The following is a 72,089-nucleotide window of genomic DNA, read 5'->3' on the forward strand; positions in this document are numbered from 1 at the left end:
ACACCTAATCTCCATCGACGGATGCTGTGTCACCCCTCCAGTGCCCAAACGAGACATCACAGCTTGTTATTGGTTTTGTGAAATATTTCCTGATTGTGCTCGTGAGAACCAAGATATTATCCAGTACAATTTTATTACTGCTTCCCCATTAATTAAACATATCAGTCAAATGAATGTTCTCATCCTCCTCATCAATCTCAGAGCTACTGTGCTAGCACAACCTAATGAGAACAGTCTGAATCTGGTGGCCGAAAATATAGATTATTTTGATGCAAGTAACGCTGCCCACAAAGATAATTTTTGGTGGAAATGTATTAATTATACTGCCCGAAGTAATGGGTATCCCAACTGTTATGTTTGCGCTAACACTCCACAGATAAGCCACTCCGACTCCAACCAAATCTACTGACAGAGACAGAATACAAGTGCATGATATGGTTATATGCCCTGGTTGTTCTTCTGCTGGAAGGAACTTGCACCGGACGTCTAATGTATATAGCTCATCGATTTGCTCTGATGAACATTGATATTGAAGTTAAAACAGTCTGTTCGCCTACATGTAATTTCTTGTATAAACATGACTCTCTTGACACGTTCATCCATGACTGGGTTAGAGAAGTTATTGACATGCCCACACCTCTACCAGTCAATGTTAAACCCAGTTTCACTGCACCTGTTTGTATTGATCAACCTGACGATCACCCCTCCAGATGGGTGGGTTATGTAATGAAAGATATGTAACTTATGGTCAAATCTGGGGTCCAGTTACCTCTTCTGGGAATTTATGGTTTAAGAGAAATGTCACTTATCTCCCCGTTTTAACTCCAACATGGTATAAGAATCTCACTGTTTGTCCAGATTCGATTATTCTCCCAAGAGATGCTAAATTCGGGGCACTGAAAGATCAATATTGGATCTGTGGTAGCTCTGCTTATGTATGGCTCCCACAGTCCTGGTCAGGATGTTGTTATATAAGTGATGATACTACACCCCTCACATTTATTACATTTAATTCTAAGACTGGGCACATCCTAGAAAAATATTCTTCCAAAGCTCAAAACAAGATTAGTCCTAGATGCGAGTTACTGTATACAAACCACATTTGAGAATTTCACCCGAAGTGAAAACTTTAGAAGGGATTTTCTCTTGGTATGGAACAGTCCATGATGCTTATCTGATTGACAATATTAGCCTTGAATTGGAAACTTTTGCAGAGTATGCAATTGAAGGATTTCATTTGATGACAGACGAAATTAAAAACCTTAGACTAGTTGCTCTGCAGAACAGAGTTAGGAGGTTGATTACCTCCTAGATAAAGAAGGAGGAGTATGCGCTATATTTGGAGAACAGTGCTGTACATTCGTTCCTGACTATACTGATAATATGACTGATTTTCTGCAACATATGATTGCCCTCAGAAGTGAAATTGACCACCACATGAAGGGTTCCTCTAGTGATAATGACCTTGATTTATTTTCCTGGGTGGGTAAAACATTAGGAAATGCTGCCTGGAATACTTTAAAACAAACTGGGTCAGCAATTGCTGTAATTTTTGGCTTTGTGTTTCTCCTGTATGCCAGTATTCGTATTGGTATGTATCTCTGTGCTAAGATGTTCATGAAAAAGCATGGTGCTTATGCACTTCCTGAAAATAGGTCACAACAATATGACCTGAAGTTACAACTTAAACCTTACAATATGACCTTGAGTTACAACTTCAACCCGTGCAGAACTCGCTGTACCAAAAAAGGAAGTCTTGTTTGGCACAGTCTCAAGAGGGTATAAAGACCTTAACTAATCTTTGATTGTCAGAGTAACACCTCAGCTCTCTAGCTCTTCGCATCTGATCTCCAAATTTGAGGCCTCATCTTGCCTCTCTGTTCTTTAACTTTTTTCCATTTACTTACTTAGTTCATTAGACAAAGACAAGACTTTGTGTTATGAGGTTTATTCCAGGACTTAGTCCTTGGATATAACCTTAAGATATATCTATTTAACGTTTATAATCAAACATTTATATTGCTGTATTATCACATTTATTTTCATTATTTCATATTTTATTCATTTATTAATTTCTGCCAATTAAAATAGTTATTCCTTCTACAAATCATCTGATTTATTGCTGGATCACTCTGCATCACTTTTATTTTGGCGACTTGTTGGAACCAGGAAGTAAAAGGAAAACTCAAATCTGACGTTTCATGTGTCGATTTTCGCTGTAATAATTCGAAGGTAAGTCTGTAATATTGTGATAATAAAATCATATTGTAATCTTTGTTTCTCACGGTCTGTAAAATGGCCGCAATTTAATATGAATAATTATGTATTAATCCTACCCTAAGATTACAGTCGTAGCTAATCTCGAAAAGCCACAGCGGCAGATGACAGAAGCAGCAGCAGCAGCATATAAATAAATGCAGTCTCCTGAATGAAGAGAGATCTGTATGAACGTGTGTTAAATGCGTTTGAACAGATCAGAAGAATCACTGTGAATAAACATGAAGGGTTGACACACTGGAGTCCACAATTTGGCGCAAACCCTGGTTTATTATGTATGTTTTTAGATGACACGGGCCAAACCAGAGGATGACGAGTACTGGAACAACTCAAAATTCAAAGCTTTCACGTTTGATGATGATGACGACGAGTTTTCAAGGGTTAGTTCATTGTTTTTGCTGAGCTCTAAGGTGCGGTGTTCACCTCCACGAGAATAACAACACTCTTAAAACCTTTTCACATATGATTCAGACAATGTTGTGTTCTCATTTCACAGCTGAAAGAGTCCAAACGGGCCGTCAACAGCATTCTGGTCGGTGATGATGATGATGATGATGATGATGACGAAGATGATGTTGAGAGGGTCAGCTGGAGTGGAGAACCGGTGGGAAGTATGCAGTCCTTTCTGTCTTTACTATGGTCTCCACTGTTTGCATCTTTATATTAATAGTGTTTTAAAGAGATCGTTTACGCCTAAATGAAATTCTGTCATTACACTGTGCCCAATTATTAGGCAAATTGTATTCCTCAGGATTCATTTTATCGTTGAACAAACACAGTGCTCTCAGTCAATCCAAAATGTTATTGAAGCTCAAACCTGAATGTTTAACAAAGAAAAACTTTTGTCTTTCTCAGGGGAATATATAAGTGTGCACAATTATTAGGCAACTAAATTACAAAAAGGATTTCTCCTAACTCAATTGTTTATTCTCAATTTTTAGAGTAGATGCAACAAATAAGTAACACAAAATGACAATAAAATAACTATATTAAATAATATAGCCACCCTTCTTTTCAGTAACTGCCATGAGCCTTCCATCCATGGAGTCTGTCAGTTTCTTGATCTGTTCACGATCAACTTTAGCTGAAGCAGCAACCGCAGCCTCCCAAATACTGTTCAAAGGGGTGTATTGTCTTCCCTCACTGTAAATCTCACATTTGAGAAAGGCCCGCAAGTCCTCAATAGGATTTAAGTCGGGTGAGGAAGGGGGCCAAGTCATTATTTGGGCATCTTTGAGGCCCTTGCTGGCTAGCCAAGCAGTGGAGTACTTGGATGCATGTGATGGAGCATTGTCCTGCATAAAGATCATGGCCTTCTTGAATGTTGAGGACTTTTTCCTGTACCAATGCTTGAAGAAAGTACTTTCCAGAAACTGGCAGTAGGTTTGAGAGTTGAGTTTCAGTCCATCTTCAACTCGAAATGGTCCAACAACCTCATCCTTAATGATAGCAGCCCATACCAGAACCCCTCCTCACCCTTGCTGGCACCTGACTCGAAGTGGTGCCCTGTGTCCATTAGTGATCCAGCCACGGGCCCATCCATCTGGTCCATCAAGAGTCACTCTCATTTCATCTGTCCATAAAACCTTTGAAAAATCTGTCTTCAGGTATTCCTTTGCCCAATCTTGATGCTTCAACTTGTGAATATAGTCAGTGGTGGTCGTGTTTCAGCCTTCTTGACCTTGGCCATGTCTCTGAGCACTTGACACCTTGTACTTCTGGACACTCCAGGTAGGTTGCAGTTCTGGAATATAGTAGCATTGGAGGATAAAGGGGTTGCTGGTAGCTTCACGTTTATTCTTCTCAAGTCTTTTGCAGTTAATTTGCGCCTTTTTTCTCCATGTGATTTTGCGCCCCAGTTGACTATTCGCAAACAAAACATTTGATTGTCTGGTGGTCATGCCTCAATAGTTTAGCTATTTCAAGAGTGTTGCATCCGTCTGAAAGGCATTTTACAATATTTGACTTTTCAGTGTCAGTTAAATCTCTTTTTTGGCCCATTTTACCTGAGGTAATTAAGCTGCCTAATAATTATGCACACCTTGATATAAGGTGTTAGTCACTTTCGCCACACCCTCCCTCATTACACAAATACATACCACCTGAAAATGATTGAATCCAATAAGCATTCAAGTTTATATGGTTTGGAGTTGGAAAATGTTAATGGAAATAATGATAAGTTCAGAATACTCGCATGCCTAATAATTGTGCACGCAGTGTATTTACTCACCCTGATGTCTTTTGAAACCCGTATGACTTTCTTTATTCTGAGGGACACAAAATCAGAATGCCCAATAGCTCTTTCCAACAGGGTTCTGCAGCCTTTTTTTACATGAAGTGCCATGTTTAACACTTAAAGCACACATTTTGTATGGTTTACTTTTATTATGCTTTTATTAAGTTCGTAATAAAGTTCCTAAGTGCAATTCTTCAAATATTTTATCTTAATTTTTCTTAAGAATAAAAAGACAGGCTTTGACGTTGTCTGATCAGCCTGCTAATGGAGTTGCCTTGTCACATAGCCAAATTCAGTACTTCAGCACTAAATCGCAATGATACATTTATCTATTAACCTTTTTTTTTTCTTTTTTTTTTAAAGTCGCAAGCACCTTGTGATTTATTTTTATTTTTTTTTATTATAAAGTGCGTGAAATGTGTTCGTTTAATGACATTAACCATCATAGGAGAATTTACTTGCTGCTAACCATTTCATAACCATTTATAGGAGGAAAAGAAACAAATACTTCTGTAGACAAGAGCTAGATGTTCTTGTTGAGGAAATTACTGCAAGGAAAAAGTTCTCCTTGGGAAGCTTGATAATAATATCACATCAGAAATTAAGAGGCGGGTAAATGGGAAAAGGTGGCGGAGGTTGTCTCCGCTGTGCCCAACTCCGATAGGGATGTGGATGGGGGGTGAAAAAGAAAGTCTCAGCTCTCTAATGTTATAATTATTATGTTTCTATGAACTCTAAAGATTGCAGAGAGAGAGCGCTATATGCAGCACATCCGTTTGAATAAGCATGATTGTTCACCACATTAATAAGCTTCAAAATATCATTTATTGTTTGAATTTGGTGATAACATTTACATGGTTTACAAGCTGAAAATAAAAATATAATTAAATACAAAACAGTCAAAAATGTTTTTTTTTTTTTTTGGTCTAAAATCAAATTTTTACGTAAACAGCCCACTGCGACTTCAGACTCAACATGAAAAACCCAGTAAATTCATTAAACATGATTTAATACAACTGTGAGGTTATCCTAATTTTAAGATGATATTTACGACAATATTTAAGAACATTTTTTATTTTTTTCGAGAATTTGAATGCTGCTTAAGTTTTTTCTTAAGAAAAATTATAAGAACTTTAAGACGTTTTTTCGGGAAACCAACTTATTCTTGACTTTATTCTTAAAGGTGCAGTATGTGAGATTCAGAAACCCTTGTTATTAATGACACCTGTGGCCATTAAGTGAACTGCAGCCAGCTACCTGTTGCTCGTGCTCGCGCACACACTCCACAGGGACGCGAGCATCGGGCAAAACAATGACGTAACGTACAAAGAGACTGAGCGTGATTCACTGATATCATGCTGACAGATGAGGTAGCATAATTAAAATTACACAGTTATGATTGTTTTACTACAAACTTTAAGACTAAACTAAAACCACTTATCGGCTAACATAGCATACTGATACACACATACAGCTACATACTACTGAACTATACCAGACAGTTTACTGTTGCACTGCACTGTGATGTTGCACTATTGTATGTTTTGTATGTCATATGTTGTACTACAATCAAGAAACCAGTGTATTTGCTTAAATTTATCCTGTATACCTGACTTTTAGTATAAAGAGAAGATCGTTGAAATTATTTTAAAGTTATGAAGCAGGGTAGCTTGCAATTTGTCAGCATTAGCAGGCAAGATCAAGTTAGCTAAAATTACACCGATCAATCCTTGTGGCACTATATTTCACATGCTTTGCAGTTATGTAAGCTTACCTGTCCAATAAGAAGAACGCCAATTCAGGTCCCTCCAGGAATCAAATGTCCTGCCGATGTTCACTCTAGTTTTCGCTCGACCACGATCACGTTCCCACTTAGCCAGACAGGATACAGTAGATAAAAGTTGTTTTTTTTTTTTTTGCTTACTCTGAGTTTGTGTAGGAGTCAGTGTTGTGCTGGGAGCCGGACGTCTGCTGGATTCCATCTCTATGATAATGTTAACTAGTGTTGCGGACTGTCTGTTGACGCTGTTGAATAGCGGAAGAGAAGCTATTACTGAGGCAAGGCTCTCGGGAGCGCGCATAAACATCACATCCTTTGGATTTTCCCGGCAAAAGCGACCTGCTCCCTTCACATGAAAATCAGTCTACAGGCTTTAATAGGCAACCTTGGAAGTCCGAGAAGGGCTCATTTTCTAAGTTGCGTTACAAACTGTTCACACATTGGCCAAAAAAAAAGTGAATATTACATGAAAATTGTTACATATTGCACCTTTAAGTTACAAATTATGAAGAAAATGGTAGTTAAGAAGAAATTTCTTCTTAAGAACGTTTCGTGAATCTGGCCCCAGGTCCCTTATCCAGTAGCTAAAATGAATAGTTCCCCCCAAAATGGATCATTCTTTCATCATTTACTCACCCCTATGCCATCCCAGATGTGTATGACTTTCTTTCTTCTGCAGAACACAAACGAAGGTTTTTAGAAGAATATCTCAGCTCTGTAGGTCCATGAATGGGTGAATGGGTACCAACATTTTTAAGCTCCAAAAAGCACATAAAGGCAGCATAAAAGTAATCCATAAGACTTTAATGGTTTATTCCATATCTTCTGAAGCGATCCAATCGATTTTGGATGAGAACAGACCAAAATGTAACCATTTTTTCCAAATAAATCTTGACATCAGCAGTTTCTTTTGCGATCATTATTTGAAGCTTGATTACGCTTCCTAGCGCCATCTAGCACTCTGCGCATGCGTCAAGCACTAGGAAGTGTAATCAAGCTTGAAATCACAGTCACGCCTAGAGACTGTTAGTAGGGCTGTCAACTGGGCTGAGAAACTTAATTCAAATTTTTACCTTAAATATTGCCAAAATTGTAATTACATTTGAATTTTCAAGTCAGCAGATTTTTAATTAATGTTGTTTCCTTAGTCCACAAGAGGGCGCATTAAATACATATAAACCATACTGCACCATGTTAAATTATTGCGAAGCATTTTCTTGGCTGTTAAAAAGAGCATTCCATTTTAAACTGATGTGCATAGAATAAAACATTTTTAAATAATTGGTTCATGTTGTCAAATGTTCAGTAATAAGTAAAACAAGAGGGAAAAACCGCTTCAATGGTAAACATGTTATGTTTACATAGTAACATGTTGCACTGGCGCCACAGTATTACCCCAGACTCTGGCTTTATAGTAACAGTGACACCACAGAGTTTTTCATTCAGTACTGTTGTATGTACAATAGTAATATTCCCAGATAGCAGTGCTGTTTGGTTGAACTCAGTGGTGAAGCGGCACAGACAATGAGCCCAGGGGCTGTTCAAACAGACGGAGCACAACAGAATGGATCAGAATGGAAGGATTTCGAGACACCATTTGTTTTTCTATATAAATGCGCTTGATGAAAATCTTTGATTGCTTCGCCGCATTTTATAGTTTATTCTATAAAACATCTCCTTTTGTATTCCACTGAAGAATGTAAAACAGGTTTATAACATATGAGGGTGAGTAAATAATGACAGAATTTTTTTTATTTGGGTAAACTATCCCTTCAGGCTCATCAGTGTTTCTTTGCAGGCATCTCTTGGTCGGTCAAAGAGACCGCCTCCAGCATCCGATCAGGGAGCGAGCAGAGCTTTCCCAAAATAGACACCACTCCTTCACTGTCCAAACAGGGATCTGGATACTCCCTGAGCGCTCTGTTTAAAGGTAATGTAAATTTAAGAGCACTTAAATTATCTGGTTTAATCATTGTAGATTTTTAATCCTCTGATTTTCTGATTATATTCCCTCAGCAAAGAGCAAACCTGGTGGTTTTCAGTCTTTCTCAGAGTGTAAGTTTATATAATTGAAGTATGTAAGAAGATTGCTACTTTAATGTCTCGTCTGTTGACGATTTTATTGTTCACTATTTTCTAGCCTTTAGCGACACATCTGTGAGAACATATGCACCAGAGCTACGGAGGCCTAAGTCAGATGGAAAGGTAATGAATGTAGACATTGGATAATGCATATGGTTTATAGTTTATTACCATAACAATAGCTGGAAGAATTTCCATGGTGCAACTTAAAGGGATAGTTCACCCAAAAATGAAAATTCTCTCATCATTTACTCACCCACAGCCATCCCAGATGTGTATGACTTCCTTTCTTCTGCAAAACACAAATGAAGATTTTAAGAAGAATATCTCAGCTCTGTAGGTCCATACAATGCAAGTGAATGGTGACCAAAACTTTGAAGCTCCAAAAAGTATATAAAGGCAACATAAAAGTAATCCATGTGACTCCAGTGGTTTAATCCATGTCTTCTAAAGCAATCCATTCGGTTTTGGGTGAAAACAGACCAAAATGTAACTGCTTTTTCACTGTACATCTTGCCACTGCAGACTTCCTAGTGCTTGACACATGCGCAGAGCGCTAGATGGTGCTAGGAAATGTAATCAAGCTTGAAATCATGAATGTCAAGTAGATTGCTGATGTCAAGATTTATAGTGAAAAGGAGTATTTTGGTCTGTTCTCACCCAAAACCAATTAGATCTCTTCAGAAGACATTGAATAAACCAGTGGAGTCATATGGATTACTTTTATGCAGTCTTTGTGCTTTTTGGAGCTTCAAAGTTTTGGTCACCATTCACTTGCATTGTATGGACATACAGAGCTGAGATATTCTTCTGAAAATCTTCATTTGTGTTTTGCAGAAGAAAGGAAGTCATACACATCTGGGATGGCATGAGGGTGAGTAAATCATTGATGAATTTTCATTTTTGGGTGAACTATCCCTTTAAGTGTGCAGCGCTTATTCTGAGATTTCTTTGTGTACATTTCTAACATTTCCCTTTTTTTTTTTTTTAATGCAAAACAAAAAAAAATCAATCATAGGATTTTGTCGGTGACCTGAGTCTTGAGGAAACTGTGAGGAGAATGCAGAAAGGAAGGGTAGTGGGCAGTCAAGTGCTATAAATTAAATATACTCTATAATGCACAAGAAAGTCAATTTAAAGGTGAAGTGTGTAATTTCTGAGCCAAACAGAATTTCACAAATCATTCTTTCCAAACACTGTCTCCTGCCACTCCTACCTTTGGTCAAATAGGTAGTCCTACTTCAAGTTCATGTCATTGACCGACATTGACATGTCGTACCTCTCAAACAAACAGAGCAATGTTTTGAAAGAACCATAGAGTTTACATTCTTCAAGAAGTCAATCTGTGAATGGCTTGTTATAGTTACCTCTGCACATTATATTGGAAATGTGGAAGTATTTTAACATAAAAAAAAATTACTTCACCTTTAAATTAGACATTGTCAGTTATTTGTTGTAGGTGTGCAACAGACTGAAGTTTTTTATTTTGCTCTCTCAACAGACGTACTCCCTGGAAAAGTTCCGCTCTCTGCAGGACAAGCTTCTGCTGCTGGATGAAGCAGTTGCTGTTTATGATGGCAATGTCATAACTGCGGTAAGCCTTACATCAGCCATTATCAAAATCATCAGCCCTATATGGAAATGTTGTCGTGACATTATAGTGACTCATATTGAAATATACAGTAGTTGGAACATCTTTTTATTGTACTTATTCACTGTGGTTATCATTCATATTTTCCAACAACAGGTTTTGATATATCTCAAAAAATCATTAAGTAAAGGTAAAACATTTTCCAATCTGACATTACTCACCGGTTCCATTTTTTTTTCTCAAAATGTCAAGTTTTTTCAGAAAGTCATTCAGATTTCTTTGTCATTATTGCAGAAATCCTCTTTCGAGAGTTAGTGGCAAGAGATGTAGCTTTACATCATTACGTTCACTATTTAAAAGAGATGGGAGAGCAGAATCTTTTGGTGGAATTACTAAAGTAAGTAAAACTTCCCCACTAAATGAGTAGCATGTAAAACGTTTTCCAGCTGGACTTTTGTCAAGTCATTTTTAGTTGTATAGCGCTTTTCACAACACACATCGTTTCAAAGCAGCTTTACAGAAAATCATGCTTGAACAGAAAATGAAACTATAATATCTATAAAGTCTGTTGTCGGCAATGCTGGCTTGAGAATGTTGACTATTGTGTTCTTTCAATTCAAGGGCAGTTGGCATCTCTTGTGCTGTTTGCATTTGATTATTTAATTTGGAGTTTTTTATTATCCACTTTGGTTTATTGGAATAACTGTCATTTCCCTCATCATGTGCTCTGCTTTGGTCACATATTTTATTACTGTATTTTAGGGCACTTGGCAGGACAGAAGATATGGCGGTAGGTACTAACTAGACTTAGATATTCATTGAACAGCTGTCATTGTACTCATAGCTTACACATGTCAATATGCACATGATCAATATTTATTTAATGAGCTTCATAGAAGTGAAAAAGAGGAAGAAAATGACGTTAAAAGTTAGCACAATTATATTTTTATTTTATCACTTATATTTGGACTGTATGAAAGTGGAAGTTCAAATGGAAATTCTGGTGTTTTCATGTCTTCAGTAAGCTGTCTTTATATTTTAAACAGTTGATGCAATACAAGGAACACTTGAATATTAACGATGAAGGGCGAAGAAGAGATTTCCTCAAAAATTGCCTCAGGTAAAGATAAATTATGACATACAGGCAAATGCAGTCATCTGTCAATACAGTTCAATAGAGAGTTCAGAGTCACCTCCCACTGACATATGATGACAGACTGATGATCTGTTTGATTTTCCCGTTTGTTATCAGCCTTCCTTTCTCTCAAGATGATGCAACTCATGTTCAAGACCACTATACACTCCTCGAGAGGCAGATAATCATAGAGGTGAGGGATCTAGTCCAACCGCTATCACAGTTGTTCCTTTCAACTGATTCTTTTAACACTGCAATGTTTCCTAAAGGAATAGTTTACAATGCCAGCAATGAAAATTCTGTCATAATTTACTCACCCTCATGCTTTTTAAACCTATATGACTTAATTTCTTCTGTGGAACACAAAAAGTAGATGTCAGGTAGAATGTTAAAGGAGACCTATTATTGCCCTTTTTACAAGATGTAATATAAGTCTCAGATGTCCCCAGAATGTGTCTGTGAAGTTTCAGCTCAAAATACCCCACGGATCATTTATTATACCATGTTGTAAATGCCTCTTTTTAGGTGGAATCAAAAACACGCTGTTTTCGTGTGTGTCTCTTTAAATGCAAATGAGCTGCTGCTCCCCGCCCCCTATTATTATACATACAGTAAGCGTAAAAATAACAACATAGCTCTGTTCTCCGTGAATACAATCAGAGACGATGGTAACTTTAGCTGCATTAGCCGTGGAATCAGCTAACAAGCACATTTTGAAAGGCGAAACATTTGCAAACATTAACAAAATATAAAGTGCGACACTAAAGCTGGAACACGACAGTTGGTACTGATCCATGCTTGAGAATCAAATATTTGGAAAATCCTGCTTTATATTTGTGGCAGCGGGGGCGTGGTCGAGCGCCGTCCAGAGAGAGAGAAAGTGGTAAGGGCGCTTACACCGGAGCTAAATTATGTCTAACACCTGTCTCTAATTCCAGTGAGCTTGGGAGAGCGGCATATAAACAGCCACGCCACCGTCAGAAGCAGAGAGAGAACGACATGTCAGTTCAGTGTTGGCGTGTGTCCTGAATGTCAAAAAGCTGCATGTCTTTTAGGATGTTTATGTTTATGGAGAGTTTTTGTTATTGGTGAAGCTGAGTGAACCCAGGAAAACACTAGAGAGAGTGTACAGGCTGTGCAGAGGGCAGAAAATAAAAGCCTTACTTTGACGGTGTCTGAGCTTCCCGACCCGTCCTTTCCCGTGCAGCCTTCACAATATTGATCTTCATTCACAAAGCAGTCCGGTGTAAAATGATTTGCACAAACATACACAAATTTTGGTATGTTTTGGGGCACATTTGCTTCAAAAACAAAACTTGTCCACCATCTTCAGTGGATCTGATGCTGGGAGTACATGAAGACTTATGTTCACTTTTACAGCCTACAACAGAACACGTATGACGCTTACGAAGCTGAGACATTATTCTTCTCACCGTAGCTTCTCCAGCGCGGAAAAAAATGGCGGACTGTGTGTAGATCACTCGGGGGAGGATCTATGGTAATAGGGTGGAGTCCGTCACCAGTCGTGGGCGTGGCTGTGGCCTGCTCTAAAGTGACGTCACTTTAGAGCAGAAACGAAAACCGATCATTTTGAGACACTGTTTTTGATTAATAGAAATATAAGAAAGAGGAGTGGGTGGACTTTTAACATTGTAGGGTGGTTGTGTACACACACTGCCGATCGGTGTGGAGCTCCTCAGTTCTTTTGCTGTTTTTGTTTGTTTGTCCTGTGTTTAGTAATCTTTTTCCAGTCAGTTTTACCAGAGACGAACTGCTGAACATTCGACAGCATATACCAGACAATCTTTTCCCGGTTTTTGAATATTCAGACGTTTTGCTAGTCATTTTAGTTGGAGGCACAGCTCTGCTGTTCAAGAAACGCAGGCGAGGGAGACGAGCCGGTGCGCTGGTCAAACTCCGTCAGCACGGATTTCGAACAGCGCTGCCGAGTATTCAGTTAGCAAATCTCCGCCCTCTTCCTAACAAAACGGACGAACTACATCTCCTCACCCGTACAAACGAGGACTTTTCAACCTCTGCTGCCTTGTGCTTCACAGAAACCTGGATGAGTGAAGCCATACCGGACAGCGTGTTACATCTGCCAGGCTTCCAGCTGTTCAGAGCGGATCGCATCACGGAGTTAACTGGGAAAACGAGAGGTGGTGGAACATGCTTTTACATCAATGAAAGTTGGTGTACAGATGTAACAATGTTAAAGAGGATGTGCTGTCCAAATTTGGAAGCGTTCTTTATTAACTGTAAGCCATTCTACTCGCTGCGGGAGTTTTCCTCGTTTATTCTGGTGAGTGTTTACATCGCGCCAAACGCGTGTTTGAACATAGCGCTGCAACAGCTGGCTGATCAAATCACAGACACGGAACAACAATACCCGGACTCCGTTATTATTTTTCTTGGGGATTTTAACAAAGCAAACCTCACACGTGAACTGCCGAAATACAAACAGCACATTACATGCCCTAACAGAGACAGAAATATACTGGATCACTGTTACACAACAATAAAGGATGCATATTGCTCTGTCCCTAGAGCAGCTTTGGGACTCTCTGATCACTGTCTGGTTCATCTTCCTACCTACAGGCAGAAATTAAAATCAACCAAGCCAGTAGTAAGGACTGTAAAGAGATGGACCAATGAAGCAGAGTGGGAATTACAAGCCTGCTTCGATTTCACGTATTGGAGTGTTTTTGTGGCTGCAGCCACAGACCTGGACGAGCTCACAGATACTGTTACATCATATATCAGTTTCTGTGAGGTTATGTGTATTCCTACTAGGACTTATTTAAAGTTCAACAATGACAAACCGTAGTTTACAGCAGAGCTCAGGCAGCTTCGTCAGGCCAAAGAAGATGCTTACGGGGTGGGGATAAAGTCTTGTACAATCAGGCCAGGAACACACTGAACAGGGATATCAGAGTGGCTAAAAGAAGATACTCTGAGAAGCTGAAAAACAAGTTTTCAGCTAACGACACTGCATCAGTGTGGAGTGGCATGAAACAACTCACAAATTACAGGACTCCTACCCCCAACCCTGTAGGGAACCAACAACTAGCTGACGACCTGAATGTGTTCTACTGCAGATTTGAAAGGCCCAGTCTCACACCCCACACCCATTCTGACCTTCACCTCCTGCAACCCCCCTCTTCCCCCCTCCTGCTACTCAACCTGCACTTTAGATCTGTGAAGATGATGTGAGCAAAAGACGAGGAAGGCTTCAGGCCCAGATGGCGTCTCACCAGCGTGTCTTCGATCCTGTGCTAACCAGCTGGCCCCCATCTTCACACAGATCTTCAATAGATCACTGGAGCAGTGTGAAGTCCCATGCTGCTTCAAACGCTCAATCATTATTCCTGTCCCAAAGAAACCAAAAATCACAGGACTTAATGACTACAGACCTGTCGCCATGACGTCTGTGGTCATGAAATAATTTGAGAGACTGGTGTTGGCCCACCTGAAGAACATCAGTGGACCCTTTCTAGATCCCCTTCAATTTGCTTATCGAGCAAACAGGTCTGTGGATGATGCAGTCAACATGGGATTGCATCATATCCTGCAACATCTGGACAGACCAGGGACATATGCAAGGATCCTTTTTGTGGACTTCAGTTCAGCTTTCAAAACCATCATCCCAGCTATACTCCAGAAAAAATTACACCAACTCTCTGTTCCCAAACTTCAGCTCCTGAAGTTTGCAGACGACACCACTGTCATCGGCCTCATCCGAGATGATGATGAGTCTGCATACAGAAGGGAGGTTGAACAGCGGGCTGTCTGGTGCAGTCAAAACAACCTTCAGCTGAACATGCTCAAAACGATGGAGATCATTGTGGACGTTAGGAGGAACACCCCAACACTGACCCCCCTCACCATTCTAAACAGCACTGTGGCAGCAGTGGAGTCATTCAGGTTCCTGGGCACTACCATCTCACAGGACCTGAAGTGGGAGACCCACATTGACTGAAAAAGGCCCAGCAGAGGTTGTACTTCCTTCGCCAGCTGAGGAAATTCAACCTGCCGCAGGCGCTGCTGATACAGTTTTACTCAGCATTCATTGAGTCTGTCCTCTGCACTTCAATAACTGTCTGGTTTGGTTCAGCTATGAAATCAGACATCAGAAGACTACAAAGGACAGTTCGGACTGCTGAGAGGATTATTGGTTGCCCCCTGCACCCCCTTCAAGAACTATACACTTCCAGAGTGAGAAAAAGGCTGGAAAAATCACTCTGGACCTCACTCACCCTGCCCACTACCTTTTTGAACTGTTGCCTTCTGGCCGACACTTCAGAGCTCTGAGCACCAGAACCGTCAGGCACAGGAACAGTTTTTCCCCTCAGGCTATCCATCTCATGAACAGTTAAATTGCCCCATTGAGCAATAACTATGTGCAATACACAGTTTAGTCTTTCTTATATTTATCCAACACATCCAACCTCTTCTGCCATTTCATTCCTCAGGGAAAAAACAAACAAAACATTTGCACTGTACATAACTGATTGTATTAGATTTGCACTACCCATGTGTATGTGTGTATGTATGTATGTATGTGTGTGTCTGTACGTGTGTGTATAATTAGTTCTATTTTGTATTTTTTATTATTATCTATGTCTTGCTGCTGTTTTTGTATTGTTTTTGTATTGTTGTACACTGGAAGCTCCTGTCACCAAGACAAATTCCTTGTATGTGAAAGCATACTTGGCAATAAAGCTGAAAGCTAAAGCTAAATGGTATTGCAAAAATAACTAGATAGTTGAAGTTTGTAAACACAAACTTTGATGTTGGCTTGAGAAAGCCTTTTCTGAAAGTTTTAAGTAGTTTTTAGAGTTTTAAGTTTGATGGCTATACAGACATTGCTGTAAAGTCATAAATTAAGCAATGTCATTAAAAGCATGTTGCTTGGTGTTGCAAGCATGTTTTAGCATGTTGCTGAGCATTGCTAGTATGTTATAGCAGGGGCCTAGGGTGTTCTGGCTAGTTGCTAGGTGTTGCTATCATGTTTTAGCTGACTGCTTGGGTGTTCTGGCTAGTTGCTAGGCATTGCTAGCCTGTTTTAGCTGGTTGCTAGGGTGTTCTGACTGTTTGTAGGGTGTTTTGGCTTGTTAGTAGGCATTGCTAGCACATTTTTGCTAATTGTGATGGTTGTGTGGCTAGTTGCTTGCTACTGCTAGCATGTTTAGAGAGAGAGAGAGAGACAGCAGCTTAGAGCAGTGGTTCTCAACCAGGGGGCCGGGACCCACTAGGGGCCCTCAGCACACTTCCAAGGGGGCCTCAAGTTGACTTGAAATTAATTAATATAAGAAATATAAGAATAATTCAACTGAATTAAAATGTTTCCTTCCATTGGTCATCAAACAGATAGCCCCGCCTCAAAACTTATGCCATTGGTCGAGTATATGTTGCTATATCGGACCACTCAAACAGAGCAATGTTTTTACAATGCCACAGTGCTGTTTACACATTCCAGCAAGTCATTTTACGAAAGGCTTTATTTAGTTATGTCTCTGCAAATTAAACTGGGATTGGAAAAAGTATGGCAAAATTTCACAATTCACCTTTAAGGTTTTGTTTAACTTTTTTTCTGCTGTGCTGTAGCAGAAATAGAGAAGAGTACCTCAGCTTATAGAGCTGTTTTTCAATATTTCCTCATCAGCTCCTCACTGTTCCTCTTTCCTGTCTTTGAGTGCAGTGTACAGAGGGTGGAGTTGTCTCTGTACAGAGGGAAGTGAGTGGGATGGGCTCCTCTTAAACTGGGTTATGCAGCAGTTGTTTCCTTAGATTTCAGTTTGGAAATTGTCACATTTTGTCATATTGCATAGTAGCACTTATGAACAAGTGTGTTTTAGTTTGCAACAACAATTTATATGAATGTTGGGTATCAGTTAAAACTTTGTGGTCAGGTAAGTACCATAATTGTCAGGTATGAGAACATTAGTCCCTGAGCAAAAATATCCTTGTGGTAAAGTTGTGTCACTGTATTCTGCATAGAAATTCATTCATTTGTATGCTCACTGTGCTTTTGCCAGGCTAGTGACAAAAAGGCACAGGCAGACGTCTTTAAGAAGTTCCCCAGAAAAGCGTCCATCTTAAATATGCCAATCATTACCACACTCTACTACTCCTGCTTCTATCATTACGGAGAGTCAGAGGTACAAACACATGCTTTCACAAACTTTCACAAATCACAAACTGCTTTATTATAATATTATAGATTCAATTTAACTTAATTAAATGCTAAATTGAATTAGGATATTTGTTATATATTCAGTTCCCATGGTATGTATAAAAAAATAAAAAAATAAAAAAATAAATGTCATTTTCATTTTTCTTTCAACTGAAGGGAACTTATAGCAGCCCTGCGAACATTAGAAAAACCTTCAGGGTAAGATAAAAAGACATATTCTGTTCAGTATTTACCAACCTGCAGTACCAGTCAAATGTTTGGACATACCTGCTCACTCTTTATTATTACTATATTTTACAATTTTAAATAATTGTGAAGTTATGTCGAAGTCAAAACTATTAAGTAACTCAAATGGAATTATGGAAAATATTCAATGATCAATACATTTTAAACAAACTAAAATCTGTTTTGAGTTTCTTCAAAGTAGCCACTTTTAGAAACTATTCAACTTTTGAAAGGAATCACTTTTCACCATCCAGTCTAACTTTTTTTATTTTATTTTTTTTTTTTTTGAGAAATTTGTACAAAGGCACAATTTAGATTTGTCTATAAAACTAATTTCAATGATTAAAGCACAAGCCTTAAAAGGATTTCCAAGGTGTGTCCGAACTTTTGACTAGTAGTGCGACTATAAAAATCTCAGGTAGCTTTTAGTAGGAATTTGTTTAAAATAGTTTTTAAAAAAAGTTCCTTTCCATTCGTGATTAATTATTTACTATAACCTAAAACAGATTTCAGATAAGCAGTACATTCTCACAGCTCTTGGTGCAAGGGCTAAGTTGAAATCATGGTTTGATGTGGATAGTCTCTTCAACACCAAGAACTGGCTGGGATACACCAAGAAAAGATCCCCCATTGGCTTCCACAGAGTGGTGGACATCCTACAGAAAAACAATGCACCTGTACAGGTACCTCAGTTTCGATAGTGATATTTAGAGTGTTGTAAAAACTGCGTTGTTTCCTCCTGGTCCAACATACCATGTGACAAATCAGTAACCATTTTTGTGTGCACTGTAAATGCAGTTTTCCTTGATGTGCAGGTGCTGGAGGAGTATATGAACCTCATTGATGACCCAGAGCTCAAGCTTAGTATGGCTCTAAAATATAAATGCCATGACATCGTCATCAATGTGAGTGCATTCTTAACTCCGTATTAAACAGTGTGGCTTTGTGGAATCTGTGCCTTTGACATGTGTTTTGTCCATTCAGACGTACAGAGACCTGAAGGACCGGCATCAGCTTACTCTGTACAAGGAGAAGTTGGAACGAGACTCTGTTGAATACAGGAAGATTCAGGAACTCCTCAATAATGGGGTAAGAGGAAGCAAGCAGCCATTTCTGAATCATTCTCTGATTCACAATTTCAAATGGAGCCATTTTCCTGTGAAGTGGTTTGAAAATGTTCGGGGATAATGGAAAAACTGGGCATCTCGAAAAATCACGTCTTGTAGTAATGTGATTTATCAGTGCCACACAGGTCACTTGTATCTGCGTTTTCATTATGTTCTAGAGGTACACGATTATGACAAAAATAGTTGTTGGTTATTTCCTTTATTGTAATTGTGATTAATTAATTTCAATGAATAGAATTTACATTAAAATACTTATTTTGTTTGGGGCAACTACATAATTATTTATTTATTTATTTATTTATTTTTAATAGTTTTGCGTGCCCTCTCAAATTTTATGGCCCTTGCAATATTTATTTATTTATTTATTTAATTTGCCATTTACCATGATTTTACTATATTATTTTTGTGGAAACATGGTTTGACTGTAGCAATAGTACACAATGCAGTAACTATAGTTGTGGGTGGAAATCATGGTTTTAGTTTTGTAAATATTGTAGTAACCATGACTGTAGTAGGCTAACCTATTTTTTTTTTTGGCGGAAACCATTGTTTTTATGGTTTCGCTATGAATATTATGGTTAAAATATGGTACATTTATTCCGAAGGAACGCAAATTATTGCGAGGGAATGCTAAACTTATTTCGAGGGAATGCAAAACGTTTTGCAAGGAAAACATTTTTTGCAAGGGAACGCAAAACTTAATGCGAGGAAACACAAAACTTAATGCGAGGAAACAAACTTGCAAGGGAATGGAAAACTTATTGTGAGGAGACTCAAACTGTTGTGAAGGAACACAAAACTTATTGCGAGGGAAAGCAAACTATTGCGAGGGATCACAAAATGTATTGCGAGGGAATGTAAACTATTGCGAAGAATCGCAAAACTTATTGCGAGGGAACGTATACTATTGCTAGGAATCGCAAAGCTTATTGCAAGGAAAATTTTTTTGCATGGGAACACAACTTAATGCGAGGAAACAAACTATTGCAAGGGAACGCAAAACGTAATGCGAGGAAACAAACTTGCAAGGGAACGCAAAACTTATTGCGAGGAGACTCAAACTGTTGTGAGGGAACGCAAAACTTGTTGCGAGGGATCACAAAATGTATTGCGAGGGAATGTAAACTATTGCGAGGAATCGCAAAACTTATTGCGAGGGAACGTAAACAATAGCGAGGAATCGCAAAACTTATTGCAAGGAAATCTTTTTTGCATGGGAACACAAAACTTAATGCGAGGAAACAAACTTGCAAGGGAACGCAAAACTTATTGCGAGGAGACTCAAACTGTTGCAAGGGAACGTAAACTATTGCGAGGAATCGCAAAACTTATTGCGAGGGAACGTAAACTATTGCGAGGGAAGGTAAACTATTGCAAGGAATTGCAAAACTTATTGTGAGGGAACGTAAACTATTGCAAGGAATCGCAAAACTTATTGCGAGGGTACATAAACTATTGCGAGGAATCGCAAAACTTATGCGAGGGAACGTAAACAATTGCTAGGAATCACAAAACTAATTGCGAGGGAACGCTAAATTTATTTCGAGGGAATGCAAAACATTTTGCAAGGAAAACATTTTTTGCAAGGGAACGCAAAACTTAATGCGAGATAACAAACTATTGCAAGGGAATGCAAAACTTAATGCGAGGAGACTCAAACTGTTGTGAGGGAACGCAAAACTTGTTGCGAGGGAAAGCAAACTATTGCGAGGGATCACAAATGTATTGCGAGGGAACGTAAACTATTGCGAGGAATCACAAAACGTATTGCGAGGGAATGTAAACAATTGCTAGGAATCGCAAAACTTATTGCAAGGAAAAATTTTTTTGCAAGGGAACGCAAAACTTAATGCGAGGAAACAAACTATTGCAAGGGAACACAACTTAATGCGAGGAAACAAACTTGCAAGGGAATGCAAAACTTATTGAGAGGAGACTCAAACTGTTGTGAGGGAATGCAAAACTTATTGCGAGGGAATGTAAACTATTGCGAGGAATCGCAAAACTTATTGCAAGGGAACGCAAACTATTGCGAGGAATCGCAAAACATATTGCGAGGGAACGCAAACTATTGCGAGGAATCGCAAAACGTATTGCGAGGGAATGTAAACAATTGCTATGAATCACAAAACTTATTGCAAGGAAAACATTTTTTGCAAGGGAACGCAAAACTTAACGTGAGGAAACAAACTTGCAAGGGAATGCAAAACTTATTGAGAGGAGACTCAAACTGTTGTGAGGAATGCAAAACTTATTGCGAGGGAACGTAAACAATTGCTAGGAATTGCAAAACTTATTGCAAGGAAAACATTTTTTGCAAGGGAATGTTTTGCGAGGAATCGCAAAACATATTGCGAGGGAACGCAAACTATTGCGAGGAATCGCAAAACATTGCGAGGGAACGCAAACTATTGCGAGGAATCGCAAAACTTATTGCGAGGGAACGCAAACTATTGCGAGGAATCGCAAAACATATTGCGAGGGAACGCAAACTATTGCGAGGAATCGCAAAACATATTGCGAGGGAACGCAAACTATTGCGAGGAATCGCAAAACATATTGCGAGGGAACGCAAACTATTGCGAGAATCGCAAAACATATTGCGAGGGAACGCAAACTATTGCGAGAATCGCAAAACATATTGCGAGGAACGCAAACTATTGCGAGGAATCGCAAAACATATTGCGAGGAACGCAAACTATTGCGAGGAATCGCAAAACATATTGCGAGGGAACGCAAACTATTGCGAGGAATCGCAAAACATATTGCGAGGGAACGCAAACTATTGCGAGGAATCGCAAAACATATTGCGAGGGAACGCAAACTATTGCGAGGAATCGCAAAACTTATTGCGAGGGAACGCAAACTATTGCGAGGAATCGCAAAACTTATTGCGAGGGAACGCAAACTATTGCGAGGAATCGCAAAACTTATTGCGAGGGAACGCAAACTATTGCGAGGAATCGCAAAACATATTGCGAGGGAACGCAAACTATTGCGAGGAATCGCAAAACATATTGCGAGGGAACGCAAACTATTGCGAGGAATCGCAAAACATATTGCGAGGGAACGCAAACTATTGCGAGGAATCGCAAAACGTATTGCGAGGGAACGCAAAACATATTGCGAGGGAACGCAAACTATTTCGAAGCAACATAAAATGTATTGAGAGAGAGAGAACGCAAACTGTTGTGAGGGAACGCAAAACTTATTGCGAGGGAACGCAAAACTTATTGCGAGGGACCGCAAACTATTGCGAGAGAATGCAAAACATATTGCGAGGGAACACAAAACATTGCGAGGGAATGCAAACTATTGCGAAGAAACAACGTATTGAGAGAACGCAAACTTTTGCGAGGGAACGCAAAACATATTGCAAGGGAACGCAAACTATTGCGAGGAATCACAAAACTTATTGCGAGGGTACGTAAACTATTGCGAGTAATCGCAAAACTTATTGCGAGGGTACGTAAACTATTGCGAGGAATCGCAAAACTTATTGCGAGGGAACGTAAACAATTGCTAGGAATCGCAAAACTAATTGCAAGGGAACGCAAACTATTGCGAGGAATCGCAAAACTTATTGCGAGGGAACGCAAACTATTGCGAAGGATCGCAAAACGTATTGAGAGAGAAAGCAAAACTTATTGCGAGGGAACACAAACTATTGCGAGGGAATGCAAAACATATTGTGAGGGAACAAAACTTATTGCGAGGGAACGCAAACTATTGCGAAGAAACAAAACGTATTGAGAGAGAACGCAAACTGTTGTGAGGGAATGCAAAACATATTGCAAGGGAATGCAAACTATTGCGAAGCAACGTAAAACGTATTGAGAGAGAACGCAAACTGTTGTGAGGGAACGCCAAACTTATGCGAGGGAATGCAAACTATTGCGAGGGAACACAAAACTTATTGCGAGGGAACGCAAACTATTGCGTTGAAACAAAACGTATTGAGAGAGAACGCAAACTGTTGTGAGGGAATGCAAAACTTATTGCGAGGGAACGCAAAACTTATTGCGAGGGAACGCAAAACATATTGCGAGGGAACACAAAACATATTGCGAGGGAACACAAACTATTGCAAGAGAATGCAAAACATATTGCGAGGGAACACAAAACTTATTGCGAGGGAACGCAAACTATTGCGAGAGAATGCAAAACATATTGCGAGGGATTGCAAAATGTATTGTGATGGAACGCAAACTATTGCGAAGAAACAAAACATATTGCGAGGAAACGCAAACTATTGGAAGGGAACGCAAACTATTGCAAGGTAATGCGAAACTATTTCAGAAAACAATTTCCCGCCCTGTCCTGTAAGGGGCTCTGTAACTACATGCCGTATTCTTTATGTTGAGTACACATGCAAAACAAGCTGAAAACTGTCTCCGTATTACTTTATTGCTGCTTTATTCATCAGTAAATCAAGGCAGTGTCTAACGGCCAACCTCACATTGTTCCAAAATACTGACAATGCTTTTCACTTTGGTTCTCAAGCGTATTTTTGAATGTAAGGCAATGTTTCCTCAGCACACATTTTCATATGCCACCACAAACAGAAGTGAAACAAAATGCGAATTTTTGGATCATACTGCTGCAAACTCACTTATTAGAACCAGGAAATTAAGCAATTTTGACACAGTGGGATTAGACCTAAATGGAATGCTGGAACTGACACTAGTTAATCACGGCAGTCGTAATATTGATTATTTTTTTCAATTTGTTGTGCAGTCCTAATATGAAATATGTTTTGTGTACTTTATTCTGACATTTAAAAGATTACATGTCTGATTTTTGTTCTTGTCGCTTCAGCAAATCAGATGGAAAAACTGACACATGGAGCCTGACAATATTGCACAAAAACACCATGAAGCTGCCTAAGAAGGAACCTTGTCACAGGCTGGACAAACAGGACTGAGAGATCCCTAACTTGCTCAAAGTCTCAAGGGCATCGACTGCTTAAAAAAACCAGTGGTCCCTTCTGCTTTATTCAGTGGGATAATTCTCTTGCCAGTGTCTGCTTAGTATGATTGTAAACCTGCCAAGTGTCCTTCTGCCAACTGTAGAGGTGAACACTGATGGAACATTTCAACTGAAATAAGGAAGACAACATCAGTGTGCACGTTACTGACGTGCACAAAATATTACTTGTCACTCTGAACTCTCCACACCCTTTTGTTTTTTCCCGTGTATAAATGTAAGGACATTCCTCCTCCACTGTGTTTTACATATTAAAGATAATATATGATACAATTATTTGAGGACTGTCTGATACAGTACAGGCTGTCTGGTTATGTGACTCTATCTTTTTTTTTTTAGTTGCTGTTCTGAAAAGTGCTTGACACAAGTTCTCTGAAAGATAATAGGGTAACCACAAAGTTTCTGTTAACAAGTGTTATTTATAGTCTGAATTATAACCTCAGATTGAGAGTGCTTAGTATCAGTATGAGCCAGGGAGTTTTGGATAAAAGCGTCTGCTAAATGTCATTGATTTTATCACCCTTTTTCTATTCTTCTTTTCCATAACCATAAAACTCAGAAAGAATTGAACAGTTTTATAGAGACTGACAAATTGAAACGACCTTGTTTTCATCTAAAATGTGATGGATTGTATGCATTATACATTTTATTACAGATGTTGTTAGACCATAATAACCACAGGTAAGACCATGGATGGTTTTTCAAAACTATGGTTGAACATAACGGTTTCTATAAAACAGACCTGTATTTATTATTTTAAAAATTTGCCAAACACATTTGGAATTTAAACTCATAAAAATAAAAAATCTCCCTCATCCTCTAATATATTATGTTGTAGCCTTTGAATATACATTTCCACAAATTTGATAGCTACTAGTTTACTACAGTCAAACTATAATAATTTTGAGTATTTGTGAAAATATATTGTGCTGACTTCAGATAGATCTTAAAGGAATATTCTGGGTTCAATACAAGTTAAGCTCAATTGACAGTATTTGTGGTATAAAGTTGATTACAATAAAAAAATCATTCAGACTCTTCCCTCCTTTAAAAGAAAAAGAAAACAGTTGTTGAAGCTGTTTAAATCGTTGTTTTTGCAGAGTTTTAGGGTTTACGGCAATACGTTGTGGCGATGAATTTGTAAAATTGGATAAAACTTTACACAGAAAAGGATAGTACGCAATTTTATCACACTTAAATCATGTTAACGCCAGGGACTGAAAATGGTTCAAGGATCAAAAACCGAAACAAACTAAATTTTTTGCAGAACATAACTGAATCGTTTTTAGTCCCTGGTGAACGTGCATATTGTTGATGTCTTGTGGCTATACTTTTGAAACAGTGAGGATTTTAAAGAGATAGTTCACCCAAAAATGAAAATTCTCTCATCATTTACTCGCCCTCATGCCATCCCAGATATGTATGACTTTCTTTCTTCTGCAGAACACAAATGAAGATTTTTAGAAGAATAGTTCAGCTCTGTAGGTCCATACAATGCAAGTGAATGGTGATCAGACCTTTGTAGCTCCAAAAAGCACATAAAGGAAACATAAAAGTAATCCATATCAGATCAAAATTTAAGTCCTTTTTTACTCTAAATCTTCACATGTGATGACTGTTTAGTTTCACTTTCACATCTGAAGATTTAGAGTAAAAAGGGCTTAAATATTGATCTGTTTCTCATTCACACCTATCATGTCGCTTCTGAAGACTTAGATTTAACCAATGGAGTCATATGGATTACTTTTATGTTTCCTTTATATGATTTTTGGAGCTACAAAGGTCTGATCACCATTTACTTGAATTGTGAGGACCATCAGAGCTGAAATATTCTAAAAATCTTCATTTGCCTTCTGCAAAAGAAAGAAAGCCATGTTTCTGGAATGGCATGACTGTGGGTAAATGATGAGAGAATTTTCATTTTTGGGTGAACTATCCCTTTAAATAAAAATAACTAGACAATGAATATAGAAATGAACTATATACAGTATATATATATATATATATATATATATATATATATATATATATATATATAGGCAAATCATATTAACATGTTCATTGTATATATACATAACTTAAATTGCTCAAATTTCAGAGTCAGTAAATAAAGAAAATAGCAGAATACTTACAGATTGCTGCTTGTGCCATTACACCTAATTCCTCATTTAAAATGTAACCCTCCCCGACTAGTTTTAATGCAAAATCGTCATTGAATTTGTCCTATCTGCCCAGCAATCACATGGTTGATACTTATTTTCTCAAGACCACTGAGGCGATTCATGGTGTACCTATACTGTTTATCATGGTTATCTTATGTTTGTTCAGAATGTAAGAATGCATTGTGAACATCCATAATCCGAACCGTATAGAGCCTTCAAGGCTGATTGGCCTGTCAGGAACAACTCGGGGCACCTTTCACGATCGCGATCTTGCAAGCTTTGTCTGGGGGTTGGGGTGGCACGATTTGGGGCACCTTTCTCCAATCGCGATCTTGCGAGCTCTGTGCGGGGACGGCCGATCAGGTACCCTGTTGTGCTGCCCCAGAGTTCGTTGCCGCTCTAGGCGCCTGCCTATATCGCCTATGCCAGGATCCGCTAATGCCTAGACAAGATGCTCACTTGGTTACGAGGCACAGTCACAGTGTAAAAGGTAATTTTCCCATGACACCTTCATGAACACTGAGACAATGCTGTCAAAGCAAGCAGAAGTGCGATGATCACATGGTCATGTGTGGACTTGAAGTAACCTACACGCGCTGTTTATCATACACATTCACGAGCTGCACTGAGGGGTCCGGCATGTCTTCTGCTGTACTGTAATTTCTCTATGGTTACGGATGAAGTGCGGCCAAGTTCTTTAAAAACATTTGGAGGTAAGAGTCTGTTTTATCATTTACATGTATAGAAAATCATAATTGCCTTTACATATTGAGAAGTACATGTGGTTTATCATTGTGCAACAGACGTAACGTTGCGTGAAAAATATATATTTCACGAATGTTGAAACAAAATGATGTGTGCATGTGTGTTTTACGCATTTAAATAGAGTTGGTTAATGCGTTTTAATAACCTAGAGAGCGGTAGATTAAAGTAATACATTTACAAGTGGACAAATAAAAAAGTAATCAAGGTATTAACTTGAAAGTTTGGTATGGTTTGATTTTCGTGTCTTGCCAGTAAACAAAAGGAGTCCTGAATATTTAATGAAGATGTCACTGTCATTTAGACTCAACGAGTAAAAAAAAAATTTCTTCTGTTTTGCCAACTTTAAAGTGCAATACAAGTATTTTTTTTTTTTTTTAACTGTAACGCATCATTTCAGTTCGTGTTTGAGCTTGTTTTAAAGACCAGGGGCGGCCAGGCTTCTGTCTAGATCTGGCCCTGCACACAGCAGATGTGAAAGGGTTCGTACACTAGACTGGGCATCGACGGTGTTTTAATGAGTGCAAGGAGGTCACAAAACACAATAAAGACTATATCCATAGCTTGCTATCAAATGTTTTTGTCTCTGTGTCTTTCTGAACACGCACCATCAATGCCCATATTGCCAGTCCAGCTTTTCCAGGTTAATGTCCTTAGGTCAAGTGCATTACTTGCACTTCTTACCCAATCCTCAGTAGAGTTCAGGGCAGGGTCAGGGTTCTCCCCAATTAAAAAAGCAGAAATGGAGTGTCACTTAGTCAGGAAGTATACTGTGAGGAAACGTAAATGTGGGTCACTTTGTGACAGAATTTCTAAAACTTCTTGGCCAATAACTGTGCTTTCCTCATTTTGGTCTCATTTGCTACTCACTTTGGGAAGCATTGGGATTTTTTTAGTTCATTTTGCAACAAATCTGGTTTCCTCCGTGTTTCCGTTAACGCATCTACCTGTCGTTTCAATTTTCTGTGCCAGCTGTTTTTCGTCTGTCTCTCCGCTCCCATAGATGATGGGGCTCTTGATGAATATTTCAGTGGCCGTCTTGTCTAGCTGGAGCAAAAGTAGGGAGTGTTTTATAAAAAAATAAAAAAAAACTTTCTGCCATCCCAGCCTAAAATATAGAGACAACTATATTTGGTGGTTTCCCTTGAAAAATGTAAACACTGTTTTTCTGTGGTGCTATGAAAAATATTGCTCTGTTTGTTTGAGCGACCCAATAGCCTGACAAAGCAACACTGACTAAACCAATGGCATGAGTATTGGGCAGGACAATCTGGTTGTTTGATCAACAGTGGATGATAGGAGTATTCTGTAAAGCTGTTTGAAAACAGTGTTTATTTTTGCAGTTTCATTTGGTGCCACTAGTGGTGCATAAATTACACGCTTCAGATGTAACTCTTTATCATCCCTCATTCTTATTTTTCTCTCTTTATTCTCGTCCCCAGAAGTGATGCATGAATCCATGGCAGCACAGAGCATTTTGACGACCATGAATCAGAGTGTGAAAGAGCCTTGCAAAATACCGTTTGAGGAGGACCGCATTCCTTTAATGGTGCTGTACATTGTGGTTTTTGTCATCGGTCTGCCAGCCAACACTGCCACCGTATACCTCACCCTCCACCAGGTCTGTCGCAAGAACGTACTCGGCATCTACCTGCTAAGCCTGTCCTTGTGTGATCTCACCTACCTTTTCACGCTTCCTATGTGGGCTGTGTATGTCAACAGAGACCATGTGTGGCCCTGGTCCTCTATGGCTTGTAAAGTGACTGGCTTTGTCTTCTTCACCAACATGTACATCAGCATTTTTCTGCTCTGCTGTGTGTCCATTGACCGCTATGTGGCGGTGGTCTATGCCATTGAATCTCGCGGTCTTCGCCAGAAAAGGATAGCCGCTCTTGTAGCTTTTTCCATCTACATGGTGGTGGGCTTGGGCCACATGCCAGTCTTTATTATGCGCGAGGGGAATGCCTCAGAGGGCAGTCACCGCTGCTTTGAGCCCGGCCACAGCACGGCAACAGTTACAGGATTCAACTACGCTCGCTTTTGCATTGGCTTTTGTGCCCCTCTAGCCATCCTGATCTTCACCAACAGGGCCATTCTTGCCAATGTGCAGGCAAGCACGGGACTCCAACCGCACCAGAAGGATAAAGTTCGCTACCTTGCTGTGGCAGTGGTGGCGCTGTTTTTGATCTGTTTCGCTCCATACCACATTATCTTGCTCATACGTGCCATTACCTTCCATTTCCCCAAGCTGCAGGCTGAATGTCATTTTGAACATTACATCTACACGCCCTACAAAATCTCTCTGGGCCTGTCCACGTTCAACAGCGCCTTTAATCCCATTCTCTATGTGTTCTCCAGCAATAATATCCGTAAGGAAATCAGAAATGGCATGGCAGCACTGTGTAACAAGAGTCATCTTGAGTCAGCGCTCAACACACAGTAGCCAGCACAACATGCACAGTTCCAAAAGCAATTCAGACCCCGCCCCCACAAAGGGGGATGAAATGAGGACAGGTTGTCCCAGCCTAAGCTAAAACTTTTGTAATTTGCTTAACATGCCATGAATTGGAATTGAAAAGTTGAATGATTAGAAAGGCAACATTCCCTTTGTACCTCATCATGCATATAGTTTTGTTTTGTATAAACAACATCACTGCAAATAAGACAAAAATCTTGTGAAAATGCAAATTTCCTGTCATTTTATTTTGGGTCGAAGACTGAAAGGATCTCACGGTAAGCGCATCTCTGTGGTATTTCACACCTTTGTTGCTACTTCCGTCACAGAGTTTCTTTTAATCTGTTTGCTCTGAACTTTTGGATATCTTACATTTGACTCTTGCATACAGGTTTTGACATGTAAGATTCTCCGGACCATATTGATGGGTTCAAGATCGTCTTGCAGAGCTAGTCTTTTGATAGTGGCATAAAGTCTGGTCCACTTTGCAGCTCGTTTTGGCCAAAAGTTAACTGTTAGACATTACCATGTTTTTGTTTTTTTACAGTAACTTACTGACATTTTTTTCTTAGAGATGCTCCGATCAAACTCTCAAAGTCTGCCTATGTGCATGTTAATGCGAATAATTACCAGGATTTATGAAAAAAAAAATAAGTGTATGAAATGAACACATAAAGATGGAGGCTACAACCCCCAATAAAAGACATTGTGGGTTCCAAGCCAACACATTACAGTAAGTTGCTGTATTTAATTTACAGTTTGTTCCTGTATTAATTAGATAAAAAGTAATTCACTGTAATTGATGAATGAAGTCACAGAAATTTCCCTTAATGCAATGCATATTACAGTTAAATACTGTATGATTATATCATAGTAATTTACTGGGCATTTTACAGTTATTTACACTATAAACTACAGTAAGGGTTAACAGTGTTGGTTTTATTTTTACATGGCCATTTTTACAGGGTGAGTTAATCTGAACTGACAATACCAAATATTTACTGCATGGAAAAAAAATCGTTCAGTTAATAGCACAGCAGTCTTGGTTCACAAAATATGGAAAATTAGCAGAAAATATTTGTAAAATTTAGGATAATTATTTATGTTCATCTAAATGGTATTAGTACCAATTAATTCACAGACACAAGGCAGCGTGTACAGTTCTGTTGTGGGTATTGCTATTGCTCCTCAAACAAAAAGGTGCCCATGGTAGCATTGAAGCCCAGCACCTTGTAAACATGACTTCTTCCCCCGTTGACCTGCAAATAACCTGTGCACCTTGACTTCCGAAAGTTGAGTAAAGCCAGCGCATCAGATTGGAGCTTGCGATTTTGGAAAGCACTTGCCATTTTTGTGTGCAATATGCATCAGGCGTTCAGTGAACGGTTTGTTGGCATACCGTCTGAGGCTGGGACAACGCTTGCAACAGTATACAGTATCACTGTTTTCAAGCATATTTAATGAAACTGCAAACTAAATATTTTTGTTGAATGTATCACAGCTTTTTTAGTGTGGATTGTTTTGTTTTGATGGACGTTTCCGAGTTTTCCATATTTTTTTCAATGGTTAAATATAAGTATGCAAACTTCATATATATATATATATATATATATATATATATATATATATATATATATATATATATATATATATATATAAATTATTTATATTATTATAAATTATTGTTCTCAAATTTTATAATTGGTGTTTTTTGCTTTTTGATGATTTTTTTTGCATACCATATATATATATACACTCACCAGCCACTTTATCAGGAACACCTGTACATCTACTTATCCATGTGATTATCTAATCAGCCAATCATGTAGCAGCGGTGTAATGTATAAAATAATGCAGATATGGGTCACGAGCATCAGTTAATATTCACATCAACCATCAGAATGGGGAAAAATTTGATCTCAGTGATTTGGACCGTGGCATGATTGTTGGTGCCAGAGTGCTGGTTTGAGTATGCTGTAACTGCTGATCTCCTGGGATTTTCACGCACAATAGTCTCTAGAGTGTATAGAGAATGGTGCCAAAAACAAAAAACATTCAGTGAGCAGCAGTTCTGTGGACGAAAATGCCTTGTTGATGAGAGAGGTCAACAGAGAATGGCCAGACTGATTCAAGTTGACAGAACGGCTACAGTAACTCAGATAAAACCTCTGTACAATTGTAGTGAGCAGAATAGCATCTCAGAATGAACAACATGTCGAACCTTGAGGCGGATGGGCTACAACAGCAGAAGACCATGTTGGGTTCCACTTCTATCAGCCTAGAACAGAAAACTGAGGCTGCAGTGGGCCTACCATTTGTGTACCTCAGCAGAAATCCAGATTTATCAGACCAGGCAATGTTTTTCCAATCGTCTACTGTCCAGTTTTGGTGAGCCTGTGCCCACTGCAGCCTCAGTTTCCTGTTCTTAGCTGACAGTAGTGCTGCTGCAGCCCATCCACCTCAATGTTCAACATTTTGTATGTTCAGAAATGCTTTTCTACATAGCACTGGTGTAATGCGCATTTAATTGGGTTACTGTCACCTTCCTGTCAGCTTGGACCAGGCTGGCCATTCTCCTTTGACCTCTGTCATTAACAAGCCGTTTTCGCCCACAAAACTGCCGCTCGCTGGATATTTTTAGTTTTTCGCACCACTCTCTTTACACTCAAGAGACTGTTGCACGTAAAAATCCCAGGAGATCAGCAGTTACAGAAATACTCAAACCAGCCCGCCTGGCACCAACAATCATGCCACGGTCTAAATCACTGTGTAGAAGTTCTAAGCGTTGGAGGCAAGAAGGAAGCAGGAGCTGGTGTTGCAGTCCACGTGAGTTTTCTTTTATTCTCAGTGCTTTAACTCAAAATATGCTCTCCAGCAAGTATTTCAGTTTACACACACAGATTCAATGATAACAGTCAACATAAACTCAATAATTAATCAAACAGCTTTTCAGCATACAGCTTCGGTGTGTGTGCGTGTCTCGGACTCTCTCCCGGTCTGGCGTTCCGCCGGCCTTTTAAAGCCTGTTTCCACTGTCAATGAAATGAGACACAGGTGTTTAGAGTCAATAATCACCAGGTGATGGCTCTTCCCACTTCCTCTCTCCACACTGACAGACACACGACCACGTCCCCCTCCACACACTGAGATCATATTTTTTCCCCATTGTGATGGTTGATGTGAACATTAACGAAGCTCCTGACCCGTATCTGCATGATTTTATACATTACACTGCTGCCACATGATTGACTGATTAGATAATCGCATGAATATGTAGATGTACAGGTGTACCTAATAAAGTGGCCAGTGAGTGTATATTGTATATATATATATATATATATATATATATATTATATATATATATATATATATAATATATATATATTATACACTACTAGTCAAATGTTTTTAAACACTTATTCATTCTTTATTATAATTTTTTAATAGTAAAAAATAGTAAAGTCATCAAAACTATGGAACAACATAAAAGGAACTATGGGAATTATGTTGTGACTAAATAAAATCCAAAATAAACCAAACTGTGTTATATTTTAGCATCTTCAAAGTTTGCTAGAATTTGCAGACATGTGCATTGACATTTTCTCAACCAACTTCTTTAGGTATCACCCTGGGATGATTTTAAACAGTATTGAAGGAGTTCCCATCTATGTTGGGCACTTATTGGCTGCTTTTCTTTATTATTTGGTCCAAGTCATCAATTTCAAAAACGTTTTTTTATTATTAAATTTTAGTTTTATAATGAAATAAATTAATATGTTGGCACAATTATATTTTTATCTACAAAACTAATTTCAAACATTTAAGCATACGCCTTCAGATCAAAAGATTTTTAAGATCATGAGAAACATTTCAGTCAAGTGTTTCAAAACTTTTGACCGGTAGTGTATATTATATTATATATATTATATATATTATAATATTTGTTCAGATAATGCCATATATTAGATTTCTGTATGGGAAGTGAGATTAACAGAGAGTTATAAAGATGCTAACAAAACATTACATATTGAAAATTGTTGGTCTCTGCATTCTATAGCCTAAAAGTTCTAATTTAGGTCATTGAATACCATCTCTGTTCTGCTGACCTCTTTCTGGAATCTGTGTGGTCTTTTATGCAAGCTTGACAGTTGCGGTTACATTTTTTTTTTTTTTTTTTTACACATACAAGCCAGACAAGCACGTGGCTATCTGTTGTATCTGCTGTCTCCTTCCATTGTAAACTTCCTGAATATTTAACCCAATAGCTGACTATGATGGGCTCCAAATTGGCCCCCCAGTGAATCATAAAGTAGCCCGATCCTCTCCTCAGCCAATAGGAAACAGTCATTCTAATTGTACCTGCCCCTGTGGTGAAGCATTGGGCATTTGTCTGAGACAGGCTTTCTGTATTTTTAAATAGCCTAACACCTGACAAAGGACAACAGTCCTGCTTTAGTCTGTGGTCAAGAAGATATGTATTCATAGTTTCCACTGAGCACATCATGCATTGTGGTCTGTTTATCTGAATGTTTGAAATGACAACTGTTTCTGTGCAATATGGTTAATAGTGTACATAACAGCATGTCTACACTTGAAGTGTCAAAGTGAATATTGATGAGGCATCAATGGAAATTCCATTTATTTATGTTTTCTTTCTTCAACAGTATGTAAACATGGCAGTGAATTATTTGCATTGTCTGTCCTAAGAAAGAAATGTTACTCTACATCTATAATGGAACCCAAGAGCTTGTTGAATGAATCTTAAATGAGCATTACTTTTCCATAAATTAATTTCCTTTTGTTCTGATCTCTATCGCACATTCTCTCTGTTTTTTCTTTCTACCATAGTGTGTGTCCCTCTTGATTTGTTGCATGAAATGTTTGAATAATGAATGCATAAATAAAAAGAGGCTCCTGCTGTCTTAAGCCTTACAAAACATTGTGTACTCCTGCCTCTTTTCGTCTTCCCTCCCTTTCTCCACCCTTTCTCCATCTGCGGGAATTCACATGCTGTCCCATGGGATCACCATTCGAATGCACTAAATTAATATGCCATAGAATTCTCATGTAAAATACATTAGCACATATGTTTCATGTTCAGTGCAGATAAAATGTGCTTATGTTACAATACAAATGGGTCAGTTTTTTTATTCTCATACAGTATATATGTAGGAATATAAGGCATTTTTGATCCAATGAGTGTAAATTATGTTTAAATGTGTAATTCACTTTTCCAAGTGGTCTTGATTGCATGCTGGTGTTGCTATAAGTTTATCATTTTACAGATAACATTTTTGTGTTGCACCTCGTCACACATTATGTGTACAAAAGACAAATTTAAGATATAATCACAATGACAAATGGAGAATGACAATGAGGTGATACTAATTCATTGCTAGGCTTCATCTTACATTTTGTTGTTGTTAGTGAAAAATTTGGCTCAGCTCACTCGATGAGTAAATCATATTAAACGTTATTATATTAGTCTCCTAGATAGTGTTTAAGAAGGCACTGAGCATGATCAGTATATTTTGTTTTTGGGGTGAATTTTGGAAGCTTTGAATGGGCAAATATTGCTTTTTAATCATATAATGCATTGGGGTGAATTTTGTGTCACTTTAGCAAGATGTGAGTTTCACAAAGCATTTTTTTTTTACTGACCAAAACGGTTATTGTGATTAGCATAACAAGATGACCACAAGGGAACCCTTGTGTTTCTACAGCATAGGTCTGTCTTTAAAGGTTTAAGTCTAAGTTCCAGTTAAAATCTATTTTTCTATTAAGAAAATTGAATGGGATTTTTACTGCAACAACCCAGCTGTTAAGTTTTGTTTAGATTTGTGTATATAAATTATCATAGCCTTAAAACATCAATGAAACCAGTGCAGACATGACATGTTTTGTTTTTTCCCCCCCACCATTTTTAATTTTCTTTTAACATTTTTGCAACATACAGCTTTAATAGTTTTACTGCAACAATATCAAAGTGAACAAAAAGTGGGGCACAAATATATAGATGGCAAAAGTAAATAGATGGAAAATAAATAATTTGTTAAATTTAATAATTTAATTAGAACATATAGAAGCACAACCTCAAAAATGTATAAAATAAATAAACCATTTTTATTTATTTTTTTGTATTTGTTGTCACTTTCGGTAATTTGTCATGTGGTGATTATTGAGAGGTCATATTATACAGTATAAAAAATGACCACAACAGTGTCAACCAATACAACTTAAGACTTAAGTTGTATTGGTTGACACTGTTGTGGTCATTTGTAGGTTAAATATTGAGCTCCATGTGCATCTGTGATACACTTACTTTATGAAAACTTGAGAACTTGCCTTTACACCATGATGCATCTAAATTTATCAGGATTTATTTAAGTAGAGCAGATCCAAACATATTATTCCTCAGTGACTGATTCTTGTAAAGTGGAGGACAGTGCTGGTCTTCCCTATAGGCAATTAAGGAAGTTGCTTAGGGCCCCGATCCTCCAGGGGGCCCCCACACTGTCAAAGATATTAGAAGAAGAGTTACAAACATACTGACGGGGACCCCCACATGAACTTTTGCTTAGGGTCCCCAAAAGGATAGGACCGGCACTGGTGGAGGATGTGTGTTTTCACACTCATCTGTGGAATTTTGTGGCTTCATAGTTATCATGGAATTTGTAGCCTACATCATGCAATGTGATGCTTAGCTCCGAGGTGCTTGCCATATGATTTTGATTAGTCCTAGCTCCAAATGCAGCACACTGGGCGGGACTACCAGTTGGCCCAAGGTTAGGGTGCCCTGCAAGGTGGGATGGGTGGGACCAGACGCTATTTAGCCCGAAGGGAGCACTTGTATTAAAATGAATGGAAGAAATTGGAACACACAATATGGCAGGTAAAAGAGCCAATGACCTTTTTGATAGAGACTGTCAGTCTGTCAGTTAACTCGAGAATGTACATGTGCATTAGCATACAATCCTGAAAAATAGCGTTTTTGTGTGTATGTGTGTGTGTGTGTGTGTGTGTGTGTGGGTTTGGGTGGTTTACGAGGATTTTTTTTTAGGTTACAAACTGGTAATTACAAGGGTATTATGCTATAAATGTGGTTTATGAGGATGTTTCTAGTGTCCCCATAATTCAAATAGCTTAAAAACATACTAAATGACGTTTTTTTGAAAATGTAAAAATGCAGAAAGTTTTTTGTGAGGGTTAGGTTTAGGGGTAGGGTTAGGGTTAGAATCTATAGTTTGTAGAGTATAAAAATCATTATGTCTATGGAGAGTCCTCATAAGGATAGCCGCACCAACATGTGTGTGTGTGTGTGTGTGTTCATCAGTCAGAGTTCATCAGTCTGTCTGAAGTAGACTTTAGGGCTGTTCATTTAATATTTCATTTAACATGTAGCTTTTCCTTTATTATTATCATTATTTTCAAACATCCACATATGGTGTCCATAATATCAACGCTGGTACGGAGTTTACTCCATTGTCTGAAAGTGTGTAATGTACATGCATAGTGCGAGTGTTCTGTTACAGGCCAGCAGAGGGCATAAACTGTACCCATATTGTTCTTTAGGGGTCCGTTTACTGTAATGTCATACAATGGAAAATTATCTTTTAGCACTGGCATAAAAATGTCCTAATACAAATGTGCATAGAAAGAGTATACACAAATATTGTAACTATAGTAGCCTACCTTTACAACATTTAAAACACATGTGACAAATTGCCCCGACCTAAAATGTATGAAAAATACCCTCGGCCTGAGAATACAGTTCAACTTTTCAGTTAAAGTCTACCTTCATTATATTGTTCACCCTTTCCTGATTGTATCCTAGTGTGTATTCTTGTGTGGACTTGTCTACCCGACAGCTATAGCAAAAATATGTTAATATTGACATTTTAGTTTGGAGATAGAATTCAGGAAAAAATCACTCTACCAGCATTTACATTTTTGAATTGTAACAGGTTCCTTCTCTTTTCCATTGAATCGAGAGACTGAATTAAATCTTATGGATGTTCTTTGACAAAAATGCAATATTTTATTGTAGGCTACTTTATTGAAAAAATATTATGAATCCTTTTCTATAGTATCATCATTCACTACATATAACTAATAAAAGAACAACAGTGCCAGTATATATATATATATATATATATATATATATATATATATATATATATATATATATATATATCAGTATCATGACTAATACTAACATCACAACTACAACAACCACCATTACTAATGTTCCAGTCATTGACATAGTAAGATCATTAACATGGTAAGATAATAAAAATCCAGCAAAAATCTAATGGTGATAACTGCTCTGCAGTGTAAAATGTTCAGCCATTATGCAGTTACATTTTGAGCCAATAGAGGGAAGTGTTGTCCCACTCAGGGCTGTAACCAGGGTTAGAAAATTAGTGAGGTCAGGGGTGGGGTGACAAGAATTGTACCAAAATTACAATTAGCCCATGTTTTTACCAATAACATTGTGAAACATCAGCTATTAAAATGAATTAAATCATGGCCAGTGTTCACATATATTTGTCATATTTTATACTGTAGTATGTACCACAGATGGTGTACTAGTGTAGTGTGCTACCGTTTTTGAATGTTTCAGATAATGTCATGATGATCATCAGAGCCGGATTAAGACTCCTTAGTGCCCCCGGGTATGAAGATATAGAGTTTTCTTGTAGAAGACATTAGTTTTTTGTTTTTTTTCTTCAGTGACTCATCTCATGTGCTATTTTCCTTGTTTTCTGAAGTCACACAATTGCTGGAATGAACCGAAATTGCGAAACTGTTTCCTTTGAGACGCAAAACTTTCTTCCTCCAGGGGGCGCTTGACGGCTCAGAAAACCGAATCCTCCATTGTTTTGCATTCAAATCTCAGGACTTTTTTTTATATCTACGAGAGACATTTTTACACTGAATAGTAATTTTTATTTAAAAGCGATAATTGCAATGATTTGTTCTTGTGGATGGAATCCCCACGCAGCAGTATCTATACAATCATTTCTCATCCAGTGATAATAAATGACTGTGATTGGACTGTAACAGGTTCTGCTTCAGCAGCGGTCTGGACAGTAATTTACAGCCTATTTTAAAAATTTTCAAATACATATTGAACTAAAGATTCAGTGTGCTGCACTGTATCGGGAACTTGTCTGATATGAACTGACCAAAGGCAATCTAAAAATTGCAGTCGCATGTTGTTCAGTTGTATATAGCTTCCACATTTATTTTTGAATATGAAAAATTTACAGAGGTCTGGACCTCTGTGTCCTCATAGCTGGTAACGGCCATGGTCCTACTTTCACTTTTTTTTTTTAACCATTATCGGCAAGCAAATTATAATAGAAACTGGAAGTGTTTGTTTTCCAGTTATGCATTTAGTGTTTCTCCACTGTCTCTGAATTTGTTCAGCCAGACCCTGACTCCCTTTTTAGAGGTCTCGTCATATACACTATAAGTATGTGGACACCCCCTTCTAATTAACAGGTTAGGCTATTTCAGTTACACCCATTGCTTGAATGTGCATAAAATCAAGCACATATGCTATCTCCTTTAACACACATTTAAAGTAGAATGGGTCATAGCTTTATGGTTCCCTGAACAGGAGCAAATCCCCACAGCCATATTCCAATATCTACAGTGGAAAGCCTTCCCGAAGAGTGGAAGCTGTTATAGCAGCAAAGAGAGGGCTAACTCTCTTTTAAAGCCTGTGGTTTTGAAATGGGTATGTGTGATGTTCGTGTGTCCTTATACCTTTAGCCATGTAATGTATTGTCCCCTGACTGTAAACCTACGTTGTGACCTACAATGATCATTAACAGCTACTAAGATTGTGGTAGAGATATATTTTCAGTCCTCTGTGGAAAAAGGGTCCACTGAGGAGACTAAATGCTTGGTCAGTGTTAGCTGTCTTTGTGCCAACTGCAGTGGTGCCAATTACACTCCATAATGCTAATCTAGGACCAAACATTTCAAAGAGTATGAATCAGAACTCACTTAACTGCACTATCTTTTTTGTCATTTCTCCACTGCACTCGACCCACTCAAGAGATGGGTATTGACAGATGGTCTGGGCATTAACCAGCATCATGTTTTCACAGCCGACTTTATGTTGGCCCAAAGCCTGGATAGATACACAAACAGAAAACCAAGTTAAAGTTTAAACAAAACATATATATTTTCTTGTATGATCTCTGTCTCCTTTATAGTAATGCCTCGTGCTGCTGAAAATAATTATATAGCATTTATATTGTGTTTATATAAAGTCATGAGTACATAAAAGGTCAACAGATGCTTACATAAGGAAGATGCAGTGACAACTCAAAAGACAACTTGCCAGAACACTGCAATTCATCTTTCTGATACACACTTTTTTCTTTTCTTTTTTTTTTACAATTATTTTTCTTTATTTTAAGTGTTTTTATTCATTTATATGGATTTAGATATTCTTGAACACCCTTCCCTTATTTTAATTGCATAGTTGGGTATATTTATTATATTGTTATACAACTTTTAACAAAAATGTTTTCTATGGAATATGCGTGTCCAAAATGATGTTGCTTTTCCTTCCTGTGTCTAAGGTCAAAGCACAGCTGCTGCCATGAAGAGACTGAGGGGTATTTCCCAATGAGGCAGCAGTGTGTCTTGTGGCTTCCAGCTCAAAAGGCTCTCGTATGTAATTTCCTTTCTCAAACACACACACAGAAAATCACTTCTGGCATTTATTATTGCTTTGCACTGCACTGCATGTACTTGAAAAAAACATTTGTTTACAAATGGACAGAATAAAATGATGGCAGAGTTACAACAACTCTGGTGAAAGGAAATAATAGTATGGAAGTAAAATACTGCCTGCCACTTAATTTTCTCCCCATTAAAGCCTAGTATCAAAACATCTGTAAATACTGTATAAAGTCACTGTCCTCCCAAATGTGAGAATACATAACTTAAATGTATTACTGCATCTTGATACCAATATATACAATAGAGCTGTTCAGCCATTACATCAATGTGTAGGTAAACCTGGAAGGCTTATTCACCATGGGTTCCCTCTGGAATTTCTTAGGATTTTTATAAGTAAAATAAGGTCTGTGGTAATTGAAGATACTTGAACGTTTTGTTCTGCAAAACATAAATTACACCAAGTCATTCCTCAAATGGGAATTTTAAAGCTGCTGTGTTTTAAAAAAATGTATTTTGCTAACAAGTTGCTAAATAAGGACTACAGGACTACTATATTATGCATTAATTGTTAGGCTTTTAATCAAGACTAAGAAAACATAAACATACAGAAACTACATTGATCAATGCACTGCTCCAGATTAATCCAGGACAGACTAATATATATATATATATATATATATATATATATATATATATATATATATATAAAAACATACCAAGGTTTTTTAATCCATTATGGAGACTTGAAAAATGGAAACACACAAACTCCCACACGTTCATGCACATTTACCCACATAGACCATTATTTATTTATTGTATTTTATTTTGCGGTACAACATCTTATACAGTTATAGAACAAGACAAATATCTGAGATTTTGAAAATTTGCCCAAATTAAAGTGATAAAAATGGAGAAAAAAATTATATTACTAAAAAATTATAGAATATTATTAAAGTAATAAAACATAATAAAAATGATTAATACGTAACATTAAAAATAGTTTGGTGATTATCAGATGTCACTGTCCAAAAGCCCTACATCTAATCCATAACATTCACCAAGAAGCCTGCGCAGATTTCATTTAGATGGAACATTGCTAATGACTCTTTCCCTCAGAACATCAAGTCCCATTGCACACAAATCTCATCCTCTTTTCCTTCCCTCTGTGCATCTGCAGCTCCAGTCATCAGCAACTCATTACTGTCTAGATAGCCAAGATCCACCAAAGATCCAGTTCCATTTCTTAACACATAAGGATTTTTCATAAACTTAAAGAGAGAGGAAAGAACCCAAATATGGCTGTAAATCTCTTGAACCTGAGTTCAGAACCTCAGAACTGTCCAATAAAGATTAGCATTGCACTTGGGAATATTAGTAATTTGCAGAGTGTCTCAAAAGACAGAAACATCTTTAATAACAGAGAGGGAGAAAATCAAAGCCTCTCAAAACCTTTTTTAATATCTTCAAATTCACACATTTAAGGCATAAAGGGATAGTTCACCTAAAAGTTTAAATTCTGTCATAATACACTCAGCCTCATATTGTTCCAAACCGTATGGCTTTCAAAAGGAGACGTTAGGCAGAATGTTAGTAACTGACTCGATCACCATTCACAAATTTGTGATTGCATCACACTAAAATCATGTTAACACATAAAATATTTATGTTTTGTGGCTATACTTTTAAAACAGTGTGTATTTTAGTGTTTATGGACTAGCCCCATTCACCTCCATTGTACTGTAAGTATCACACTGTAACAGCGATTTTTGATTTTTCTTAAAAAATAAACCAGGGTAGAGTCTTTGTGTGTGGTAATCAACTTAATGTCACAAATATTGTCTACTGAGCTTAACTTGTATTGAACCTGGAACGTTCCTTTAAAAACATAGCACGCTGTAGAATTAAATACAGATACTCCAGTACACAAGCAAACAGTAGAGCACATTTGACGTCCTTTACAAGTAATTATTTACGATTTGCCTCAAACCGGTGTGGTCTGAGTGAGAGCGTTCTTATTGCTTCTCTCCTCTGGTATGAGAGCCGTAGTCGAGCAACAGTTGACTACAGAAATTTTGTTCTTGTTGTCTTGTCTCTGCTGAAACCTGCTAACATTCACCATTTCAACCTTTGAGAAGATTTGAGGGTCAGGATGAAAATCAGAGGGATCTATGTAGCTGCTGGTCAGACCGTCACCCTGGACCTTTTGCATGTGGAAAGTTCCATGAATTTTCAGCTCAAGAGTGGAGGTGACAGTTTGCATGCACACTACACAGCGAAAGCCTGTCAGTGAGTTGTGCAGGTCTGGGTGCCTCTGACAGTGTTCCAGGAAGTCCTCCTCACTGTGAAGAGGAAGCTTGCAGATGCGGCAGTTGCCAGTGTCCAAGCTCCTGCTGTGGGTGACCTTGTGTTCAGTCAGCGTTAGCAGTGAGGGAAAGCGCTCTCCACAGATGGGGCATTGGCAGTTTTTGGTGGGGCCTAGATGAGTCTGGACGTGCTCCCACAGTGCCAGCTCAGTGAAGAAGGTCTTGGAACAGTCTTTGCATTTGTGGCTCCCTTGGATTGCCTCCACTTTGCGCCTCAGAGTGCCACTCTCCCCTGGCTGAATGTGGTGATCTCGCAGCTCGTGGTTAGCAAGCAGGGACTGCATGGTGTACGAGGCACCGCAGATTTCACAGGCAAACATCGGATCACTCATAGTCACATTCCCTTTGCTTTCGGCAGGAGAGCGTAACAGTGATTCCAACTTACTGTCTCTTATTTCATTATTCACTGGCAGCATTCCAGTGCTGTCCTTGGTAACTGATTTGGAGACAGGTGGAGGGGTCACATTGTTACCTTCAGCGCTCTGACTCTTGGCTAGGAGCTTCTTGTGTAAGGGCACCTCAAGGGAAGAGTTGCTCTTGGTACTGCACGGACTGCTTTTGTCACTATGTGCGGTGATATGACACTGTAACTCAATGTCCGTGTTAAAGGATTCTGCGCAGAAAATGCAGCAGTATACCTTGCATTGTTGGTCTAGATGTTTCTGTTTAACATGCACATGTAAGTCATACTCTTGCTCAAAGTTCCATTCACAGCACGTACAGTGGAACGTTGTTCTCTTGGTATTGTGCTTTGAGGCCAGGTGAACCTGCATGGAGACCTTAGTTCTGAATACCTGCTGGCAGAGGGAACAGCGGTAAAACTCAAGAGTGTGCATCTCGTGTAAGTGTCTGTGTAAGTCTTTGACACTGATAAAGGACTTACTGCAGCTCTCGCAGGTGTATAGAGTGGATGTATTGCTGAAATGAGTCACTGCATGTTCGTTCAGAGAGTCCTGGTTTGGGAAATCCTTGAAGCACTCTGGACAAGTAAGATTTGGAAGCATATTTTTGAGGTGGGAACTCAAGTGAGTTTGAAACAGATCTAGACTGGTATATTTAGCCCCACAGTGGTCACAGATTAAGTTGGTTGACGGAAGGGCACCCTTGCCAGTTTGTTCGGCCGGACTCTTGATTGTCGGACTCCGTGTCCTCTTTTCTGATTTGAGGTTCATAAAGTTCATATTCTTGTGTGTCTTTTTGATATTCTGCATTAGTTTTTGCTTCCCACTAAAGGTAGGCAAATGTGTGCAGTCAGAACAGAAGAGCAAAGCCTTTCTTTCTGCATTTTTTTCTAAGAGATATGGATCAAGCGACAAGGTCTTTTTAAAATGAGCTTGCTGTATATGATAATCAAGTGTGTCCTTTGTCAGGAATCCTCTGAAGCATTGCGAGCAGAAAAAGACGTTGCTCTCAATTACAGAATTTGAGTTGTGTGACTGGTGAACATGATCTTGTAGGGCTTTAAGGTTTTTTAAAGTTTTCGGACAAAAGCGACACTGGAGGACCGTCTGAACTGCTGCAGTGATCGATGCTTCAAGCAGCATCGAATGGCGTAGTAACACATTGGCCTCTTTCTGGTGTTCCTTTAATTCAGAAGGAAAAGTCGGGATGTCAGAACAGATTTGACTAGAGTGGATCTCCTTGTCCATCTCCTTGTGTTGGGTCTGCTCATACCTTCTGGAGTCCGTATGGTAGTGACAATGAGCACAATTGTTGAAAACCTTGAGCTTTTTGGTGAATTGGATTCCAAAAGAGTTTTTTGACAAAAACGGAGACTTTTGCTTTTGTGCACAAGGAGCTATTGGTTTAAATGCCATTGGATTGGCTGGACTGGAGAAGCTATAGTGTGGAGTGGCAATATTTGGAGGTTGCCAGTTCTCAAAGTCCTCCTTGTTATTCTGTGAATCATTTAGAATGGAGTGATGTTGAAGGGACATTGCACTAACCTGATCATATCCGTCACTGAAGCCCTGTTTGCTGTCTGTTGGTGTCTCACTGATATGTGTTTGGGATATTTCAAGAGGAACAAAACTGTTGCCAAGCAAAGGGATGTTTACCCTCTGGTGATCTCTGTTTTTCATTGTGCATTTCGGCAAATCTTCCACTTTAAATAAAAGGTCACCTCCATCTTCATGGTCAGGGGAGGAGTGACCAGAGGAAAGAGGTAAAGCTAAGCAACAAATGGGATCTTCCTCAACATTAGGCTTTTCTAAGGACAGAGAAGAGATGAAAATATATTTACAACTTTCATAAGCAATTTGTGCCATTAAACATAGTATCACCAAAATATAATTATACTGTTCATAAGAATTGTACTATTCTATTTCCAAAAGCTGCTCTTTTTCTAAGAGTTTGGCAGGTCAAAAAATAACCCAGCCTCCTAAACACCAAAAATATGAATTGAATGCTCTTTTCACACTTCTTTTTTTTAATGTAATTAGCTCGGTATGTAATCACATAATGAGCAGTCCCACTGTGACTAAAATTGCTGTCAGTGTGAGTGGACCATGCTGCTACTTTAAAGTACTGAACATGTTAAAGAGAGAGAGAGAAAGAAAGCACAGAACATGGTACCAAATACCACTGCATCAAAAAAGTTCAAAGGCTAAATATATGAAAACATAAATATTCTCCATAAGATTAGCAATTCCAATATCATAAATCCCAGATCATTTGTAATGGCATGCTTCATTCTCTGTTAGTGTGCAAATAGGGAAATGCAAATATACCTAATTCAAAGGTCACACAAACATGTAGGTATGCTAAACCCTGAATCAAAAACCCTGGAGGTCTCTCTTTTTAATCTCTCTATTTAAGGGATAAAGAGAGAGAGAAAGATGGAGAAAATATTCAGGTTGTTAATGTAAAGGACACTATGGAGTGATTTTAGCTCAAGAGAGAGCAAAATCCAGCACTAAGGGACAATAGGATTGTGTGGAAGTGTAGGTGTGTGTGTGTGTGTATACATGTGTACCTAAACTGTGGCAGTAGTTTAGTCTCTGCTGGGTGAAGGATTCTGACACCTGTATGCTCTCTACACATTTGTGCTCTTTCACACCTTCATCCTTCTCTTGTCCAAGTTTTTCCCTCTCCTCATCCATCTCTTTTTTCCTTTCCCAGGAGCAATGCTTCTTCCCCACACTCTCGCCATCTTCCTTAATGTTTAACTTGTCGTCCTGGCCTGTGGAGAAAAGAATGGCAATGAGAAAAAGATTTGCATAAACAATTACAAAACCTTTGATAGCTAACAAGGAGCACATAACCGACTTACAATACATGAAATTAAAACAAGCAATAACAACAAGAAAATGTAAAAACGGCATGAAGGTTTATTGGGTAAATGACTTTTTTTTTTTTCTGCCTCCTGTGGTCCATCTGGTACACAATGGCACACCTGTGCCCTGAAAAAAGGCAAAGAGTATACAGATATCAGCATCTTGATCTATTTTTCATCCAGCAGGGGACTACTCTCTTGTGCGTGTTTGTATAGCAGGTACATAGAAGACATGACAGTGTTTGAAATAATCAGCTTTACGCTTCATGTCTGTTTGCAGGTTTCAGTAGTAACATGCTATGAATAATAAAGTGGATGAAAATCCACACATTGTAGATTTAATCCCATGCACTTTTCAGTCATTTTTGACCGAAATCAATTTGGTTTCTTCAATAAAACTGGTTTCCTTTATCTGATGGGTACGAGACTTGGTGAATTTTCATCCATTTGATATCTGAACACACACAAAGAAATTGGAGTTGATTCGATCAGTCTAAGTTACTCTCGTACTGTTCCCAGTCAAAAGTGACCGTCATAGGAAATGAATGGGAAACACTAAAAATCACAGATTTTTTCCCCATTATTTATTATATAAAATCTAAAAAACAGGCACAATGCAGAAAAAACACACAGACATGAAGGGGTTAGACTACCAAACATCAAGAATGCAAAACACACACACACACACACACACACAAACATACACAAAAAAACTGAACTATAAAACAAAACCATTTTTTTTTTCAATAAATGTCAATGTCAATAAATAAATAAATATATAAATAAATCAGCCACAATGCAGAACACACACACACACACCAAAATGAATTGGTGAGACCATAACACATCTACAATGCTGAACACATTCATCTTGTTACAACCAGGGATAAATTAGGTTATTACTTGTTATTCTACATTTCAGGTATGCAAAAACTTACAAAAATAACCTCAAACAAATCAAACAAAATGCTAAACTTTGACAAAAGTAGTCTCTGATCATGCTTAAATATATATCTAAATGCAGAATTTGTGACAAAATCTAGAAATCATCTTCTCTTCAGCCAGGGATGAATAAGTAGCTCTCTCTAGCCATCTAGTGTTTATACTTGTAATTTCATCTGGTTTTTATTAGTATTTTAAGTGGACAGCACAGATTGATTCTTGAGACTTTAAGCTTTCAAACGGTATATAATTTATGAGGATTGGTTCAGTATGAGAGAAAATATTCATAAGAAAAACTTCAAAAAAGTCCAAGGTCATAGAGATAACTACATTAGTAAATAAGATTAAAAAAAATGCTGTTACATTATTTCATTTAGATTTGTTAACTTTCATAACAATTTAAAGAATTACATGTTTATTGTTTCCGGTCACTTTTGACCGGGAACAACTGGAACGTGATTTAATGATGAACAGTGCATAAGGGTTAAAAAGAAATATACAATGAGCCTAATTCAATGGTTATTTAAATGTTTAATAGTTATTAAAAGTTTTTCTTTTCACTTTTTTAATCATGCTACTTGTACTCTACATAACATCTGCATTTTGTGTTGTTACTTCCAGGAGACACATACAGTAGATGTGTCATAACCTCAATATGACATTTAAGAAATTAAAACATTTAATTGCACATGTAGCCTATTGTGTCTTTTAGCTACTCACGTGCACGCACACACTCATAAATTCAAATAATAATCCAATTAAGAAAAATGTAAAACATATATATATATATATATATATATATATATATATATATATACACACACACACACATATATAACAGTTCCCTGATGTTATGTTGCCAAATAAGTAAGCCACGTATTTGGGGCTTAGCAATATCCAGTCTTTGTAACTTGTTTCAGCCCCCAAAATTAATACCGAACTCTGAAATGTTTCACAAATGCAATTAAAGTCAAATGAAAAGTTCTGCTCCGAAAGAATATTAATCAGTATGTTCTTATAGTCGCAACATTGATCTGCAGTCAAACTGAAACTAATTAACGGCAAATCCGTCGATTTGTGCCGTGGTAATAGTCCACTTAGGAGAACAAGAAAGCAAGTGATTTCAGTCGTACACAAGAAAAGCTATCTTTCATGGTTCATACCTTTCAGAGATCTGGGCTTCGCTTGCTTTCGACGAGACATTATTATAAAGGACGTCAGCCGTTTTCAGTAGGATATTCGTTAAGTTCCTGTCCACTATTTGTAAACGCAGCAAAAGACGAACGGTGGCAAACAACACCAAAATCTCGAGAGCTGTATTTAGGGAGTGGAATAGAGGGAAACACCATTAATATCACGAGCAAAGGGACTCGCCCCCGCATACACCAACAGAATAACTCCATATGCTATGCGCCACCGGGGACACTCTCTTACTCTCACATAAACGCACGCGCACGCTCTCTCACATACGCTCACATAAACTCACGCGCACGCTCTCTCACATACGCTCACATAAACTCACGCGCACGCTCTCTCACATACGCTCACATAAACTCACGCGCACGCTCTCTCACATACGCTCACATAAATACACGCGCACGCGCACACACTCACTCACTCTCTCTCTCATAAAATGTACTTACAGTATTTGTGTTCTTCCCTCCATTATTTATCTCTTTTTTTAGGTGACAAAAGCGCAGGTTGCGAATTCACGAATATCTTCTGAAGAAAAGAATTAAGCATTGTATGACCGAGGTAAAGAGTTTCAGGTTGGATATTCGACGGATATTCACGCTGTCAAACCTCAATAGCTTTCAAACCAGTTGAGCCACAGACTCCAAATAAGTGTCATGATGTTGGAAAAATTGCGCACAACATTGCACAGATTTTCACAATTCAGACATTAATTCGCTTTCCAAATCTAATAAACGTGAAAATGTGAGCAGCATTCCGTATTCCTAGTCGAATTAGTTAGGGACCGTCAACAAAGTACAAACTTTTTAGTTGTGTTCGACTTGAACTGCATCTCGATTTGCAGCTTGGCGAGATTTGCCGCTGTTCTGAAATATTCGGTTTCTGAGATTTTTGGTTGCACTGGGCGGAGCATACATGAATATTCATGAGTTTTCTGTTTTGTGTTAAAGCCACACTAAAAATAGGCTAGTTTGAGATGAGCAAGTTCTGCACAGAACCGCTCACTGGTGATCAGCGGCAGGTGCATGCCGGTTAGAAATCTGTCCGGCTTGCTGTGAAGTCATGACAATGTATGTCAAAAAATGTCGTGCTAGGCGAGGCGGCTGCAGTTGTAGCAGTCAAGCAGCGCAGTTGCTTTTTCCAAGCTGCGCGAACTGCAAGCATGATGGGAAATGACTTGCTAACAACCGTGATGTTTCGTTAGCTTCTAAAATGTTTGATTTTGTATCTCTAATATCATGTTTTATGTGTATAAATTATCTGGATGGAAAGCCATGTCTTCTTGGCGAAATTAAATAACAGGTACATTAAGTGTCTTGTTCATCATATTTATTTTCATTTTAAAGCATCAGAATTTAAATTACATCCACTTCATCAGCAACAGCGCATGAACGTGAATCCCACGAAATCTGCCTTTGATCTCGAAGGTGTCTGATCCACCACGAGAAGTGAGAACTGACCAATTTGACAGCTCTTATTTCACTCCTCCCCTGACTGCAGCTATTTACTCTCGTCTACTTTGAGGCGTTTGGCATCTCAAACGAGCCTAATATTAGTGCATGCACAATCTATAAATTGCTGTGAAAAGATGAACAGTTAATCTTAACTTTGTTTGATGCTGAAACGTAATTACCTTTCCGAAAACATAGTTTAGATTAATTGTAATCCAAGCAGGCATTAATATTTTAAGTGTCGCTTTAACACAAAACAGAAAACTCATGAATATTCATGTATGCTCCGCCCAGTGCAACCAAAAATCTCAGAAATTGATTATTTCAGAACACTGGTTGCAGTTGGGGGAGGAGCTGAAAAGAGAGAGCCAACCTGGACACTTTGCTCTTCCCGACATCTGCTGAACCTACACCAGTCACGGAAGATCACGCGATGTTTGCAGACGAAATGTGATTCAGATAGACAGATGCTTGAATTTCACACAAAATGATCAGGAATATTATTTATTTGAAAGGTTTATGTGCTGCTTAAGTGCCTACTGTGTGTACAAGAAGAAAGTACAATAAAAGCCTGTATTATTTTAATACAGAGGCTGTGCCAGACAGTTGCTCTTGAATCACTCTTGTGGTATTTGATGGCATATGTAACAGTGACACCATGTGAAGTCAGACAGAATTTTTAACCAACATCACATTTATGCATTTGGCAGACGCTTTTATCCAAAGCAACATACAGTGCCCTTATTACAGGGAGAATCCCCCTGGAGCAACCTGGAATTAAGTGACACAATGGTGGTGGCTGTGTGGATTGAACCAACAACCTTCTGCTTACTTGTTCAGTGCTTTAGTCCACTACACCACCACCACTCCTACATGCACTGCATCAAGTCCAGCGCTGATCAGTCTGAGCAGCGCTGCATGAAGTCGAACACGCCTAATAGCTCCTTGGTCATGTGACCTACTGACGTCAACCAAGGTTAAAAATGTCCACTGACTGCCCTTCTATATTGCACACCCTTTAGTTTGTCCATTTTCATCTCACATGATTCTACATGAATTTTATAAACATTCTAATTTTAATAGCTCCTTGATCATGTGACCTAATGACTTCAAACAAGGGTCAGAATGTCCGCTGACTACCCTTCTATACTGAGGTCTTGTTTGAGGTCAATGGGTCACATGACCAAGGAGCTATTGAAATTAGAAAGAAAAACTAAAGGGTGTTCAATATAGGAGTCAGTGAACATTCTGACCCTTGTTTGAGGTCAGTAGGTCACATGACCAATGAGCTATTGAAATTCAAATATATATATATATATTTTAATGTAAAATCACTGTTGGTGGACGTTACACCAGGTTCACACATCCTCCGTGAGCAAGGCGTGAGCGGCGCGTTTTAGTTTCGGTGCCCATATTAACAGATGACACCGTTTACACTGCAAGTGTGAGTCACGAGATGAAGCGTCCCAGATGCGGCAGTGAGTGGATGGTTTTGGCGTTGAGCCTATTTTTGCCTTGTGACACACTGAGCTCAGTAGCTCTGGGTACAGTACAACACTAAAGTAATCAGGAGATTATAGAAGACACAAAAGCAAATCAAAATTATTCAAACTGAACCTATAGTACACTACAATTTATATGTCTGCATGCAAGTAAACTCAATGAAATAACTTAATAAAGGAAAGAATTAATAAACTGCCAGACCTTTTGCCATTGTGTGTATATAAGTGTACAGTATAGACACAACATTAACCAATCACAACCAAGTGTGCTGATAAAGATGAAGTGCACATGACTGCCCGCCGTTGTCCTTGAAGCAGCAATAACCTCAGCTTATTATGACCTTATTAAAGAATAAATATAGCGTAGGACCCCATAGATAACTTTATTTCCTGTGCAGTGGTGCTGCTGTTTCTCACGGAAGAGACATGGCCAATGTGAATGTCCAACGTGACCGCCCCGCTTAAGCCTCGCTCACGTCACGCTCATAGAGGATGTGTGAACCCGGCGTGAGGAAAACTACAGGCGAATATACGTTGAATAACCAACCCGAAACTGTATTTACCTCAGTATGTTTGTATTTATAGGCTATATATACACATGTGGCGAGTGGTGCTAGCGGGCTGCGGTAGTGTAGTTCATTTACAAGATATTTAAAAATGTAGCCAACTATGTCAAAAGACGAGAGATTCAGGCTGCACGACTCCAAAAAGGGACCAGGTTCGAGGAGCATACACCAAGTGTGAACACAAACAACACAGGCATGCTTCCACAGTCTGAGTTTTATTGACAAAGCAATCAGACTTATTACTGGTGTGCCAGGTGGCAGCACTCTACAGGCAAATGCCAGGTAATGGACAAACCATTGAAGCCATCTGCAAGGGGGCGACTGCCTATCCTGCTACACACATACACACAAAGAATAAACATTTAAAGAAAAAATGTTAAAAAAAAAACAAAAAACAACAACAAAAAAAAATCCTTGCATGTGACCCTAACTCTTTTTTCTTTTTTACTATTAAATTAAATTATTAAATGCAAAATGCCAGCCCTGCCACCTTTTTATAGTATTGTATTTAGATATTTGATTTTACAAACACTCTACTCACTTATTTCATTTGAAAATGTGTAGAGATTCAATATACTGTCTATTAAATTTTTTTTGACCAAAACATTGCTTTTGTGTGTCATAAATAAAAGCCATTCTCACAATTTTATTTTATTTAGCAATTTCTTAGTTTTTTTGTTTGTAAAATAATTGTAATAAACATGGATTTCTTGTACTTTTTGTCTAATACATTGGTGAAAACTCTCCTTCACAATGCCAGAGATGAGAACTTTATAAAATGGGAATTTTTTAAACAAAGCTGATTTTGAGGGGCAATTTAATTGTCAAGTGTGTGTACTGTAAGAGTACTTACATAGCACGTACCCACAGTGGCCTGCCACTCAAGAAATGCATGTGGACCGTTGAGCGATTGCCATCTTCTTGCTGGTGGTCTACCAACAGAGGCCCAAGTACGGCAAACCACTGGAGGCGTGCCACTCAAAAAATGCTGGTGGACAGACAGCATTGTTTGCTGGGTCAACTTGCCGGTGGTCTGCCGACGGAGGCCACTGTCTCTGTGCCACCCAAAAAAAACCTGAAAAACATTTTTAGCTGGGAAGTCGTGATAAATTAAAAGAAGTTGGTAAGGATGTTCTTATGTGCAATATATTATAAAAAAAATAAGAACATTTATCTTGTTTGTGTGATATTGCAACAGCTCCGCAAACAAGTAAATAATAATAAATACTTAAGTTTCAGACAAAACAATGTCCAGTTAATATGAAAATATGTAGCAAAATAGACCTTATTCACAGTAGCGCCATCTTCAATTTTTGACGGGGATGAAAAGGAGGCTGCGAGGAATAGACTTACCATCTCTACAATGACATGCACTGTAAAAAGCTCCTAGATCACATCTAATTGTCTGAAGTTTGTCTACAGTAATTTCTTGGAAATACATTTTTTCAATGTTTTGTGAGTGGAATGATTGAAAATCACTAAAGAGACTGTACGTCTATCCCTCACAGCCTCGTTGTCAAAGATGGCGCTGCTGTGAATAAGGTCTATAGTTCCACAACAAGCCAAAGGCATCAACACAATTCTGCTCTCTACACTGCTCTCTTGCACATAAAGAAATCAGTGTTTTTGAACAGATCTTTTAAGTGAATGAATAGTTCTCATTCACTTTTGTTTAGTTGGAGAATTATTCTCTGTGTCCGATTATCCATACTTCCCTATAATAGTATGCCAAAAACAGTATACCAATTGAGTAGTATATCTGAATAAAACTAGGGTGAAGGAAAGAAAATAAAAAATGCAACTCAGCCTTCTAACACAATACCAGCTGGTAGTGTAGTCTAGGGCATACGCAGGCATACGTCGAATGCCCACCTATCTTTCTTAGGGTTTTGCGTATGCCCACCTGAAATAAGTGATGATATGTATGGCCGCCAGAACAACGAGTAGGCTTTTGACCCGGAAGTTTTGCCGCAGCACCGTTGAGTGAATTGTGTGTGTGTATTTTAAAAAGTGTATAACGTGCCAGTAAAGGCAGCCGGTTGAGTTTCTGGTGCCCCCCTAGGAAGTTGGTGCCCTACGTAGGCTGCGTAATATAGGGAGCGCAGCGCCGGTATTGATTACCAGCTAATGGAAACCTGCTGCTGTCTCCAAGGTTCTGTCACAGTGTCTCTGTTTGATAGTGCACTAGCCAATGCAGAAGTTGGAGACATTGCTGGAACCCTGCAGGTAATCTAAACTGTCATTAACACATTTAATCCCACCGGTTACAATTGTGACCGGGGTCTAAAAGGAGTTGTTGATGTATTTTACACATAGTAGTCAATTGTAAATGACAGTGCAGACTTTTTTGCATGAGTTGTGCAAATAGTCTCATGACTAAAGCTATTTAATTCCACTGTGGAAAGATTATGTCTGTCAAAACTCCATAAAAAGAAGCGAATCCTGTCATAATACACTTACAGCTACCATATTTTGCACATAATTTGAATTGTGTTCATTTTCTGTTGTTCAGCTCTGTTGGTGGGGTAGGTTTTGTGTGGATGACTGAAAAATACATCTGGATAAAGCATATTTTGTCCACTCATGTTTATAAAGATATTGCGATTAATTGCGATTAACTACAAAAAATTATGCGATTAATCATGATTAAATATTTTAATCGTTTGACAACCCTAATATGTGTGTGTGTATATATTTAATGGAAAAAATACTTACACATTTTACATGTGTACTGTACATAAATATAAATGAATTTTAGAGATCAGTGCATGTGTTTTGTTTTGTTTTTTTATGGGGGGGTCTTTCATAAATTCACAGTCTGCGCACCTCTTCAGACACTACTACACCACTGTCTGGTACCCGTACAATGTCACGGTCATCATTAATGCAAAATGATATACTCTGACCTAAAGGCTCTACTGGCCCAACCACAAATGCAAAACAAAACTTTAAGACAATAAATCAAGAGGGATTAACAATAGATCAAAAGAAAATAAATAGTATTACAAACAAACTCAAGGTCACAATATTCAAAGAAATTATCAGAACAAATAAAATCCAACTAGATAAAAATAAATAAATAAATAAAGCAGAAACTACGAGATGAAAGTTATTCAATAATAGTGGTAAACAAGACATATACACCGATCAGCCACAACATTAAAACCACCTGCCTAATATTGTGTAGGTCCCCCTCGTGTCGCCAAAACAGCACCAACTCACATCTCAGAATAGCATTCTGAGATGATATTCTTCTCACCAAAATTGTACAGAGCAGTTATCTGAGTTATCGTAGACTTTGTCAGTTTGAACCAGTCTGGCCATTCTCTGTTGAACTCTCTCATCAACAAGGCATTTCTGTCCACAGAATTGCCACTCACTGGATGTTTATTGTTTTTGGCACCATTCTGAGTAAATTCTAGAGACTGTTGTGTGTGAAAATCGCAGGAGATCAGCAGTTCCAGAAATACTCAAACCAGCCCGTCTGGCACCAACAATCATCCATGCGATTATCTAATCAGCCAATCGTGTGGCAGCAGTGCAGTGCATAAAATCATGCAGATACGAGTCAAGAGCTTCAGTTAATGTTTACATCAAAAATGTGATCTCAGTGATTTGGACCGTGGCATGATTGTTGGTGCCAGATGGGCTGGTTTGAGTATTTCTGTAACTGCTGATCTCCTGGAATTTTCACACACAACAGCCTTTAGAATTTACTCTGAATGGTGCCAAAAATGAAAAACATCCAGTGAGCAGCAGAGAGGTCAACAGGGAATAACCAGACGTTCGAACTGACAAAGTCTACGGTAACTCAGATAACCCGCTCTGTTCAATTGTGGTGAGAAGAAAAGCATCTCAGAATGCTATTCTGAGATGCGGGTTGGTGCTGTTTTGGTGGCACGAGGGGGACCTACACAATATTAGGCAGGTGGTTTTAATGTTGTGGCTGATCGGTGTAGCTTATTTAGTAGTGAAATAAAGATAAGTGGAACAAGTAGTTTACGCCAAGGCAAAATAGCAGCATAACTGTCACAATATTACAGGTAGCTAAGCTGGAGTTTAGGCACATGACAGCCAACCAGCGGCGTAGCCTACGTCACACCCTACCATTTCCCAAAAGTGTCATCGCAAGGTAGAACAGAGGTTTTAGAGCCAAATGGGACCAGCAGTTCAGAATGACTACTCTGTGAAGAAGTGCAGAGCAACTTCCAGCACAGGCATAACTATAGCAATCGCACTTTTGGAACTGGACAAATGAGGTGTAAAGGGGCAGAGTTCCAGTACAAAAGAACAGACACCTGCTTGAGCCTAATATACCTGTGCATTGATGACTGATTGCTAACAGGTGTGTGGAGGAGGGAATCACAAAGAGAAAGAAAAAAAAAGATCCTTGAAGGGTCAGACATCAATAACGTTATTACCACCACTCTGGATCTTGAGGGGTGGAGGCTGGAGGTGCTGAACACACAGTGCCAGCTGATACCTAAGCTCTGCATGGATCTAGAATTGGGGTAGAGTGTCAAGTAGTAGTTTTTTTTTCTGCCGAGAAAGGAGAGAAGAAAGAGAGGAATAATGGAAAGAAAATGATCTTAAATAAACCATGATTGCACAACAGCCAAAAAACAATAGAAGAACTTTATTACCACACATACCTAAAGATCATTCTGTTTTTCCAGCTGATAAGTGCCTCCTTCATCAAATGCAGTATGTATAGTACTCTGACAGTACGAGATTTAAGAAGCAGCTTCTGTGTTTTGTAATGAATCAGTTAGTCAATGTTTTAATGACTCACTCATAATAAAATAAGAGATGTCGCCACCTACTAAAGTAAATATGCAATCTCTAGACATGAACGATGAATTAAAATCCCCACCCCTCTTAGGAAAGCTACGGACACAGACAAGTGGAGTAAAAACGAGAAGCATCCCAGTGCTGTTGAACTGTATATCATAGCACTCAGATTCGAGGACTGGAACTAACTGTTGTATAAGAATATTTTAAATATAAGAATTTGAAACTTTTATTTTGCCTTACATTATTTTTTTTATAAATATTGCTTTTATTTCTTTCAAAGCAAAAGGAATGGCAAAACATTTATAATCTTCTCTATGTCTAGAATATACCATCAAACATATGGCACTGTCTTAACGAAATCATCAGAAGAGCATCCCCATTCATAATGACACCTCATTTTAATTTCTCTGTGGAAACGTTAGTTATGAGCCGCCCTGTTGGATGGGTTTTGCAGTGGGGAACGTTGATTAGAAAGCTATAAACCTTTGGGAGTCTGCTCAGCAATTGCATGTTTCTAATGAGTTTTGAATTAGCTGCTGAGACACTTGCCTGTGAATAAAGAGAGGGTGTAAGCCACAGCACCATAACAAATCGACCATGTTCTCAGTTGCCACCATGAACGCTACGGGTCATTTGGTTCAAGTTGGCGTGACTGTTGAGTATGCATGTGCGTATAGGTTTAGTGTGATTTGTCTTGGCTTTATGAATCTATTAAAATGGAACAAAGAGAACTAAAACTCTGAAAGAGTATAGAGTACAAAGCCATTTGAGGATGTATATGTATGCGTGGCCTATAGTGTAGCTGTAAATAGAGAGTATTGACATGCAAAAGCAACCTTTGCGCAAAGGAAATCCTCAAGGAAATAATGCATCAGCCAATCAGAGCATCTCAAGGGAAGAGAGCTGTTACTTCTGACTCATATCCTCAAGCATCCGCTTGTTTTATTAGATTATTCTAAAACAAATAGTTTGCTGTGAATCACCAACCAGTCAATTATTTCCCTTGATTGTGCTTTGATTGATTCACTTTATAAAAAATCGTGAACAGAGAAAGAACCTTGTGTATATTTGAGACCCTGAGAGAGAGAGCATCAGGAAGACAGACGCTCAATTTTCAGTTTTTCCTTTGAGAATTAAGTTTAAAAATCAACCATTTTTTCCATTCTAAAATGTTTCCAGAACAATATATTCAACATGTTCACTGTTATTCCAAAAAGGAAAACTGTTTAAAGGAATAGTTGAAAATTGTCTCATAATTTACTCACCCTCATGCCATTCCAGGTGTGTATGCTTTTTCTTTTCACACAAAGAATGATTTTTTTTAAGAATATCTCAGCCCTGTAGGTCCATACAATGCAAGTGAATGTTGTCCCAAACCTTGAAGCTCCAAAAATTATATAAAAGGCAGCTTAAAAGTAATCCATACGACTCCAGTGGTTTAATCCATGTTTTCAGAAGCTATATAATAGGTGTGGGTGAGAAACTGATCAATATTTAAGCCCTTTTTTACTGTTAATCTCCACTTTCACTTCCACACTCTTCTTCTTTTGTTTTTTAGTGATTTTGTTTTTATGCTGGTCGGTGCTGGTAAAAGGTGGAGATTTATTGTAAAAAAGGACTTAAACATTGATCTGTTTCTCACCAACACTGTCAGAAAAAAATTGCAAAAATTTTACCTTTAGGGGTACAACAGTTTGTCACTGGGGCAGTACTGTCAAAGATACACCCACTGTACCCTTTATTTGTTAATCGTAACATATTTGCACCCTAAGTGTCTTATATGTCCCTAAAAGGTACATATTAGTACCTGAAGGTGAACAAAAGGTACAGTGAGTGTACCTTTGAGGGTACTGCCCCAGTGATGTGCTGTTGTACACCTAAAGGTAAAAAGTTTGCACAAAAAAATTCTGACAGTGCACACCTATCATATCACTTTTGGATTTAGCCACTGGAGTTATATGGATTAATTTCTTGCAGACTTTATGTGCTTTTTGGAGCTTCGAGGCTTTGGTCACCATTCACGTGCATTGTATGGACCTACAGAGCTGAAATATTCTTCTAAAATATCTTAATTTGTGGTCTGCAGAAGAAAGAAAGTCAGACTCATCTGGGATGGCATGAGGGTGAGAATTTTCATTTTTGAGTGAACTATTCTTTTAAGACCTACAGGATGTAGCATCAAAAATAGAGGGGTATTAGCAATGCTTAAAAAAGAATTATTCCTCATGAGATGTCATAACATATTCCAACAGAGGGTACTCAGGAGGGAAAAACTGATTATCCACACAATCTATAGTGGATGCAGTCTCATGGGTCAGTTATCTTTATGACCATTTTACCGCCAGAAAATCAAAAAAAAAAAAAAAAGCATTGGGCCTTTTTTTAATTATCAGGACATCAGGATTAATTATTGAGTGCTATTAATGAACCTTGAAGGTTAATTTTTATTAATCAGCTAATTACAGAGGCAAAGATGACTCTGATTGCAGTGATGATAATTCCAGCTCAGCCAGTGAAACAGCCTGATCTAGAGTGGATCAATCACAAAATGAAGAATTCACATCAGTGTTTCTGTAATGGAGGAGGTAAAAGTCAAGCTGTTGTAATTGGGTCATGCGGTACGAAAGGTACATTCTACCTGCAGAAGAGGACATTTTTCTTTTTAACAGACCCCCTGAAACTCTTCAGGGTCTTAGGGCCACACTTAACTTGGATAACACAGTCACCTCCATACTGATTACCCTATTATTGAAAAATGTGATACAGATGATATTAGAAATGTTTTGATTAAACATTTACTCTTTTTTTTAATCAATACTCAATTTAACTTTGGCTTGACAGATCGAGCAAACGCTCACATGCAAATACTGCAGCAGATTGTTACAGAAACACAGGTGAAAGCTCCCTGCACAACACCCAGAAAACTTCAGAAAAATAATTTTCAACAGACACACAGCAATGCACTTTTCTATATAGCCGCCACCACCTGGTTTACCTCAGAACAGTTGTGATGTTGTTTGCTGGGTCACACTTGTTCAGAGACCTCATGTCCCACACAGGTGACTCCCACAAGAAAAGAGGTTATGAGCATTAGCGAGCACTACAGAAGGTCCTCATTAGTTTGGTTTAAGGGAATACACAGCTAAGGAATACTTGTGGGTGGGCATTTCTGTCTCTTTGAACACTGCTCCATGGTCTCTGAACACAAACCCCAGTATTCCCAGTTGCATCATATTTAGTTTAATGTATTCTTATTTGTTGATTTTAATTAAAAGGACATTTTTAATAAGGTACGGGAGACTTGTGGTCTGTTCTCTGCAGGTTGACGTGCTCTTGATGAAGCATTGATGAGAGGTTTGGTGGCACCAAAATGGCCTTTGAAGTTCAGGCATGAAAGTGTTGGAAGGGACTTCTAGAGGTGTTTGTCAAAAACACCATGCTGTCTTCCATTTGTTCAAAACTGTTGAAGGCTTACAGTATATGATATCACAGTTAAATAACAGTCAGGTCTGCAGTGGCATTGACAGAACATAATGTCTCAATCAGATTTGTAGCTTCTTTCAGTAATAACAAGAAATGTCTAAGATATTATATTTAAAATATATTCATATTTAAATGCATTTATATACATTACATTATACACTTTAAGAAGTAGGCTATTTAATACTTGACAGTCAAGTTATATAAGCAGGCACACACACTACCAGTCAAAAGTTTTGAAACACTTGACTGAAATGTTTCTCATGATCTTAAAAATATTTTGATCTGAAGGCGTATGCTTAAATGTTTGAAATTAGTTTTGTTGACAAAAATATAATTGTGCCACCATATTAATTTATTTCATTATAAAACTAACATTTAATTTAAAAAAAAAAGTTTTTGAAATTGATGACTTGGACCAAATAATAAAGAAAAGCAGCCACTAAGTGCCCAACATAGATGGGAACTCCTTCAATACTGTTTAAAAAGCATCCCAGGGTGATACCTCAAGAAGTTGGTTGAGAAAATGTCAAGAGTACATTTCTGCAAAATCTAGACAAAGTGTAACTACTTTGAAGATGCTAAAATATAACACAGTTTTGATTTATTTTGGATTTTGTTTAGTCACAACATAATTCCCATAGTTCCATTTATGTTATTCCATAGTTTTGATGACTTTACTATTATTCTAAAATGTGAAAAAGAAATTATAATAAAGAATAAGTGTTTCAAAACTTTTGACCGGTAGTGTAGTTTATGATTTAAACTATAGTTCATTGCTACTAAATTGGAGTAGCCAATCCCAATGGGCTGTATTTTTGTGGCAGATTATTGGCAACCACTTTGTAATACAATATTTATCACAAAACACATCATGATTCATGATATTAGGCTACAGTTTAAATTAAAATTAGGAACTTCATATACTGGGATTAAAAATGATAACAATGCATTTATAATTAAGGTAGATTTTAAAATTCATTTTAATAATAAGGAAATACTGTTTGACAAGACAATGAATATATCAAATAACTATTAAATAAATTACAATAAATAACGAAATAACTAAAATGATAAATAACTAGTGTTATATAAAAAATTATTATATAAAATTGTTAGAAAAATGCGTCTTTATTCTGGACACATTCATATTCATATATGGAATAAGGCCATTGTTAAAGGGATAGTTCACCCACAAATGAAAATTCTCTTATCATTTATTCACCCTCATGCCATCCAAGATGTGTATGACTTTCTTTCTTCTGAAAAAACAGAAATGAAGATTTTTAGAAGAATATTTCAGCAATGCAAGTGAATGGGTGCCAAAATTTTGAAACTCCAAAATCCACATAAAGGGAGCATAAAAGTAATCCATATGACTCCAGTGTTTAAATTCATGTGTTCAGACACAATATGATAGATGTGGGTGAGAAACAGATCAATATTTTTTTTTAATCATAAATTCTCCTCTTTACCCAATAGGGGGCGATATGCACAAAGAATGTGAATCACCAAAAACAGAAGAAGGAAAAAGAACCTAAATATTGATCTGTTTCTCACCCACACCATCTCGCTTCAGAAGATATGGATTTAACCACCAGAATCGTCTGGAGTACTTTTATGTTGCCCTTATGTGGATTTTGGAGCTTCAAAATTTGGCAAATTAAGCTGAGATATTCTTCTAAACATCTTAGTTTGTGTTCAGCAGATATAAGAAAGTCATACACATCTGGGATGGCATGAGAGTGAGTAAATGATGAGAGAATAACATTTTTTGGGTAAACTATCCCTTTAAGTTTACAGATGAGACTGGTAGTGATTTATAAAAATAATAATATTACATTTTTATATTAAATTAAAAAATATTGTCTTAGTATACTTGTATTTATATGTGGAATATGGTTTACAGATGACTGATAATGGTTTATTGTTGTCTTTTTCATTTTTATTTGTCAGTAATTTAATTTATAGCCTAATTTAACTCATATTGTACATATAAATAAATAAACACAATTAAATACTTATTAATTAATTAATTAATTAATACATATAATTTCTTAATGAATGACTGACTGACTGACTGAATGAATTGATTAATGAAGTTACTAGAAGTCAAAGATTTTATTCAAAACATGGATTTAAAATAAAACTGAAGGGGAAGCTGGTATACTTGAAAAAATAAATCAAATAAAAATGTGCCTTTTTTTTATTTACGCATTGTTATTTTATTTTGACAGAGTTAAATAATAAAACTTAAAAATAAGTATTTTTTTTTTTCGTGAAAGATTACTCCATTTAATTTTATGGATTTTTTATTATGAAATTGTACAGAAAGATGTACGAGTTGGACTACAGTTTCTGCCTACAAGTCCCATTTTCAACGAGCGCCGCTCTTGCGCATGCGCATTTAATTTCGAAACCACTGGTTCTACGGGACGTCTGAAAACTATTTCCTTCTAATTCGTTCTCTTCTATCTAGTGTGCAGAAATGGCAGCTAGATATGACCGAGCTATAACAGTCTTTTCTCCCGATGGTCACCTGTTCCAGGTGGAATATGCTCAGGAAGCCGTGAAGAAGGGCTCCACAGCAGTGAGTGTATTTACATGAAAACATGAGCAGCAGTTTAGCATGCTGGCTAACGGCTACTCCAGGAAAAGACTAATAACTAATGAATGGAGGATTGTGGCGAACAACTGCTGGATACATGAAGAAATACTGTAACTGACTAACTAACTTTGACTGTTAGGTAGCAATCGAGAAGTTGACTTTATTGGTAGCCGTTTTTATTAATGGGATGCTAAGCGTGACTTGCATGTTGTGGCTAATATTAGCATGGGTTATCCAAGCTTAGATATTAAACTAGCCACATCACTTGATCTGCGTAGTTATAATCATAACACCTACTTTAAATCCTACACAAGTACACTGCTACATTAAATGAAATAATAAATGAACTTGGTTGTATTAATAATCTGGCCTGTCAACTATTCAATGAAATTACAAAGGTCCATGAAACTTTTCTAGGTACATTTTAAACTTAAAGGCTGTTATAAAATCTTCAGAACACTTTCGTCTCCATATTTCAGATCAAATAAACGAATTAATTCCCATTAGTTAATTATGTATAATACGGCAGTTCATACTGGGACTGCTGTGTAATGACCCAGAGTTCCAGTAGAGGGCGATGCGCATCTATACTTCAGGATTTTATATTATAACTACAAGTTTTGTGTTCAACACTGAAATGTGAATATACACTGGCTGCCAAAAGTTTGGAATAATGTACAGATTTTGCTCTTATGGAAAGAAATTTGTACTTTTATTCACCAAAGTGGTATTCAACTGATCACAATGTGTAGTCAGGACATTAATAATGTGAAAACTTACTATTACAAATTAAAAAAAAAAAAAAATCCAGATACTCAGGTGACATTTCACCCCACACTTCCTGTAACACTTGCCATAGATGCGGCTGTATGTCGGGCACTTCTCACGCACCTTACAGTCTAGCTGATCCCACAAAAGCTCAATGGGGTTAAGATCCAGAACACTCTTTTCCAATTATCTGTTGTCCAATGTCTGTGTTTCTTTGCCCACTCTAACCTTTTCTTTTTGTTTTTCTTTTACAAAATTGGCTTTTTCTTTGCAATTCCTCCCATAAGGCCTGCACCCCCGAGTCTTCTCTTTACTGTTGTACATGAAACTGGTGTTGAGTAGGTAGAATTCAATGATGCTGTCAGCTGAGGAAATGTGAGGCGTCTATTTCTCAAACTAGAGACTCTGATGTACTTATCCTCTAGTTTAGTTGTACATCTGGCCTTCCATGTCTCTTTCTGTCCTTGTTAGAGCCAGTTGCCCTTTGTCTTTGAAGACTGTAGTGTACACCTTTGTATGAAATCTTCAGTTTTTTGCCAATTTCAAGCATTGTATAGCCTTCATTCCTCAAAACAATGATTGACTGATGTTTCTAGAGAAAGCTGTTTCTTTTTGCCATTTTTGCCATAATATTGACCTTAAGACATGCCAGTACTGGCAACTCAAAAACAAACACAAAGACAATGTTAAGCTTCATTTAACAAACCAAACTGTTTTCAACTGTGTTTGATATAATGGCAAGTGATTTTCTAGTACCAAATTAGCAATTTAGCATCATTACTCAAGGATAAGATGTTGGAGTGATGGCTGCTGGAAATGGGGTCTGTCTAGATTTGATCAAAAATTGCTTTTTTCAAATAGTGATGGTGCTGTTTTTTTATATCAGTAATGTCCTGACTATACTTTGTGATCAGTTGAAAGCCACTTTGGTGAGTTAAAGTACCAATTTCCTTCCGAAACAGCAAAATCTGTACATTATTCCAAACTTTTGGCTGCCAGTGTATATTTTTTGTATATTAACGTTGCTTAATTGTAAATACTTAAACATACGTTTAAAACACGTTTTTAAAATTTTTTTTTATTTAAGGTTGGAATCAGGGGGAAGAACATTGTTGTCCTGGGTGTTGAGAAGAAGTCAGTGGCAAAGCTTCAGGAGGAGAGGACAGTGAGGAAGATCTGTGCTCTAGATGAGCATGTGTGCATGGCCTTTGCAGGTAAACCTCATGTTTCTACACCCTGAATTGTGGTTATAATCAAGGACACATTATAAGCTGTAAGGTGTTTCCATTTTCTCCTAGAAAACTTGACATTACAGCTGTTAAATTTTGTGAAGAAATATAACTAATCATCTTCAACACCGTGATCCTCTAAACACTGTTATGGAAAACAGTTAAAAATTGTCTGCTTGTGCAGCAGTTAAAAAAATTTTTTTTTTCTTTTTTTCAGCAATTTCCATTTACAAGTTGGTTTCTTACTAATTTAACTGAACTGTATAATGTTCCTTAGGGCAGTGTTGTACTGCAGAACATTCATGATGTCTTAACATTTTAAGCTTGTTTTTACATTTAAAGTGATGTGCATAAATCTACGTTGTCCAGGTCTTACTGCAGATGCCAGAATCGTCATCAACAGAGCAAGAGTAGAGTGCCAGAGTCACAGACTCACAGTGGAAGACCCAGTAACTGTCGAGTACATCACCCGCTACATCGCCACACTCAAACAGGTAAAATTGTTTACTCCTATTCACAAACACACCTCGGCATTAGGTGGTAAAGGAAAATATCACCCAAAAATGAAAATTCTCTCATCATTTATTCACCCTCATGCCATCCCAGATGTGTGTGACTTACATTCTTCTGCAGAACACAAATGAAGATTTTAAGAAGAATATCTCAGCTCTGTAGGTCCATACAATGCAAGTGAATAGTGACCAGAACTTTGAAGCTCCAAAAAGCACATAAAAGCAGCCAAAAGTAATCCATACATTTCCAGTGGTTTAATCCATGTCTTCTGAAGTGATCCAATCGCTTTTGGGTGAGAACAGACCAAAATTTAACTCCTTTTTCACTGTACATCTTGACATCTGCAGTCTCCTTTGGCTATCATGTTTTTAAGCTCAATTACACTTCCTATAGCCCCATCTAGCGCTCTGCGCATGCATCAAGCACTAGGAAGGGTAATCAATTTTGAAATCATTGTGTCTTGAGACTGCAATGGCAAGATGTACAGTGAAAAAGGAATTACATTTTGGTTTGTTCTCACCCAAAACCGAATGGATCACTTCAGCAGACATGAATTAAACCACTGGAGTCATATGGATTACTTGTATGCTGCTTTTATGTGCTTTTTGGAGCGTCAAAGTTCTGGCCACCCTTAACTTGTATTGCATTGCCTTAACTTGCTACAGAGCTTAGAAATTCTTTTAAAAATCTTTCTGTTTTGCAATAGAAAGAAAGTTAAACACATCTGGGATGGCATGAGGGTGAGTAAATGATGAGCGAATTTTCATTTTTGGGTGAGCTGTCCCTTTAAATGTATTAACACCAGGGCTCCACAAACTTGGGAACAAATGTGAATGTTAAACATAAACATGGAAGCAATAAGACAGAGAGTGTCTATTATTGTATGTTGATACTTTTAATTGGTTGTTGAAATGTTAAAAAATGTATCACATTTCTTTCAGTAATCCTTCATAGCTGTACGGGAAGCCAAAACAACACTTTAAAAATGGTTATATGTTAATTCAATGTAGTATAATATACTGTATATATATATATATATATAATATATATATAGTCTCAGTGATGGCAAAGACATTAAATGTTGCATGTCAAAAAGGGTGCCGACCCCTGTACTACACTGCTCAATATGCGTTCAGTCCTTCCGAATTTGTTTTTGCTTGCAGAAAGCCTCTTTTGGGCATGTCTAGTAATCTCGCTACAGTGTTGTTTCCATTTATTGCACTTTGCTTATTCAACAGCGTTACACTCAAAGCAATGGACGTCGTCCCTTTGGTATCTCTGCCCTGATTGTTGGCTTCGACTATGATGGGACGCCACGTCTATATCAGACAGACCCCTCTGGAACATACCATGCATGGAAGGTAAGGGGGAAGAATTTACACTGTAAAAAACATATGTTTCTTTAACTTTAACTCATTTTGTGAGTGTTTTCACCCTCTTCTCACCCGTGTCACCAGGCAAATGCGATTGGGCGCAGTGCAAAGACAGTCAGGGAGTTTTTGGAGAAAAACTACACGGATGAAGCCATCGCTAGTGATAACGATGCCATCAAATTGGCCATTAAAGCCTTACTAGAGGTACACACTATGCTACCATGGTTACGTGCATGCAAAACACACTCATATCGCATAGCTGACAGGATGCAACATGTTTGCTGGTGCAAATGTAGATGATCTATGCTACACAGGTTGTGCAATCAGGGGGCAAGAACATCGAGCTGGCTGTGATCCGGAGAAACCAGCCCCTAAAGGTAATCATTTTGTTTTCTATATAAATTTGTTTACTGTTGGCTCGACACAACATTCTTTTCATCCGTTTAATGTGGAAACAGTCATTTGTTCAAAACATATGAGCTGTCATTCATTCGCTCAGCAATCAATCACATGACAGATTTGGTGCACCCCTCTCCTTCCCCCAGATTCTAGAGTCCAAAGAGATCGAGACGCTGGTCGCCGAAATCGAAAAGGAGAAAGAGGAGGAGGCTGAGAAGAAAAAGCAAAAGAAGTCTTCATAAATCACTGTCAAACAATCCGTAGCTCCTCTCAGTTTTGTTTATATGGGCAGAAGCACTTGGCTCAGGCTCACACTGTATCCTTCCCGCCTGTCGTCCGTTAAGAGCACAGTCTCTCAGTCTTCTGGTGAACCCATTGTTTGTGTAACACCCTGAAAAGGTTTGATAAATGTTGACATTTTTTAAATGTTTCATTCTTGAAAAAAAAAAAAAACTTTTTAAGGGATAGTTCATGTAAAAATAAAAATGTCATCGTCATTTTGTCACCCCCATGTTCTTCCAAACTCATATGACTTTCCTTCTTCCACGGAACACAAAAGGAGGGATGTTTGGCAGCATGTTCGCCTCAGTCACCGTTGACTTTCATTGCATCTTTTTCCCATATAATGGAGGTGCAAAGGATATGTTAGCCAGAACGTTAGCCCCAATTACTGTTCACTTTCATTGCATCTTTGTTTTTCCATACGACGAAAGTGAATGGTGACTGAGGCTAACATTCTGTTTAACATCTCCTTTTGTGTTCCACAGAAGAAAGTCATACAGGTTTAGAGCAACACAAAGGTGAGTAAATTTTTGGATGAACTATCCTAAAAACTATCCCATTTTCAGGGTTAGGTTGAATTGTATCTCATAACTGTACTGTATTCGTCAAGCATGCATAGCGGGCAGCATGCAATCTTTTTCACACTTCTGCGAAGCTGCTCTACTACAACCGAGAATTCTGGGGGAGTGTGCTCTGAATGACGTATCCTAATAAACTATTATGGTTTGTACCCATGGCCTGTTTGGTTTTCATTGATGTGAAGTAATTCAAGCTGTTCTGCCTAAGAGAAGTTTTGGAGCAGCCAATTCCAGATGGAAAATGACTGTATGTCTCTGTACCCATGTGTATGGAAGGAGACAAAGCCTCAGATAACATTAAAACATCTTTCTTTTCATGAGCACGCTCATGCATAATAATAGTGTCAATTACCTTTGTCTTCCTCCATTTGACGTGCTGTCAGAGGGACGGAAACCTAGAACTCGCACATACTCTCTGTCTGTGCCTTTGATCCGAGGCAGTTAGCAGCACACGCAGCTGGTAAGACAATCAATAATTAATTAATTGAACTGAAGAGCTGCAGTCTGGAACAATTTCAGTGGCTCCTCATTTAAGTTCAGTGTGCACAAAGTGTATATGTATTAGTCAGCATGCAGGACCGCGAAATGCTGATGTCAAATGCCCTTGATGGAAAGACTGACCGGTGAACCTCATTGCGAGTCAGTGTGTTTTAATGCATAAAATCTGCCTGTTTATTTGCAAAAATGCACATTGTATGCCTTATCTGTGCTTAAAAAGCAATCTCCGCTACAGTCACTGACTTTGGTAAGCCAGTATTCGCATACGGGGCTCTGTACCTCCTGAATAGCATGCACACACACTCTGTGGGGACTGTGAATGCTGCAGGCGTATCAATATTTAGCTCTTAGCATCTCATTCATGATTATTCAGAGGTAATGGAATATTTCAGAATCCTCTACCTCAGGCAAGCAGAGTATTTAAGTTTCTGTGGCTGAGGCAAGGCATATATTAGAGGGGCTTCTTTTAAAGGAATAGTTCACGAAACTTGACAATTCTGTCATCGTTTTCTTACCCTCATGTCATTTCCAAACCAATACCTGTTTCCAAAGGAGGAATTTTAAAGGATGTCCCATTTGCTGATGTAAATACAATGGCAGTTAAGGATTGACTTCCTTTAAAGCTTTAAAAATCCATGCAACTCGTGCTCTAATTCCAACTCTCACTCATGATTTTACAAGGCATGGTGCTTTGATTACACCATAGTAAAAAAAAGATAATTCTGACTTTATATCTTACAATTTAATTCAGACTTTGACATACTTTACATCAGGCAATTGTGACTATCTCACAATTATATAGAGCTATAAAGCTGCAATTGCATAATATAAATGCACAGTTGTGAGAAATTGGCAATTGGGAATTTATTTCTGGTAGTTGCAAGATATAACCTCGTGATTGGAAGTTCATATTTCACAATAGCAACTGTATTTCTCAGAATTGTGACTCAAAATTGAGAGAAAAAGTTGAAACTGTGAGATTAAAAACTCACAACTGCTACTTTTTTCTCACAATTGCAAGTTTATATCTCTTAGATCTTAAATCATTAGAGTGACGAGCGGTCAACTGTGGTGCCTCAGAGACATCCTGCCCCTGATCTGTTGATTTTGGCCCTTGTTATTATGATCTTGTTGCGGGAGTGCCCTTGAGGCTATCTTTTGGCCTGCTTCTTTCAGCTTCAAACCCTTTGGCAGTTTGTATGTCCTACTGGTCAGCTCTAGCTTTCGATGTTCTGATTGGCCAGCCTCAAATCTTAAGGCAGCTTTTTCAGCTAAATTGAGTGCCTGCAGCTTAAACTGTCCTGCTTTTATTGGTTAGTAATGGTCTCTATGCCATTTGCTCACTGTGATTGGTAGATTCTGATGCCCAAGGCAGAATTAGTGTTATTTGTTTAGCGTGTTCCCCAAGGCAGTGTTTTGTTCTGATTGGTTGGCCTAGGTAAGGGCATGCACTGCCCTGGAGCATGTACACAGACCTCTACACAACCCTCAATTGAAAATGCAGTAATAGTCAGTCCATTACAACATCTTTAGCATGGTTGTATCAAAAATGTTGCAAAAGTGACTGAGGTGTAGAAAAATACAATATATAATGGTCTGGAGCAATTTGAACATAATGGTCAATCAGTATTAACAAGAGACACAAAACAAGTTGCTGCTATTAGTGTTTAATTCCTTTGTGCTTCCTTACCACCCAATATGTTAGTGAAATACATATAGCATGACAAAAAGACTGTCTGAATAACATTTACAAATCAAAAAAAGGATAGGAACACAACATTTTCTAATTTTAACATTTTTGGAGCATTACGCAATATAGAACTTAGTACAAAACTCCTCGAAATACAGCTCATCTCATTGGCTTGATTGTGTATCTAGCATAGAAAAACTCTATATAGCATGATTGAGTGTCGAGTGTGGGGTCTTGCTCCATGCATAAAATCCGATCTCTCAAAGTGACTCGAACTGGTGCTCTTTGAGTCGCAAGCTGCCCATGTGGACCTAACAACACAAGGACAAGGCAGAAACAAGCAATGAGTTCCTTTGGCCACATGTTTTTTTTTCTTTTTTGTTTTTTTTTTCTCCTGCTCAACAAATATAAAAGGCACATTTTATAAACTGGAAAGGATCAAGTATCAGCTCCCATTTGGTATGACTACACAGAGGCAATTAATTTTTTATTGAGAAATCATACAAAAATCAGGACAATTTGACAAACATACAATTTATACTCCCATAGTGAAAATTAAAGGAAGTTACAACAATAAAATAAAATTAAATACCACTTAAATTTAACCCCTAACACAAACCTAAACCTAACCATAGAGTCTAACCCTTTAACCAAAACCTAAACCATGATTTTAATAGTAAATTAACGTGTGCCACAGAAGAAAGAAAACCAAATCAGGGTTTGGAATGAGACGAGGGATGCGAATTATAGGTTATCGACACACATCAGTCATTAGTATTGCATGAATAAATATGGAATGAAAAACCAAATTTGTTAACTTTATTGAAATAAAGTGTTGGATAGGAGGATAGGCTAAGATTCCGTTTATTGGTCAGCCAGTATGGAAATAAAAGTTGTACCTTTTCATTCACACCAAGTCGTACAATATCTTACGGTTTTGCCATTTCAAGTTGTTGACAAGTTGTCATGAGACTGTTTTGGAACTTGAAGACTAAAGTTTGGAGTCCTTAATACCTTTTAACCCCCATTTATCCTCCTTTGATCTTTTCCTACCAGAAGCACTAGCTCTTTATAGAGATGCATATTCTTTTTCAGAGATGAAACCTCAAAAAGAGGCAAAGACAAAATATCCCCAGGCAGGAGGCTTTTTTTTTTTTTTCAAAGGCTTGCAAAAACTCAAAACCATCTTTTCACTTATTACCATTCCCTCCCTGCCTGAAGGAAAAGGAATTCTCAAATGTAAAAACTAATTAAACTAAACTAACATACAATACTCTGGTCTATTGTTCAGTCTTTTCCTCAACACGGTCACCTTTTTCCTTAAATCTCATTAAAATCACTAACAATAACACCTGGTATTTTACAGATAGAATTAGTTTCTACTCCTTGAAGCTTATGTGAACTGATTTACAGTATGAAAAAAGTAAATCTGAGTGCGGAGAGGAATAGAGATGGCAGCCTATATGGAGAATTTTCTTTGCCCATTCAGAGGTCATGTGCCAGTTTTGGTTTGTGGGTGGTAGTGCTTATAGGGTTAGTTAAAATTCTCTAATGATTTACTCACCCTTCTGGCATCCCAGATGTGTATGACTTTCTTTCTTCTGAAAAAACAGAAATGAAGATTTTTAGAAGAATATTTCAGCAATGCAAGTGAATAGGTGCCAAAAAGTTGAAGCTCCAAAATCCACATAAAGGGAGCATAAAAGTAATCCGTATGACTCCAGTGGTTAAATCCATAACTTCAGACACTGTATGATAGGTGTGGGTGAGAAACAGATACATTTTTTAAGTAATTTTTTTTTATCATAAATTCTTCTCCCTGCCCAGTAGGGGGTGATATGCACAAAGAATGTGAATCCCAAAAACAGAAGAAGAAGGAGAAAGTGAAAGTAAAGTGGAGATTGACTGAGCAGGGAGGAGAATTTATAGTAAAAAATGCTTAAATATTGATCTGTTTCTCACCCACACCTATCATATAACTTCTGAAGACATGGATTTAACCACCAGAGTTGTCTGGAGTATTTTTATTTTGCCCTAATGTGGATTTTGGAGCTTCAAAATTTTAGCACCCATTCACTTACATGGTATGGACCTACAGAGATGATAAAATCTTCATTTGTGTTCAGCAGATGAAAAAGTCATACACATCTTGTATAGCATGAGGGTGAGTACATGATGAGAGAATATTCATTTCTGGGTGAACTAACCCTTTAAGGAATCCTACCAGTTCACTCTCCAAAGGAGTTCATTAATGTTTAAATGACATAATGGCAAATGTGCAATTCGATATTGCCACACACGCAGACTTCTCAAAGTTCCCTATTCTTTATTTATGCTCATACACACAAGAGTGACACATGTATTTAAGAAAATCCACTACTGTAAATACAGCTTGGCTCAATAATCAGAAATGACCAAACCCTCTTCTGTACGACAAACTGTTTATGTATGCAAGTGATTATCTTTAACATAATTCTATGTGCACATTTTCTCCACATCTGCAAAGAGTGAAGTATGTTGACATATACAGGAAAACCCATAATCAACAGAACACACACACTATGGTGGTTGTATAGACACGTGCAGGTACCTGGTTGGCCCCTGGGCCGGGAGCCTCCAGAGATTTCCTCTTACGGGGCCCCAGAGCCGCCAGCGCTGCCAAATTTGCATCTCTGTGCTCCATCTGTGCCAACTCCAACTGCTGCATCTAAAAGAAGGGGAAAAAAGAGATAATGTGTGTTTGACAGGCACTCAAATTTCAAATCAATATTTCCATTGGCTCGAGCAATTCCACATGGAATGTTTGGAGAAAACGGAAAGCTGTTATTGGTGATAAATCCTTCATTTCAGCAGTATTGGTTTTACTG

General features: G+C 38.0%; 5 protein-coding genes across 8 annotated transcripts in view; 3 read left to right on the top strand and 2 right to left on the bottom strand.

Moving 5' to 3' along the window:
* The first annotated feature begins 1,715 nt into the window (after window positions 1-1,715).
* Window positions 1,716-24,462, top strand: LOC127416533 (spermatogenesis-defective protein 39 homolog). Its single transcript, XM_051655979.1, has 19 exons — window positions 1,716-2,232; window positions 2,565-2,657; window positions 2,774-2,888; window positions 8,092-8,223; window positions 8,310-8,348; window positions 8,434-8,498; window positions 9,394-9,450; window positions 9,877-9,969; window positions 10,123-10,156; window positions 10,261-10,363; window positions 10,729-10,756; window positions 11,013-11,086; window positions 11,219-11,294; window positions 17,140-17,262; window positions 17,454-17,495; window positions 18,029-18,205; window positions 18,338-18,427; window positions 18,507-18,611; window positions 23,468-24,462. Exons 2-19 carry the CDS (start codon window positions 2,565-2,567, stop codon window positions 23,486-23,488), a joined length of 1,467 nt encoding a protein of 488 aa, XP_051511939.1. The 5' UTR covers window positions 1,716-2,232; the 3' UTR covers window positions 23,489-24,462.
* A 1,648-nt stretch (window positions 24,463-26,110) lies between these two features.
* On the top strand, window positions 26,111-30,590 carry LOC127416537 (probable G-protein coupled receptor 132). The gene is made up of 2 exons (XM_051655985.1): window positions 26,111-26,510; window positions 28,002-30,590. The coding sequence occupies exons 1-2, from the start codon at window positions 26,465-26,467 to the stop codon at window positions 29,000-29,002; spliced, it is 1,047 nt and encodes a 348-aa protein (XP_051511945.1). The 5' UTR covers window positions 26,111-26,464; the 3' UTR covers window positions 29,003-30,590.
* A 9,909-nt stretch (window positions 30,591-40,499) lies between these two features.
* On the bottom strand, window positions 40,500-47,727 carry LOC127416531 (zinc finger protein 521-like). 2 transcript variants are annotated; one of them, XM_051655973.1, is made up of 3 exons: window positions 47,461-47,727; window positions 45,140-45,262; window positions 40,500-44,290 (listed from the first exon to the last, which is right to left on the bottom strand). In XM_051655973.1, the coding sequence occupies exons 1-3, from the start codon at window positions 47,498-47,500 to the stop codon at window positions 41,700-41,702; spliced, it is 2,754 nt and encodes a 917-aa protein (XP_051511933.1). In that variant the 5' UTR covers window positions 47,501-47,727; the 3' UTR covers window positions 40,500-41,699. The 2 variants fall into 2 exon arrangements, with proteins under 2 accessions (XP_051511933.1, XP_051511932.1); XM_051655972.1 differs by having other exon boundaries at window positions 45,056-45,262.
* A 13,963-nt stretch (window positions 47,728-61,690) lies between these two features.
* On the top strand, window positions 61,691-67,186 carry LOC127416538 (proteasome subunit alpha type-7). The gene is made up of 7 exons (XM_051655986.1): window positions 61,691-61,874; window positions 63,748-63,874; window positions 64,259-64,383; window positions 65,641-65,763; window positions 65,860-65,979; window positions 66,090-66,152; window positions 66,321-67,186. Exons 1-7 carry the CDS (start codon window positions 61,773-61,775, stop codon window positions 66,414-66,416), a joined length of 756 nt encoding a protein of 251 aa, XP_051511946.1. The 5' UTR covers window positions 61,691-61,772; the 3' UTR covers window positions 66,417-67,186.
* Window positions 67,187-69,198: 2,012 nt separating this feature from the next.
* The window catches only part of LOC127416200 (transcription initiation factor TFIID subunit 4B-like), an 11,982-nt gene continuing 9,091 nt past the window's right edge, over window positions 69,199-72,089 (bottom strand). For all 3 annotated transcript variants that reach the window (XM_051655406.1, XM_051655405.1, XM_051655404.1), the window contains 2 exons: window positions 71,813-71,929; window positions 69,199-69,533 (listed from right to left, as the gene is read on the bottom strand). In XM_051655406.1, coding sequence (XP_051511366.1) covers window positions 69,483-69,533; window positions 71,813-71,929 — 168 coding nt within the window. In that variant the 3' untranslated portion in view covers window positions 69,199-69,482. The remainder of the gene's footprint in view (window positions 69,534-71,812; window positions 71,930-72,089) is intronic.

The sequence above is a fragment of the Myxocyprinus asiaticus genome, chromosome 25 (genome assembly GCF_019703515.2).
Source record: "Myxocyprinus asiaticus isolate MX2 ecotype Aquarium Trade chromosome 25, UBuf_Myxa_2, whole genome shotgun sequence".
Taxonomy (NCBI): domain Eukaryota; kingdom Metazoa; phylum Chordata; class Actinopteri; order Cypriniformes; family Catostomidae; genus Myxocyprinus; species Myxocyprinus asiaticus.

Excerpts from the sequence above, each read along its gene's own strand:
- LOC127416533 (XM_051655979.1), top strand. The coding sequence starts at position 2,565 with ATGACACGGGCCAAACCAGAGGATGACGAGTACTGGAACAACTCAAAA. Across the intron at positions 11,295-17,139 it reads AGAGGCAGATAATCATAGAG|GCTAGTGACAAAAAGGCACA; the intron begins GTGAGGGATCTA and ends TGCTTTTGCCAG. Across the intron at positions 18,206-18,337 it reads AAAACAATGCACCTGTACAG|GTGCTGGAGGAGTATATGAA; the intron begins GTACCTCAGTTT and ends CTTGATGTGCAG.
- LOC127416531 (XM_051655972.1), bottom strand. The coding sequence starts at position 47,500 with ATGTCTCGTCGAAAGCAAGCGAAGCCCAGATCTCTGAAAG. Across the intron at positions 45,263-47,460 it reads GAAGCCCAGATCTCTGAAAG|GCCAGGACGACAAGTTAAAC; the intron begins GTATGAACCATG and ends TTTTCTCCACAG. Across the intron at positions 44,291-45,055 it reads AAACTACTGCCACAGTTTAG|AAAAGCCTAATGTTGAGGAA; the intron begins GTACACATGTAT and ends CTCTGTCCTTAG.
- LOC127416537 (XM_051655985.1), top strand. The coding sequence starts at position 26,465 with ATGGTTACGGATGAAGTGCGGCCAAGTTCTTTAAAAACATTTGGAG. Across the intron at positions 26,511-28,001 it reads TTCTTTAAAAACATTTGGAG|AAGTGATGCATGAATCCATG; the intron begins GTAAGAGTCTGT and ends TCTCGTCCCCAG.
- LOC127416538 (XM_051655986.1), top strand. The coding sequence starts at position 61,773 with ATGGCAGCTAGATATGACCGAGCTATAACAGTCTTTTCTCCCGATGGT. Across the intron at positions 64,384-65,640 it reads ACATCGCCACACTCAAACAG|CGTTACACTCAAAGCAATGG; the intron begins GTAAAATTGTTT and ends CTTATTCAACAG. Across the intron at positions 66,153-66,320 it reads GGAGAAACCAGCCCCTAAAG|ATTCTAGAGTCCAAAGAGAT; the intron begins GTAATCATTTTG and ends TCCTTCCCCCAG.